The 72,089-nt window shown below is 33.1% G+C and overlaps 2 protein-coding genes across 3 annotated transcripts; both read right to left on the bottom strand.

The window, feature by feature from the left end:
• Positions 1-5,147: 5,147 nt before the first annotated feature.
• On the bottom strand, positions 5,148-41,426 carry LOC139492246 (uncharacterized). Of its 2 annotated transcripts, none has more exons than XM_071280441.1 (8): positions 41,320-41,426; positions 35,610-35,816; positions 24,355-24,465; positions 16,596-16,776; positions 10,797-10,978; positions 9,523-9,670; positions 8,348-8,471; positions 5,148-7,891 (listed from the first exon to the last, which is right to left on the bottom strand). In XM_071280441.1, exons 2-8 carry the CDS (start codon positions 35,700-35,702, stop codon positions 5,320-5,322), a joined length of 3,411 nt encoding a protein of 1,136 aa, XP_071136542.1. In that variant the 5' UTR covers positions 35,703-35,816; positions 41,320-41,426; the 3' UTR covers positions 5,148-5,319. The 2 variants fall into 2 exon arrangements, with proteins under 2 accessions (XP_071136542.1, XP_071136541.1); XM_071280440.1 differs by having other exon boundaries at positions 41,291-41,426.
• Positions 41,427-56,997: 15,571 nt separating this feature from the next.
• On the bottom strand, positions 56,998-59,583 carry LOC139492904 (uncharacterized). Its single transcript, XM_071281056.1, has one exon. The coding sequence runs from the start codon at positions 59,581-59,583 to the stop codon at positions 56,998-57,000; it is 2,586 nt and encodes an 861-aa protein (XP_071137157.1).
• Between the last annotated feature and the right edge of the window lie 12,506 nt (positions 59,584-72,089).

Here is a 72,089-nt window from a genome sequence, read left to right on the forward strand (position 1 = left end):
TTGTGATCTGTTCTACGACCGTGAGAACGGTTTTTACGAACAGTTTTAGAAACTATATCCAAAATGTTAACGGAATCAGTTCTAGATATATTACCAATTCCCATGATATTATCATTAAGACCGAGAGGGTAGACTGTCTGTAATTTTTTATTCCAAATTAATTCAATTATTTTCCGTGATCGTACAAACTTTGAATGAGATTCACCAGGCTGCTTATTTACTACTTTTAAAGGTTGAACTGCTAAATATTTAAAAGGATGGTTGTGCTTCTTAAGGTGTTGGTAAATGATACTTTTGAATTTATTGGGTCTTTTAAAACGATACAGATGTTCTTGAGTGCGTTTAGATAAATATCGTCCAGTTTCTCCTACGTACTGAATACCACATCCCGGTTTGTTTCATGTGAGTAAACAAATAATACTGTTTGTTTTTTCAAGTTATATCAGTTTCAAAATTCAAAGAAAATGTGCGACCATTAAACGTGGACCTTACCGTATTGTTGGTGGAAAGACGGGGATATGTAAGTCATTTTTGGCATGACACTTAGATTAATGAAATATAAAACTTATTCTTTCAAAATGCAACATGTTTTGTATGTATAACTGTTCGTGATATAATACTGAAACAAATGGTTATTCAATAAATACCTTGAATCAAATATGTTACAAATTTTGAGAGTGTCATATCTCATTTTGAAAGGCTTATCAAATGTACAATATTAAGAGGATTTCTACCAAAATTGTTTAAAATGTTCTATCAATGATCCATGACTTGATTTCCTATGATCTTACATGAGTTTGGTATAAATTCTTTAAAACTCTGGTGTGTATAAAAAAGAAGATATGGTATGATTGCCAATGAGACAACTCTCCACAAGAGACAAAAAACAAAGGCAAATCCAGGTATGCCTTATTGTGGGAAACATTTGGTTAATTATATGGGAATCACTGAAGCACCACTGGAGCGGCCCCCTTAGGCAAGTCAGTGGGCTCCCATTATGAAAGGTTCTGGATCAGCCACTGCAAAATGACACAGAAATTAACAACTATATAGGTCACTGTACGACCTTCAACAATGAGCAGAGCCCATACCGGATAGTTAGCTATAAAAGGCCCAGAAATGACAATGTAAAACAATATTCAAACGAGAAAACTAACGACCTTATTCATGTATAAGAAATGAACGAAAAACAAATATATAACACACAAAAATGACAACCACTGAATTCCAGGCTCCTGACTGGTATGTTTACGAGTCAACTAAAGATACAACATTCAGAAAACTTGCTCCGTTTTACCTTCAACACTTAATTTGTTCTAATAACCTTTGTCCCAATCAACCAAAGATATGGATATTATAAATGTTTAGTTCCAACACACAACAACACAACACTATTTAGAAAACTTGGTATGAAAAGATGTGGACATTATAAATGTTTACCTTCAACACACAACAAAAAACAAACCATTTCCAAAGTATGAATTCAGGTCGATCAAAGAGATGGAAGTTATAATTTAATACCTTCAACACTAGACAAATATAACACCATTTAGAAAACATGATACCTAACGAAGTAACAACTTGCATTCAAAGATCAGATTGATTGATTGTTGGTATTTTAACGCCACCTTTGGGCTATTTCGTTGCAGCAAGCTTTTCTCAAAGGAGAAACACGTCGTCGTTGTCCGTCTGGTGTAAACTATTTCAAACATCTTCTCCTCTGAAACTACTGAACCAATTTCAACTAAACTTAAGCTGAATGATTCTTAAAGTATCTAGAATAAAGTTTGTGTTTTATTTTCTGTTTCGTCAAAAAAACATGGCCGCCATGGCTAAAAATAGAACATAGGGGTAAAATGCAGTTTTTGGCTTATATCTCAAAAACCAAAGCAGTTAGAGCAAGTCTGACGAGGGGTTAAAGTGTTTATAAGGTTATGTTCTATCAGCCCTTAAATTTTTAGATGAACCTGATAACCCATTGGAAATTTTGCAGTTTTTGGTTATTATCTTGAATAGTATGAATGATAAAGATAAATTGTAATCAGTAAATATGTTCAACAAAGTAAGATCTACAAATAAGTTTTGTATGACCAAAATTGTCAATTGACCCCTTAAAGAGTTATTGCCCTTTAAGGACAATTTTACACAATTTGTTTATCATGTTTTCTAACTTTAAAAATTCTTCTCCTCTAAAACTACTGAACCAATTCCAACCAAACTTAAGCTGAATGATCCTTAGGGTGTCTAGAATAAATTTTGCGTTTTATTTTCTGTTTCGTCAAAAAATATGGCTGCCATGGCTGAAAATAGAACATAAGGATAAAATGCAGTTTTGGCTCATATTTCAAAAACCAAAGCATTTAGAGCAAATCTGACAAGGGGTCAAAGTGTTTATAAGGTAAAGTTCTATCAGCCCCGAAATTTTCAGATGAATCTGATAATCCATTGTTGGGTTGCTGCCATTAAATTGGGAATTTTAAGCAAATTTTGCAGTTTTTTGTTATTATCTTGAATAGTCTTAATGATAAAGATAAGCTGTAAACAACAAATATGTTCAGCAAAGTAAGATCTACAAACAAGTTTATATGACCAAAATTGTCAATTGACCCCTTAAAGAGTAATTGTCCTTTAAGGACAATTTTACACAATTTGTTTATGATGTATCACTATTCCTATGTCGAGCTTTCTGCGACAAAAGTCGCAGGCTCACCAAAACCCGAAAAATGCAGAAAACAGCCGAAGACCACTAACGGGTCTTTAACACAGCTAGAAAATCTTGCACTAGGAGGCGTGCGTCAGTTGTCCTCTAAACAAAAATAAGAACTAGTTCAGTCTTAAATGAGGTATTAATCATCTCATCAAATAGATGGATTGCTTTTTCTTCAATATTGACACAGATGGATGACTTCACACGAAAATCTATGCTAAATGGGACGATTCCAACTTTCCAATTATCAATTTCCCATTTCTCAGCCATAACATACCCTCTGCTCCTTCGTATGTTGTTTACATATCTCAGTTGATACGCTATGCTCGTGCATGTTCACACTATACAGACTTCATATACAGGAGTGTGCTCTTAATGCAGAAATTGCTCTAACAAAGTTATGAGGAGGACAGATTAAAATGACACTCTGTAAATTTTACGGACAGCATCACAAATTGGTTGATCCATATAATGTGTCCTTGTCCAAACTAACTAAGGACATTTTTACCACGTGTTTGATTGTGGTTTGTCATTACGTCGTCTGATCTTTTAATTACCGAACGTGAGTTATTCCCGATTGTGACTGTTTTGCGGAGTGTAAATTCGCATTGCACATGTCCCTGTACTTTTCTATATCCAAAATTATGTATTTAGTTTTGATGTTATATTTGTTATTCTCATCGGATTTTGTCAAATGTCTTATCGTTTGTAGTTGTAAATTTAATTTTTTTTCTGTTGTATTCGTGTGTTCTGGTAAAGATAATTAATCACCCAGTTCATTTATTAGATGTTATTTTGGGTTTACAGTTGGATTTAGAAGTATTGAATTATAAACCTGGTACATTTTGATAGCTATTATTCGGTGATTCTCTGTTCTATAGGTTCTTCCATTTATTTGTATTGTAGTCCTGTCATGTAATGTTGTCATTTTAATGATATATTTAACATTGCCATAAAGCGGGAGGTTTGGCTAGCCAACAAAACCAGGTTCAACCCACCATATTTTCCTTAAAATGTCCTGTACCAAGTCAGAAAAATGGCCATTGTTATATTATAGTTCGTGTCTGTGTGTATTACATTTTAGTGTTGTGTCCCTGTTGTGTCGTAATTCTCCTCTAATATTTGATGAGTTTTCCTCAGTTTTAGTTTGTAACTCGGATTTGGTTTTCATTCAATCGATTTCGGAATTTCGAAAAATTTGAAATTTGAAAAGTTTCGTAAAAAAAAATTAAACTCCTTAAAAAAAGTGTAATCCCCCAAACTTTTTGTTTTATATATCAAGGCTACAGGTTTACTTTATAACATAAAAAAATCACAGTGTTAAAAGATGAAATATATGGGTCAAGTGAAATACCTTTCTAATGAATCACAAAAACAGATTAGGTGTGTTTGAATAGCTATTTTTTTTACTAAAAGTACTTGAAGAGTCTTTTAAGTTGGAAGTTAAAAATGCGAATCTTGGGAAAAAAATCATATTTTGTGCGTGATAATAAGGGTTTATAGTCTTCAAACACTGAAAATTGAAGTCTGCCCTTCCACAAAATATTTTATTAGAATTTTTTTAAATGTTTATGAATTTTCGAAAACTCAATCTGACAACCGATCAGACAATAGTTTTAAGTTGACTCAATGCAGACAAGAAAATTAACTGGGGCTCATTAGTTAGTAGATACATTTGTCAATAAAAATACAACTGACATATAAGGATGGTAATGGTGCTATGTGGATAAATTTATCGGTTTTCAAGAGCTAAATTGGCAGCGCCTCATCCCTACAATGGTTTCCATTTCTACGATTGTAAAAATGAACTGGCGTAATTGGGAGATAATTTTGACGAAGTAGAATCCTGACTGATAAAAGTACCAGGATTATAATTTAATACGCCAGACATGAATTTCATGTACACAAGACTAGCTCAGATCAAAATAGTTATAAAGCCAAACAAGTTCAAATTTGAAGAGCATTAAGGACCCAAAATTTAGTGGCAGAAACCCAACAATAGATTACAAGATTCATCTGAAAATTTCAGGGCTAATAGAACTTCCCCTTACGAACACTTTAAGCGTGTGTCAGATTGCTCTAAATGCTTTGGTTTTTGAGATATAAGCCAAAAACTGTAATTTACTCCTATGTTCTATTTTAGCCATTGTGGCCATGTTTTTTGACAAAAAAAAAATAAAACACACTTTTTTCTAGATACCCTAAGGATCATCAAACTTAAGTTTGGTTTGAATTGGTACAGTAGTTTCATATGAGAAGATGTTTGTAATAGTTTACACCGGACGGACGACGAAGACAGACACCAAGTGATGGCAAAAGCTCACAGTTCATTTAGAACGGTGAGCTAAAAATTGAAAGATACTTAAAAACTGTAGACAGGGCAGAGTTCATTCTCAAGAGAGGTTAGAAGTGAGGGCATGTGTCTAAGATAAATATTTCCTTTTATTGTCTACATTTTTATTGGAGTAAACAAAAATAAATTAATCAATTAGGAAAGACAGTTTAACAAACATTATAAAATAAATAAATTCAACAACACTTTAAAAAAAACAACAGTAATCAAAACTAAAAGAGATCATGTTAACATAATGATCTCATGTCTATCATCTTGATCAGGACACTTGTACAATTTCACGACTACCATGAAGAGAATTCTGGCTGCTACTGCCACTGCTATCAGACCGATATGTGTCAGATGAAGTACAACATCCATCCTTGTTTCCTACATCGGATCTATTGTAAGATGAATAATGAACTGGAGATTTTTGTTCCTCAGTTTGTAACATGTCATCAAGACTACAAGCTTTTCTATTTGATTTATATACTTTTGTTTGCAACACTTCACTTCCCATTGCTGCAGAGATTTGTTTGTATATTTCTTTTTCACTAAAATGGCCTGAACAGAAGCCCTTATCTGACTGTTTTGAACGTTTATTATTTTTAAGTATATATGTGGTTGAGGTATCATCTTGTGATGTAGAGTTTAAGCTATCAGAGTCTTGACAATCATCTCCTAAATCAAATGTAGGGTATTTTGAAAATGCAATGCTATTAGGCCTTTCCATTGTATGTTTTATCCTTTTTTCATAGGATCTTTTAACAACATGGCTGGAACAGGTTGAAGAAGTACCTGGGGTACTACTCAAGTTAGAATCTGGCGGATAGACTAATATCATATCTGGCCTTTCTGCATGTATAACACAACTAGATGACATATTTTCAGTCCTTGATGAGCTGTACAAATTAGAAAAACATGGCACAATGTTAGAGGTGTCTAGTATTTTTGGTGAATTCTGATGTTTATCCATCAATGTTTCTGAAAAATTCAATCCTGCCATAGCTGATGATGGTGAAATGTTTTCTGATGTACATTTTTTTTTGTTAGGGATAATATAGTTTTCCAATAATCTTAGTCTGGAATCATTGTTTTGTTTACTTACATTTACACTCTGGTCTTTTTTCTGAATTTGATTGTAGCTTTCAACCTTTGAAAATGAACTTAAGTTGGTATTGTTTTCATTTTCTCTGGCTCTTTTCTCCTTACTGGGGGAAAGTCCACTGTTAGCAGATGACATTTTTGATAATGCCAAACTGAACAATGGTTTCTTAGGTCTATTGATTCCTGATTGCACTGTGGTTGTAACACATGGTTCTGAAGTAACAAAACCTGTAATGGGTGAAAACGTCTCATTGGAAAATACTGAACTAGTGGAGCATAATGTTGGTGATTCTTTGATATTTGTCTCCTTTGAATTAAATGACATGTTAACTGATGACAAATGTTCTTCATTCTGAGATGTGGATGAAGAAGTTATCATGTTTGGAGTGGAGAAGTCTTTAGATATAACAGATTTCAGATTGCAGTTCCTTTTATATAAAGCATAGTCTGTTATATTTTCCCTTGTTTTAACTACATCTGGCATACAAGGTGACAATGAAAGACTAAAACACTTAGATGATACTTTTGTTGTAAAGTTTGATTTACTTGTATTTCCTGGTATGATATATGAACTTTTAAGAGTTGGATTTTCAGAATTATCTTCTGATTTCTCCATTTCTTGAAAAAAATTTGTTGACGATGAAACTAAAACTGGTGGACTCCCTGAATATTGAGTCAATCCCTGGATAATTTGCTGACTATCTGAATGGTAGGGTAATTCCTGGGTTTGACTGGATGAAAGATAAGAAGATTGCTGTAGACACGGCTGATTAAATGGAGGATGGAGTACTTCCTGGTTATGTAACTGATCTATTGAATGTTGAGGTGATTCATAGGAAAACTGTTGACTAACTGATAGTGAAGATGGTTTGATAGTAAAAGATTCAATCACTGAATCTGAAAATGATGGTTGACTAACCATAGAAGAAGATTCAATCACTGAATTTGAAAATGATGGTTGACTAGGTGGATTTTGTGTCAATTCCAGGGCAATTGATCTCTTAATTGAAATTTGAGGTGATTCTGTGAAAACTGGACCCCTCTGTGAATGATGGGATAATTCTGCTCCCATCAGTCCATTAAGAGAATGAGGACTAGATCTCTCAGTAAGTGATACAGCAACATGTTGATGTGGTGATTCCAGTGAATGTGGTGTACATACTGAATGTTCAGATGATTCCAGTGTAATGTCTTTGTGTAAGATAGTATCCATTAATCTTTCTGTGCCTGATAAAACAGAAACTGGTGGTTTGGACATAGTGGATGATTTTGGAGAGCTTGAAAGTAATGTGACAGATTTTTTTTTAATTTCTGAATAATCGTTACCCAAAAAATTAGGCTTCTCTAATATACTATAAACTTCACTCTTTGATGAATGATCATGGAAGTTCATTTTCTCTTTATTCCCCTCTGTTTTTGATTTGGTAAAATCTTTTGCATTATCCCACATTACATTAATTGGTGTATAATCTGCCCAGGTGTCTCCATCTCGTAATAAGTTTTTGGATAAGCTATCATTTAACTGATTTGAAAATGAATCTTGCAAGGAGCCATATAAAAAAGGTTTTGATAACCTTGGAGAAGATGGGCTATTCTGTAAATCCATTGCAATTGAATTGGGTTTATTATCAAGTGACTGTCCATCATGTTGGTCAATACCATGCTTGACTTGCTTCTCAAATTCCAGTAATTGTCCAAGAAAGTTAAAATTGGGTGATATTGTTGGCCTTTTATCCTTCACATATCTGAAAATAAATCAGAAAATAAAACAATCATTTAATGCTTAATCAGAAGCTGCTTGATATGACCACTCCTTTCATATTTCTATACTTAACATCAGCAAAATAGTTCAGAAATAATTGATACAAGCTATATTTTAATTGTAGTTTTAACATGGGTAGGCATTATATTCGTGATTATTTTTGCCTAGTGAGGGAGCCAGCATGAATGTTGTCGTATCTAGGTCAAACATGTCAATTGCAGAGTTGTGGAAGACCTGGATGCTTCATACTTTGTTTAGATTATATTACGAAGTTTTCATGTCACATGACCATTGTCCTTAACCTCATTTTCATGGTTCAGAAAAAAAGTTTTTTTTGAAATGCACAGATTTATTCAGAAAATGACAAAAAAATGTAAGGAAAGTCATAATTAATATTTGCAACATGTATCATTATTCCTATGCAAAATAAAACAGTTACCTGTAAGCATCATCTGATGACATTTTCAAGTGTTTCATGATATATGCAATTGCTAACGTAGGTGATCTAGATATCCCTGCTAAACAGTGTATCAAAACACAACCATTGGACTCTCGTATCTTTTCTGAAATAACAAATACACAATTATGGCATTTTTTTTTATACTAACTTTATCAGCATTATTATTATCAATGCTCTTCAACTTTCTACTTTATAAGGCCCTTTTAACTTCTTTGATTAAAACATCACTTATGAGTCCTTTGCAGAAGAAACCCATGTCTGGCCTACAAAATTTTATTCCTGGTATCTATGATGAGTTTTTTTGGTTTGTCTTTATCCCTCACTTTGCATTTTCTGTCAAAAATAAATTGATGCCATGCAACAAGATTATGTGTGTTGCATGTGAACTATGTGGAAAAAAATATGTTTAGATGATCATTTCAGTTTGACCACGCATGGTTTAAATGAATAGGGAGAAAAAAATACCTAATGGCTGTCAAGTGCAGTAATTACTAAAAGGAGCCAGTTGACTATAGAGAATGTTTCCATAGGACACAGATGATGCCAAGGCTTGCATAAAAGGACATAAATCCTAAAATATCTATGTGCTCACCTGTTTATAGATCTTATTGCCAGCTAATTAATTCAAGACAATACAACATTTCTTCATACATAATTCAAAAGCAGTGTAAGAGAGGTTATTGTCAATATTTGAATTACCTCCCTTACAATGTTTTTAAGTAATTGTCCATTTACCAGGAAACCCTTGCTTTTCCCCCTTTTTTGCCCTTAATTCCTAAACAGTTTGAGCCATAACCCACTAAAGACAATTCCTACCATCCCTTTGTTGTATGGAAACTTGTTGTGTAATTTCAGATAGATCCATACATCATTCCACAAGTTACTGTCTGGAAACTAGAAAAATGCTTATTTGGGCCCCTTTTTGGCCTTAATTTCCTGAACTGTTGGAACCATAACCCCCAAAATCAATCCCAATCTTTTTTTTGTGGTCATAAACCTTGTGTTAAAATTTCATAGATTTATATTTACTTATACTAAAGTTATTGTACAGAAACCAAATGTCTTCAGTGGATGACAATGACGTGATACCAATATATGACAGCCAATTTTTTTGTGGTCGTATAAAAATTGTTTTACTTTTAAATTAATATTACCTATAAACTGGAATGCTTCATCAAAGAATGGCAACATTTTTGCACTGTAATTGTCATTTACTGGAATGCGAAAGAAGTGTCCTTCCTGAATAAAAGGTGGCTGCGGACATGTGGTACTCACATTTAAAATATATGATATGTCATTAACCTGAAACATAAATGGCTTTATTTTAAATTCATAACTTGTATCTAAAAAAATTTAAGTATTAAAGAGAACAAGTAACAATAGTTATGGTCCTAAACAAAGTCCTTTTTGGACCACAATAATTCCATTATTTATTTAGCAAAGAGATACACTATCTGAATGCAATTGTACCAAACAGGTCAAGTTGCATGTTTCCATTAATTATTGTAAAAAGATGATTAAGATGTAGACCTCATCTGACCTACTCCTTTCAGAGTCTTATAAATAGAATAAACAGCTACGCCTTGAGCGCATGATATGCCCATCACATTTTTGAAGAATAAAGTTCAATAACTTCTCAATGTCATATCAGAAATTTACAAAACTTCCAAATTTTCATGAAAACTGGAAAATCACTTTAATGAATAAAGAAAAACAATCCACTCTGAAACGTTATATCTGAAATCTAAAAAAACAAAAGGGAACTCATGTCAATAGATATAAATAATTCACGAAATTTTCTTGTGAATTGGTGAAAGTCTTTGTGAGTTATTGTTCCAAAACTAGAACATCTCTGTATTTTTAAAGAATAAAACCCAGAAATATAAAATCTGAAATTTATAAAACAAAAAAATGGAAAATGTGTCCCCAAGGACACAGATGATACCCCACTTGCATACAACATTATAAAGGGACATAACTCAAGAAGTATAAAAGTGACCTTCCCTAAATTTGTACTTGTTGTTTTGTGAAAATAAATATTGAGTAAGTGTTGGGGCCCTTTATAGCTTGCTGTTCAGTGTGAGCCTAGGCTCCATGTTGAAGGCCGTACCTCGACCTATAATGGTTTACTTATAAAAATTGTGACTTGGATGGAGAGTTGTCTCATTGGCACTCATACCGCATCTTCTTATATCTATTTACAATTAAACAATGTTAAGCAGTAATTTACCTGAATTGTGTCCTGAGATATGGCATCCCTATATGAGCCCAGATACAATGTTAACCACTAACTTACCTGAATTGTGTCCTGAGGTATGGCATCCCTATATGAGCCAAGATACAATGTCAACCAGTAACTTACCTGAATTGTGTCCTGAGATATGGCATCCCTATATGAGCCAAGATACAATGTTAACAAGTAACTTACCTGAATTGTGTCCTGAGATATGGCATCCCTATATGAGCCAAGATACAGAAATGGTAAGATGTGTGTTGGTCCTACACTGGACACTGGTAGGCATGGCTGAGACAAAAAAGTCAAAGCTTTACATCTCTCAGATTTACTTTCACATAATTTTGGTTGCATGGCACTAAATGTCAAGTATCCCCCTGAAAACATAAATTTGTGAATGTGTTACTTATTTTTAGCTCACCTGGCCAAAATGGAAGAAAAAGCATAGACTAGAACTTTAACAAGCAAATTTTGAGGTAGAAATGCAATTCTTAAACTTTAGTTAAACTTTTCATTCAAATAAAGACAAGAGTGCACACACTGAAATGTCTTGTCTTCTTTACTAATCATTGATATTATGTTGATAGTCCTAAATATAATACTTTTCTACAACTATCACATAACCTTTACATGATCCAATGAAGTCAAGGTCAGGTAAACCAAATGAGAAATACAAGTACACCTTTTAATAATTAAATACACTAAATATAGTTGACTTATTGCTAAAAATTTCTAAGAATCAGACTTAGGTAGCAATAAACAGTTAGTAAAACATATCAAAATTTGCTCTCATAAATTGTACCATCCCCTTTTCATTGCTTTCTTGTCATATAAAGCTTACTATTTGTGTCATATATGTGCATAAAGTCACTGCATATGTATGTAATCAGAATCTTCCACAGATTTTATATCCAGTATATAAAATGGTAAAATATAGTTTCTTTTGTGTGTATCAATGGCAAAAATCTGCATTCATTTGCTATAAATTATTGCAAAAAGGGGGGAAAAGATGTCACATATTTCCCCAAAATTTGGCTAAAAGTAGAATTTCAATCCCTTAAAGTAATACCTATTCTGAAGCTGTTTACATATATCTTTCAGTTAATCCAATGAAAATCATATGTCTTTTGTCTCATTTTTTTGTAAAATTGCATCAAAAACTTTGTGTAGAAAAAAAATTGTTTGTAAACATTACATTACTTTCTGGACTGATGGCTGGTCTAGCTATGAAAATATGGAGAGTCAAACAGAAAATAGCCAATAAAACATGAAACAAATAATCTTGATGATCTTATAAACCATCTTTGAAGGCTAAATTAGTACTCAGCTGTCTAAAAACGATTTTTTTTACACAATAACTTTCATATTTGAAAAATCCACTGGGGCCAAAATGCGAAATTAAACTCCTAACTGTGTATTGCTACCTTAACCAAGAAAAAACACCAAAATGAGGCCAAGGTCAGATGATACCAGCCAGAAAGATAAATACAGGTTATAATCCTTCCATACAACAAATATAGCTGACCTACTGCTTATAGTATAACAAAAACAGACCAAAACACAAAAACTTTAACTCTGAGCAATGAACCATGAAAATGAGGTCAAAATCAAATGAAACCTGAGAGACTGGCATGTGCATCATAGAACAATTTCATGCATCAAATATATTAGCCCTATTGCATACATTATTAGAAAAACAGACCACAACAAAATCTTAACTTTGACCACTGAACCATGAAAATGAGGTCAATATAAAAAAGAAGATGCGGTATAATTGCCAAAAGGTCAGATGACAGCTATCAGATGGACATGTACACCTTACAATCATTCCATATACCAAATATAGCAGACTTATTGCCTATATCGTATTGGATATATGGACATGACCATGAAAACTAAACCTAGTTCATGATCCGTGATGCATGAAATGAGGTTGAGGTCACATGAAAAATGTCTGACGGGTATGAGGACCTTGCAAGGTACCCACATACTAAATATAGTTTTCCTTTAACTGATAATAAAAAAGAAATTAACATTACAAATAAAATGCATTGCCGAGCATAGCCTGATACGACTGTAGAGATTATCCCTGAACAGTTGGTTCAAGTTTTGACACAATATTCAAGCTTGATACTGTAAGAAGAGCTAATTCACAAAGACATATTATATTGTGTGTATGTTAGATTACCTGTAAGAAGAGCTAATTCACAACGACATATTATATTGTGTGTATGTTAGATTACCTGTAAGAAGAGCTAATTCACAAAGACATATTATATTGTGTGTATGTTAGATTACCTGTAAGAAGAGCTAATTCACAAAGACATATTATATTGTGTGTATGTTAGATTACCTGTAAGAAGAGCTAATTCACTAAGACATATTATATTATATACTGCAGCTGTCCTATTTGAGCAGTCAAATTGCATTGACTGTATATTCATATGTGATATACAGTCACTGACCGTATATCATCTTGTTTATGACGTTGACAATGCGTTTCCGTAGAGTTTTATTTATGACGTCAATAAAACATACAGGTTCGCGGAAATTTTATGCGTCCCCTTCAAATTAAAAAATGATGGTTTTTACCCTAAATACTTCATTTAGAACACTTATAAGAGTTGCAGTATATAAAGAATAACCATACATTGTCTCGAAATATCAATTGGTTATTTGTACTCGGCTCGAAACAGGTAGAAATGCTCGGCACAGCCTCGCTTTCTACCTGTTTCTAAGCCTTGTACAAATAACATTGATATTTCGAGACAATGTATGGTTATTCTATATGTGTGTATGTTAGATTACCTGTAAGAAGAGCTAATTCACTAAGACATATTATATTGTGTGTATGTTAGATTACCTGTAAGAAGAGCTAATTCACAAAGACATATTATATTGTGTGTATGTTAGATTACCTGTAAGAAGAGCTAATTCACAAAGACATATTGTATTGTGTGTATGTTAGATTACCTGTAAGAAGAGCTAATTCACAAAGACATATTGTACTGTGTGTATGTTAGATTACCTGTAAGAAGAGCTAATTCACAAAGACATATTGTATTGTGTGTATGTTAGATTACCTGTAAGAAGAGCTAATTCACAAAGACATATTGTATTGTGTGTATGTTAGATTACCTGTAAGAAGAGCTAATTCACAAAGACATATTATATTGTGTGTATATTAGATTACCTGTAAGAAGAGCTAATTCACAAAGACATATTGTATTGTGTGTATGTTAGATTACCTGTAAGAAGAGCTAATTCACAAAGACATATTATATTGTGTGTATGTTAGATTACCTGTAAGAAGAGCTAATTCACAAAGACATATTGTATTGTGTGTATGTTAGATTACCTGTAAGAAGAGCTAATTCACAAAGACATATTGTTCTGTGTGTATGTTAGATTACCTGTAAGAAGAGCTAATTCACAAAGACATATTGTGTTGTGTGTATGTTAGATTACCTGTAAGAAGAGCTAATTCACAAAGACATATTATATTGTGTGTATGTTAGATTACCTGTAAGAAGAGCTAATTCACAAAGACATATTGTATTGTGTGTATGTTAGATTACCTGTAAGAAGAGCTAATTCACTAAGACATATTATATTGTGTGTATGTTAGATTACCTGTAAGAAGAGCTAATTCACAAAGACATATTATATTGTGTGTATGTTAGATTACCTGTAAGAAGAGCTAATTCACAAAGACATATTGTATTGTGTGTATGTTAGATTACCTGTAAGAAGAGCTAATTCACAAAGACATATTGTACTGTGTGTATGTTAGATTACCTGTAAGAAGAGCTAATTCACAAAGACATATTGTATTGTGTGTATGTTAGATTACCTGTAAGAAGAGCTAATTCACAAAGACATATTGTATTGTGTGTATGTTAGATTACCTGTAAGAAGAGCTAATTCACAAAGACATATTATATTGTGTGTATATTAGATTACCTGTAAGAAGAGCTAATTCACAAAGACATATTGTATTGTGTGTATGTTAGATTACCTGTAAGAAGAGCTAATTCACAAAGACATATTATATTGTGTGTATGTTAGATTACCTGTAAGAAGAGCTAATTCACAAAGACATATTGTATTGTGTGTATGTTAGATTACCTGTAAGAAGAGCTAATTCACAAAGACATATTGTTCTGTGTGTATGTTAGATTACCTGTAAGAAGAGCTAATTCACAAAGACATATTGTGTTGTGTGTATGTTAGATTACCTGTAAGAAGAGCTAATTCACAAAGACATATTATATTGTGTGTATGTTAGATTACCTGTAAGAAGAGCTAATTCACAAAGACATATTGTATTGTGTGTATGTTAGATTACCTGTAAGAAGAGCTAATTCACTAAGACATATTGTATTGTGTATATGTTAGATTACCTGTAAGAAGAGCTAATTCACAAAGACATATTGTATTGTGTGTATGTTAGATTACCTGTAAGAAGAGCTAATTCACAAAGACATATTATATTGTGTGTATGTTAAATTACCTGTAAGAAGAGCTAATTCACAAAGACATATTGTATTGTGTGTATGTTAGATTACCTGTAAGAAGAGCTAATTCACAAAGACATATTATATTGTGTGTATATTAGAATACCTGTAAGAAGAGCTAATTCACAAAGACATATTATATTGTGTGTATGTTAGAATACCTGTAAGAAGAGCTAATTCACAAAGACATATTATATTGTGTGTATGTTAGATTACCTGTAAGAAGAGCTAATTCACAAAGACATATTGTATTGTGTGTATGTTAGATTACCTGTTAGAAGAGCTAATTCACAAAGACATATTATATTGTGTGTATATTAGATTACCTGTAAGAAGAGCTAATTCACAAAGACATATTATATTGTGTGTATGTTAGATTACCTGTAAGAAGAGCTAATTCACAAAGACATATTATATTGTGTATGTTAGATTACCTGTAAGAAGAGCTAATTCACAAAGACATATTGTATTGTGTGTATGTTAGATTACCTGTAAGAAGAGCTAATTCACAAAGACATATTGTATTGTGTGTATGTTAGATTACCTGTAAGAAGAGCTAATTCACAAAGACATATTGTATTGTGTGTATGTTAGATTACCTGTAAGAAGAGCTAATTCACAAAGACATATTATATTGTGTGTATATTAGAATACCTGTAAGAAGAGCTAATTCACAAAGACATATTATATTGTGTGTATGTTAGATTACCTGTAAGAAGAGCTAATTCACAAAGACATATTATATTGTGTGTATGTTAGATTACCTGTAAGAAGAGCTAATTCACAAAGACATATTGTATTGTGTGTATGTTAGATTACCTGTTAGAAGAGCTAATTCACAAAGACATATTATATTGTGTGTATATTAGATTACCTGTAAGAAGAGCTAATTCACAAAGACATATTATATTGTGTATGTTAGATTACCTGTAAGAAGAGCTAATTCACAAAGACATATTGTATTGTGTGTATGTTAGATTACCTGTAAGAAGAGCTAATTCACAAAGACATATTGTATTGTGTGTATGTTAGATTACCTGTAAGAAGAGCTAATTCACAAAGACATATTGTATTGTGTGTATATTAGATTACCTGTAAGAAGAGCTAATTCACAAAGACATATTATATTGTGTGTATATTAGATTACCTGTAAGAAGAGCTAATTCACAAAGACATATTGTATTGTGTGTATATTAGATTTCCTGTAAGAAGAGCTAATTCACAAAGACATATTATATTGTGTGTATGTTAGATTACCTGTAAGAAGAGCTAATTCACAAAGACATATTATATTGTGTGTATGTTAAATTACCTGTAAGAAGAGCTAATTTACAAAGACATATTATATTGTGTGTATGTTAGATTACCTGTAAGAAGAGCTAATTCACAAAGACATATTGTATTGTGTGTATGTTAGATTACCTGTAAGAAGAGCTAATTCACAAAGACATATTGTATTGTGTATATGTTAGATTACCTGTAAGAAGAGCAACACTTTTAAACACTTTGTTCATCTTGAGTTTCCTGAGTAAAATGACTAGAAAATTGTCCTCAGTCAGATGAGTTACGTCTGATGTACATTGATCATACACAACTATATCACTGTAATCTTCTATCTCAATGTGACATAACTGGGCCATTAATTCCTTGATGCTTATCTAAAATAAAAAGAAAACAAAAAATTATTTTTATTCATCACTAACCTTTTTTAAACGTCATTACACTACATTTTACCCCTATGTTTTATTTTAAGCCATGTCGGCCATCTGGAAACAGATTTCAAAACTTTCAGTAAAGAAAAAGGTTGGATCCTTGTACAGGAAGTGGACAAGGCAAACACTCCCAAAACCTGTAGTCCTTTGCATTATCATAATATAAGTTTAAGTTGAAGACACTGACAAAATCGTATGTAGTCTTAAAGTAAACAACATTCCTTAGGATGGTTCAAGATAGAAGATGAACCTTTCAGTAATTTTCGGAAATAAAATTTACAAAGAAACACTAGAAGAATTACATTTAATTTACAGTCTTTTTAAAAAAAATATAGTTTCTTGTTATCAGAGCTTATAATGGAATTGCTAACTTATTTGTCAAGAAAATAAGAAGAAGATTGAAGGATACCAAAAAAGTGGGGAGACCAGAGACAACATTACTTGGACCTGAATTGATAGAAAAAAACAAGAAACATAACAAATAAACACAATGAATATCAAGCAATTACAAAAATACAGCATTTTTAACAATTTTAATTGTTTAACTCTGAAACAATCTTAGAATTCAAAATTAGAGCTAGCATCAGTTACATCCAATTCAAATTTGATAAAAAAAATTATAAAATTAAACGAAAACAAAAATTAAGTTTATATAACGAAATTTGTCAAACTCTTAAAAAAAATAGGTGCTCCGCAGGGCGCAGCTATATACCACCCCAGTGGTCGAATCCTGAACAGCTGGGGCAAATATGGTCACAATATTCAAGCTTGATACTGTCTGAATTTGGATTGTGATCAAATTATTTACATAATATGAGTTTTGTCACAAAATAATGTGGTCAAAGATCTTACAAATCTTTTGCACAATACTTTGCAATTGAATATTTCTTCTTGAAACTTTTCAAAATTTGAAAATTTTGAAAAAAAAGGAATCCCTTAAAAAAATGGTAAACAAAAAATCGCCCCCCCCTTTTTGAAACCCCCATTGGAGCAATAACCCTTAAACTCAATCCCATGCTTTCTTTTGTAGTATTGAACCTTGTAGTACAATTTCAGAGAGATCCATACACTTAAACACAAGTTATCATCATGATCGATTGTTTAGAAACTAGAAACATGCTTCTTTTTGGCCCTTTTTAGGCCCCTAAATCCTACATATTTCGGGCAATTAACCCAAAACTTAATCCCAGCCTCCCCTTTGTTATATGGTACGTTGTGGTACAATTTCAGAGAGATCCATACAGTTACACACAAGTTATTGTCTGGAAACTAGAAAAATGCTTGTTTTGGCCCCTTTTTGGCCCTTAATTCCTAAACTTTGGCCCCATATCCCTGAAAATGAATCCAAACCTTCTACTTGTGGTTTTAAACATTGCGATATAATTTGAAATTTCAGAGCAATTGAAATACTTGTACACAAATTATTATCCTGAAACTAGAAAAATGCTTGTTTTGGGCCCCTTTTGGGCCCCTAATTCCTAAACGGTTGGGACCATCATCCCCAAAATTAATCCCAACCTTCATTTTGTGGTATTGAACCTTCTGAAAAAATTTCATAAAGATCTATTCACTTAAACTAAAGTTATGCGGAAACCAATGTGTCTTCGGACGATGACGCAGACGACGATATCATACCATTATACGATCCCAAATTTTTTTTGGTTTTTTGGGGTCGTATAAAAATTAACAACATATCTAATATGAACAAGATGCTGTCAGAGTGACATCAAACAGGATTTTCCTGCATGGAAATGATATAAGCAAATCTGGACCCCAAATAGCTATCAATGCCATTCCCTTTTTTCTTTGGGGCAAACTAAGTTACAGAAAGGAAACTAAAAACTTTGCAATTTTTCAATTTATAAAGGGGGATCATTTGATAATTTGATAATGGTTAAAGTGACACCATCAAAATTCAATTTGATCTGTCTTTTGTTGTAATAAGCATTGTAAATATAGCTCAACATGCAGACTTCTTATACGTTCAGGTATTTCACATCCAATTTTTGGAAATATTCTTTATAAAGCACAAAAATGTCAGTATTCACCTCAGAAACTAACAAAACCTTTAAATAGACTTATCAAGAAGGGATATAGTTACGATACTGTTGTCAGGTCACTAAAGATTGCTTATTTTGGCGTTAATATTGATTCACTTATAGGGTCTTTGCATCGGAACTAAACACATTTATTAAAAAACCAGTTGTTGGCATGACACGGGTTATGTTCTTCTCATATATATGTTATGATGGTATGATACTAAACCCCTAACGGGAAGGATTGTGCCTGATATTCATATGATGAAATTGAAGTCTGGAGCTGGCATGTCAGTTAACTGCTAGTAGTCTGTTGTTATTTATGTATCAGGGATCTCCATGGCCTGTTTAACGATGGCGCCCCGCCATCGTTCAAATGTCTTGCGCCATCGTCAAATGACCTGCGCCATCGTTAAATTGTCTTCCGACATTGTTCAAAACTGTTATCATTTTAATAGCCCGACGCCTTTTTTTTCAGCAATTATAATCAAATGCATGTAATTGCATAACCCTCAGGCTTTTTTATATTATAATCCAATACAGTTCTTACACCTGAGGGATATCCGGATTAAGATCGCTAATCACTTGTACCTGAGCTTGTACAGGTAGATCAACAAACCAGACAGGAGAATACAATCTGAAGATAAACGATTCATTTGTCGAATTGTTCAACTAAGTTTCTGCAAATTCTGTGATAATTTAGATTGAATAAATAAATTAATAATCCCAGTTACAAAGAAAACAGTTAAAAAGTCGAACACATGCTTTTATTTATGACTTACGCAATCGACACCCCCCTTTTTTGAGAAGTACAAAATAAGACGTAAAACAGTTGTTATTTCATCGCAAATAACTCGAGTACTGCTGTATTGGAACGACAATATAGAATAAATTTAAAATTTAAAAAATAACCAGATGCTCCGCAGGGCGTAGCTTTATACGACCGCAGAGGTTGAACCCTGAACGGTTGGGGCAAGTATGGACACAACATTCAAGCTGGATTCAGCTCTAAATTTGGATTGTGATTAAATAGTTGACACAGCATAGGTTTCTGACACAGAATGAATGTGTTCTAATGAACTTAAAATTTTTGTTTTCTCTTAGAGCAATTCACTATGCTGTTGAATATTAATCCTCTCAAAACAAGAATGTGTCCTCAGTACACGAATGCCCCACTCGCACTATCATTTTCCATGTTCAGTGGACCGTGAAATTGGGGTAAAAACTCTAATTTGGCATTAAAATTAAAAAGATCATATCATAGGGGACATGTGTACTAAGTTTGAAGTCGATTGGACTTAAACTTCATCAAAAACTACCTTGACCAAAAACTTTAACCTGAAGCGGGACAGACAGACGGACGGACGAACGAACGAACGGACAGATGGACGGACGGACGGACGCACAGACCAGAAAACATAATGCCCCTCTACTATCGTAGGTGGGGCATAAAAATGTTTGAAGAAATTTTCTTTTTTATTTATGAAATTTCAAATGAGAAAAATTGAACCCAATTTTTTTAATCACATCCCCCTTTCCCTTATTCCAAAACTAATCTCAATTAAAATTTCTAATGGAGTTTGCAACAATAACTACTCTTTTAAATACATCATAAAATATTAAGATGTAAAAAAAACTGCTTGTTATCACTGAATGTTATTTATTATAATTTATCAGTTGGTAGTAAAAAGTGAATATACATTGTATATTGTATATAACAAAGATTTAAGTTGATTCTGGACAAAGAAAGATAACTCCAATTAAAAAAAAATCTTGCTATTGCACAATATTTTGCAATTAGATATTTCTTGCTTACTATTCTGGACAAAGAAAGATAACTCTAATTAAAAAAAAATTTGCTATTTCACAATATTGTGCAATTAGATATTTCTTGCCATTGCGCAATACTGTGCAATTGAAAAGACTTGCTATTGCACAATACTTAATATAATAATTTTAGATCCTGATTTGGACCAACTTGAAAACTGGGCCCATAATAAAAAATCTAAGTACATTTTTGGATTCAGCATATCAAAGAACCCCAAGATTTCAATTTTTGTTGAAATCAGACTAAGTTTAATTTTGGACCCTTTGGACTTTAGTGTAGGTAGACCAATTTGAAAACAGGACCAAAAATGAAGAATCTACATACACAGTTAGATTTGGTATATCAAAGAACCCCATTTATTCAATTTTTGATGAAATCAAACAAAATTTAATTTTGGACCCCGATTTGGACCAACTTGAAAACTGGGCCAATAATCAAGAATCTAAGTACATTTTTAGATTCAGCATATCAAAGAACCTAACTGATTCATTTTTTGTCAAAATCAAACTAAGTTTAATTTTGGACCCTTTGGACCTTAATGTAGACCAATTTGAAAACGGGACCAAAAGTTAAGAATCTACATACACAGTCATGACAGTTAGAATCGGCATATCAAAGAACCCCAATTATTCAATTTTGATGAAATCAAACAAAGTTTAATTTTGGACCCTTTGGGCCCCTTATTCTGTTGGGACCAAAACTCCCAAAATCAATACCAACCTTCCTTTTATGGTCATAAACCTTGTGTTTAAATTTCATAGATTTCTATTTACTTATACTAACGTTATGGTGCGAAAACCAAGAAAAATGCTTATTTGGGTCCCTTTTTGGCCCCTAATTCCTAAACTGTTGGGACCTAAACTCCCAAAATCAATACCAACCTTCCTTTTGTAGTCATTAACATTGTGTTTAAATTTCATTGATTTCTATTTACTTAAACTAAAGTTATTGTGCGAAAACCAAGAATAATGCTTATTTGGGCCCTTTTTTGGCCCCTAATTCCTAAACTGTTGAAACCTAAACTCCCAAAATCAATCCCAACTGTTCTTTTGTGGTCATAAACCTTGTGTCAAAATTTCATAGATTTCTATTAACTTAAACTAAAGTTATAGTGCGAAAACCAAGAAAATGCTTATTTGGGCCCTTTTTGGCCCCTAATTCCTAAAATGTTGGGACCAAAACTCCCAAAATCAATACCAACCTTCCTTTTGTGGTCATAAACCTTGTGTTAAAATTTCATAGATTTCCATTCACTTTTACTAAAGTTAGAGTGCGAAAACCAAGAATAATGCTTATTTGGGCCCTTTTTTGGCCCCTAATTCCTAAACTGTTGAAACCTAAACTCCCAAAATCAATCCCAACCGTTCTTTTGTGGTCATAAACCTTGTGTCAAAATTTCATAGATTTCTATTAACTTAAACTAAAGTTATAGTGCGAAAACCAAGAAAATGCTTATTTGGGCCCTTTTTGGCCCCTAATTCCTAAAATGTTGGGACCAAAACTCCCAAAATCAATACCAACCTTCCTTTTGTGGTCATAAACCTTGTGTTAAAATTTCATAGATTTCCATTCACTTTTACTAAAGTTAGAGTGCGAAAACTAAAAGTATTCAGACGCCGGACGACGACGCAGACGACGACGACGACGACGACGACGACGACGACGCCAACGTGATAGCAATATACGACGAAAAATTTTTCAAATTTTGCGGTCGTATAAAAACTTTTATTTCCTGTAAAGAAATGTCGTATTGTAATTCCGAATTCATTTCGTAGTTTACAATCAAATTGATACATCCGCATTTCCGGTTTCTATTCAGACTCGAAAGATGCATGTTGCATAGCATCAATAGACAACTTTCGAGTTCGATGCATTTCCGTCAAAAACTCTGGTTTTAGTGAACGTCATTTGTGCGTTTAGGGGCGTCGTCACTTCCGTTCCCACGTTGAGCGAGTGGTTGGAAAACTATAATTCTATATTGTACGAATTATTCTGCAAATTGAATTCTCAAAATTGACAATCAGCATTGCTGTCATTAGGGAATTGTCATTAAGTACCTACAGAACAACCATTATTTCTTGTTTATCCTGCACAATGACGATCACTAAGACGCTTGATGAACGTAAATAGTGCAGGGATACAGGCGACCCCCTCTATCTGGTAAATGATGTCATAAAGGCGCGTATAATTGACGAGTTTTTTCCGGTGACGGATGAACTCGAAAGTGGTCTATTTGCTAGATAACATGGATAAAATCATTAAAAACCTTTTCATTTGTCAACATTTGCTTTACAAATCTCTTTAACATTTTACATAACCCGTACGAATCGTTTTGTTGTTGCTGCAAATCAGCCATACCGGTAATGCGGTAATGGGTTCATCACTTCTAAATAAAGTGTCCGTGAAAAATAAACTCTACATGATTTTTAACCCTCATAACAATTACCAAAATAGCAGGAAAACTACATGTGGACCTTCATGACAGCTTTTGGTCATTCTCGACTAAAGTGGGGAGCATGAAGGCTTGGCCTTTGAAGTTATACTTCTATTTACAATGAAAATTCAAATAAATATAATTTAAATAAGCAATGAGTTAGTATGTTCACCAATCCTTATGCAGAGGGATGGTATACTTTCGATCACGCTTCACTGTACAGCGTACGCACGGAATGTAATGGTGAAATTTCCTCCATGGTTCAATTTTCATCCATGGAGATCCCTGTGTATTATTGTCATTTTGTTTATTTTCTTTGGTTACATCTTCTGACATCAGACTCCGACTACTCTTGAATTGAATTTTAAATGTGCGTATTGTTATGCATTTACTTTTTTACATTGGCTAGAGGTATAGGGGGAGGGTTGAGATCTCATAAACATGTTTAACCCCGCCGCATTTTTGCGCCTGTCCCAAGTCAGGAGCCTCTGGCATTTTGTTAGTCTTGTATTTTTTTAATTTTAGTTTCTTGTGTACAATTCGGAAATTAGTATGGCATTCATTATCACTGAACTAGTATATATTTGTTTAGGGGCCAGCTGAAGGACGCCTCCGGGTGCGGGAATGTCTCGCTACATTGAAGACCTGTTAGTGACCTTCTGCTGTTGTTTTTTCTTTTTTCTATGGTCGGGTTGTTGTCTCTTTGACACATTCCCCATTTCCATTCTCAATTTTATTGTGTATAAATATAACATTTGGTTGAAACAAACAAAAGTTAGAGGAAATAAATTTTGGTACGTACGTAGATGGACAATGGTAAAACTTAATGCCCTCTCTGCTAAGGTGGGGCATAAAAACAAAAAGTTATGACACATTTTTTTAAACCCTTTTAGTAATTACCCCCAAACTCAATCCCAGCTTTTACTTTGTGGTATGGTACAATGTACCTTGCAGTACAATTTCAGACAGATCCATACACTTAAACACAAATTGGACTAACTTTGAATTGTTTACTGTTTGTACTAAACTTGTTTTGCTGTAACCTATGGTCCGAGTACACAGTTATTTCGTAGTGCATTTCTTTTAGTCAATAACTGAAAATTAAAAAAATCCCACATGCGCTTTCTTAATAATATTTTTAGTGTGTTGTACTACGTTTGGGAGAAATCATGTCAAAATCATAGAAAACTTCATCAGCTCTAACTCAAAATAAAAGGTGTACTAACCTTGTCTTGTTGTAACCTATGCTTTGTTAATTTGGAGCAGCAGACATTGACTGATTGTTGGATTCTTGATGTATTGTATTCCAGAAATGATCTGCTATCAATCAATAAAACCTAAAATGAAAGCTGAAGATGATTGCGTTGTAATCTTTTTATTGCTTATACATACCAGCTATCAACCACATAACATTAGTGGTTTATCTTACATCAGTCATCTAATTATACCAGCTATCAACCACATAACATTGGTGGTTTATCTTACTTCAGTCATCTAATCATACCAGCTATCAACCACATAACATTGGTGGTTTATCTTACTTCAGTCATCTAATCATACCAGCTATCAACCACATAACATTGGTGGTTTATCTTACATCAGTCATCTAATCATACCAGCTATCAACCACATAACATTAGTGGTTTATCTTACATCAGTCATCTAATCATACCAGCTATCAACCACATAACATTAGTGGTTTATCTTACATCAGTCATCTAATCATACCAGCTATCAACCACATAACATTGGTGGTTTATCTTACATCAGTCATCTAATCATACCAGCTATCAACCACATAACATTGGTGGTTTATCTTACATCAGTCATCTAATCATACCAGCTATCAACCACATAACATAAGTGGTTTATCTTACATCAGTCATCTAATCATACCAGCTATCAACCACATAACATTAGTGGTTTATCTTACTTCAGTCATCTAATCATACCAGCTATCAACCACATAACATTAGTGGTTTATCTTACATCAGTCATCTAATCATACCAGCTATCAACCACATAACATTGGTGGTTTATCTCACATCAGTCATCTAATCATACCAGCTATCAACCACATAACATTGGTGGTTTATCTCACATCAGTCATCTAATCATACCAGCTATCAACCACATAACATTAGTGGTTTATCTTACATCAGTCATCTAATCATACCAGCTATCAACCACATAACATTGGTGGTTTATCTTACATCAGTCATCTAATCATACCAGCTATCAACCACATAACATTAGTGGTTTATCTTACATCAGTCATCTAATCATACCAGCTATCAACCACATAACATTAGTGGTTTATCTTACATCAGTCATCTAATCATACCAGCTATCAACCACATAACATTGGTGGTTTATCTTACATCAGTCATCTAATCATACCAGCTATCAACCACATAACATTGGTGGTTTATCTTACATCAGTCATCTAATCATACCAGCTATCAACCACATAACATTGGTGGTTTATCTTACTTCAGTCATCTAATCATACCAGCTATCAACCACATAACATTAGTGGTTTATCTTACATCAGTCATCTAATCATACCAGCTATCAACCACATAACATTGGTGGTTTATCTTACATCAGTCATCTAATCATACCAGCTATCAACAACATAACATTAGTGGTTTATCTTACATCAGTCATCTAATCATACCAGCTATCAACCACATAACATTGGTGGTTTATCTTACATCAGTCATCTAATCATACCAGCTATCAACCACATAACATTAGTGGTTTATCTTACATCAGTCATCTAATCATACCAGCTATCAACCACATAACATTGGTGGTTTATCTTACATCAGTGATCTAATCATACCAGCTATCAACCACATAACATTGGTGGTTTATCTTACATCAGTGATCTAATCATACAAGCTATCAACCACATAACATTAGTGGTTTATCTTACATCAGTCATCTAATCATACCAGCTATCAACCACATAACATTGGTGGTTTATCTTACTTCAGTCATCTAATCATACCAGCTATCAACAACATAACATTGGTGGTTTATCTTACTTCAGTCATCTAATCATACCAGCTATCAACCACATAACATTGGTGGTTTATCTTACTTCAGTCATCTAATCATACCAGCTATCAACCACATAACATTGGTGGTTTATCTTACATCAGTCATCTAATCATACCAGCTATCAACCACATAACATTAGTGGTTTATCTTACATCAGTCATCTAATCATACCAGCTATCAACCACATAACATTGGTGGTTTATCTTACATCAGTCATCTAATCATACCAGCTATCAACCACATAACATTGGTGGTTTATCTTACATCAGTCATCTAATCATACCAGCTATCAACCACATAACATTAGTGGTTTATCTTACATCAGTCATCTAATCATACCAGCTATCAACCACATAACATTAGTGGTTTATCTTACATCAGTCATCTAATCATACCAGCTATCAACCACATAACATTAGTGGTTTATCTTACTTCAGTCATCTAATCATACCAGCTATCAACCACATAACATTAGTGGTTTATCTTACATCAGTCATCTAATCATACCAGCTATCAACCACATAACATTGGTGGTTTATCTTACATCAGTCATCTAATCATACCAGCTATCAACCACATAACATTGGTGGTTTATCTTACATCAGTCATCTAATCATACCAGCTATCAACCACATAACATTGGTGGTTTATCTCACATCAGTCATCTAATCATACCAGCTATCAACCACATAACATTGGTGGTTTATCTCACATCAGTCATCTAATCATACCAGCTATCAACCACATAACATTAGTGGTTTATCTCACATCAGTCATCTAATCATACCAGCTATCAACCACATAACATTAGTGGTTTATCTCACATCAGTCATCTAATCATACCAGCTATCAACCACATAACATTAGTGGTTTATCTTACATCAGTCATCTAATCATACCAGCTATCAACCACATAACATTAGTGGTTTATCTTACATCAGTCATCTAATCATACCAGCTATCAACCACATAACATTGGTGGTTTATCTTACATCAGTCATCTAATCATACCAGCTATCAACCACATAACATTGGTGGTTTATCTTACATCAGTCATCTAATCATACCAGCTATCAACCACATAACATTGGTGGTTTATCTTACATCAGTGATCTAATCATACCAGCTATCAACCACATAACATTGGTGGTTTATCTTACTTCAGTCATCTAATCATACCAGCTATCAACCACATAACATTAGTGGTTTATCTTACATCAGTCATCTAATCATACCAGCTATCAACCACATAACATTGGTGGTTTATCTTACATCAGTCATCTAATCATACCAGCTATCAACCACATAACATTAGTGGTTTATCTTACATCAGTCATCTAATCATACCAGCTATCAACCACATAACATTGGTGGTTTATCTTACATCAGTGATCTAATCATACCAGCTATCAACCACATAACATTAGTGGTTTATCTTACATCAGTCATCTAATCATACCAGCTATCAACCACATAACATTAGTGGTTTATCTTACATCAGTCATCTAATCATACCAGCTATCAACCACATAACATTAGTGGTTTATCTTACATCAGTCTTCTAATCATACCAGCTATCAACCACATAACATTGGTGGTTTATCTTACATCAGTCATCTAATCATACCAGCTATCAACCACATAACATTAGTGGTTTATCTTACATCAGTCTTCTAATCATACCAGCTATCAACCACATAACATTGGTGGTTTATCTTACATCAGTCATCTAATCATACCAGCTATCAACCACATAACATTGGTGGTTTATCTTACATCAGTCATCTAATCATACCAGCTATCAACCACATAACATTAGTGGTTTATCTTACATCAGTCATCTAATCATACCAGCTATCAACCACATAACATTAGTGGTTTATCTTACATCAGTCATCTAATCATACCAGCTATCAACCACATAACATTGGTGGTTTATCTCACATCAGTCATCTAATCATACCAGCTATCAACCACATAACATTGGTGGTTTATCTTACATCAGTCATCTAATCATACCAGCTATCAACCACATAACATTAGTGGTTTATCTTACATCAGTCATCTAATCATACCAGCTATCAACCACATAACATTGGTGGTTTATCTTACATCAGTCATCTAATCATACCAGCTATCAACCACATAACATTGGTGGTTTATCTTACATCAGTGATCTAATCATACCAGCTATCAACCACATAACATTGGTGGTTTATCTTACTTCAGTCATCTAATCATACCAGCTATCAACCACATAACATTGGTGGTTTATCTTACATCAGTCATCTAATCATACCAGCTATCAACCACATAACATTAGTGGTTTATCTTACATCAGTCATCTAATCATACCAGCTATCAACTACATAACATTGGTGGTTTATCTTACATCAGTCATCTAATCATACCAGCTATCAACCACATAACATTAGTGGTTTATCTTACATCAGTCATCTAATCATACCAGCTATCAACCACATAACATTAGTGGTTTATCTTACATCAGTCATCTAATCATACAAGCTATCAACCACATAACATTAGTGGTTTATCTTACATAAGTGATCTAATCACAAACTAAGCAAAAGTTTAAAAATCAAAATAGACCATGACTGAGGACCAAGTATTCTCTATTAAAATGAGATGTGCTAATGTTACGTAATACCAATATACGACTGCAAAAATTTTCCAGTCGTATAAAAAAGACATTGCACAGTGATGTACCTGTGTAATACCTTGTTGGAAGGTCGTAAATTAATCTGTAGCTGTGATTGATAAATTTGTAATCTTACCTGTACATTTTATAGATTAATGAACGATAGCATCATGTAACATATTTCACCGTTTTAATGAATGAAATTACGGATAAAAAATATTTCAGTTTTTACTTATTAGCTAAAATATGAACATTGAAATTGTTTATTTCAGCTTAGTTAGATATTTCATCATGCTAGATATAAGTCATGTACAAAACAATTGTTATTCACTGAAAACTTTGGAAATTAATCAGTTTTAAACTATAAACTAATTTTTCTTCCGATTTCATATTCCCCGTAAGAGCCTCTGCGTTTATTTTCTCAAGTCAATCACTGGAATTTGACCTAGATCAGCGGAACCATTTTATGAAAGAATTTACGGCTGAATAAACAGAAAAGGATAATTATTTTTTGTGAATGCATAAAAAATTTCTAAAAAAGAATCATTTTAAATACACATCCAAATTGTTCAATCCTACTAACTGAATCATTTTTCAAAATCGGGGAAATAAATAAGTTGTAAAAAAAATTAATTCCCACATCTCCATACCCGTAAGAGCCTTATCATTTTAGTTTTTCATCAATCAATACACTTATTTGACCCTGGCAATCGGACCCATTGATATAACTAGTGTTTACCGTTAAGTATTTTACCGCCAATATTAGCTCGTGCTGTCGGCAGGATTTTGTAAATTGTTGTCAGCTAGAAAACATCTTTTATGAAATGAATGAGGTCAAGTTCATTTTATGAATTAATAATTATTACTGATTAATTTAATTTAATTATATAATTACGAATTTGTTTGCATCGTGTCAAAAAATTTACGTTTCCGACAATCAAACATTAGATTGTAATGCATGATTAAATTTTGATTTGCACCTGATAAGCCGTAATTCACGGACTTGTTATAGAATACTTATAATATGAAATGTTATTTAATGACAAGAAATAATATTGATTGTATGTTGTCATGTTTATATATGAGTTGTATAAAATTAATAAAATAATTTAAAACTGACAAACGTTATTTAAAATAAAATATTTATCAAATAAACGGCGTTTGTGGAGATTCACAAAATATATTTGTATTTTGAATATGCTTTTTGCATTCATATATTTTGTCAAAAACTTATTGGTGAAAGAGTTTATATGACAATAAATATTTGAATCGAATCAATTGGGTGTGTTCATTAGTCATCCATTTAAAAAAGAATTTATTAGCTATAAAAAATATATTACATCACACTTTTAGCCAAAATTTGTATATTTTATAAAATTAGCCATACATGAGAGAAGTTAACAAGAAGAGAGGTGGAGTAGAGCTAAATTGGTTTTTATTGATTGATGTACAACATTCAGACTCTTTTTGAAAATTTTGTGTAGCCCTTAAAAGGACTGTTTTGTATAGCAATAAAACGTCTTCTTTATTTCAACTTTAAACTTGCAATCTTAACTTGGTATTCTGGTGTCTGGAGTTTTCTGTTGAAATACTGTAGGGACTTGCCACTCGATCTTTCTGGAAAAATTTTCCTGGGTAAATCTCCTGTAGCTCTTCCACCTGTTACAACTGCTACTGGTAATACCTTATAGATGTGATCAATGAAGTTGTTGCAGATTGGAATTGTTAGATCTTCTCTCCAGAAAGAATTAATGCCGTTGATGAGGTCTTCTTTTGTTTTCGGTTCTTTCTTGGTTAATCTGGATTTCAACATGGACCAAACCATTTCAATGGGGTTGAAATCTGGACTTTCCGCAGGCCAAACATTCCACCAGTTGATATTCTGTTCAGTCATGAATGCTTTAGTTGCATTTGCTGTGTGTTTCGGGTCGTTGTCTTGCTGAAGACGATGACTAGAAGGATATACACGGTTTATGAAAGGTATCAGACCCGATGTCAGTATGGGGTTGATGTAAAACGCTGCAGTCATGATATTTTCGAAGATTAATATTCGTGTTGTACCTTTTCGACTAATACCCGCCCACACATGAACCTTCAGTGGATGTTTAGGTTTTGGTAAAACCGGTGCTACAGAGTCTTTCTCTCGGTAGATAACTATCTTGTTGTTATGCAACTGCACGGAGCACTCGTCTGTAAAAATGACATTGTTAAAATGATCGTCGTTTGAAATGACCTCTCTGGCAAATTGGACCCGTTTCTCCTTGTTAACGTCTCTAACCATTTGACCGTATCTGGGTTTAGAAGCTGTGAATCCGGCTGCATCAATGACTTTTCTCACAGTTGACTTACTGGTGTGAGTGCCTTTGTCTGCTAAGATATGTTTAATATCGGTAGCTGTTCTTGTTGGATTCTCAGTCAGTGCTGTCTTCACAAAGTTGATGTCTTGATCTGTTATGTACTGAAATTTCGGTAGATTTTGGTCTTTATGATTGAAGTTTTCATACCCAATCTTTCCGTATTGGTATCGTTTGATGACATTCTTCACCGTACCCCAGGTTACATCTATACCTATTTCAGCTAACCTCCTAACAATGGCATGAACGGGCCAACTCTGTCTGTAAAGGGCAATAATTTCCAAGTTGTCTCGGTGTGAAAGTTTAAACTTAGGCATGGTTGTTTATTATCGCAATATTGAACTTTACTGATGCAAATATTTTTAGGAGCTTTTTATAAAGTCATTCTAAAATGACATGTTAATTGTAAGGGGTACATGTATGTACTGTAGAAGGGTTAATATCGTGGTCCCACATTTGTATTTTTGAATACACATGTCGACATCACAACTGACAATTGCCTTTGGGAGTTTACCTGACACATATAAAATATGTATAATAAAGAAAATAATAATCTTATTGATTTGAATTTACCTTTCATTTATCTATTTTAATTGACTTTAAAAAAAATATTTGGCGTTCATTTATAATTTCATAGTATAACTTTATTATTTTTATTTTCCATTAAATAAACAAATTTATTTTATTGAAATTTACATGCAGAAAAATAACCACACAATATTGTAATTACTATTTTCTTAATTTACTTTTTGTTGAATAAATTAGATAATTACGTATTTTTCTTAAAAAGACAAAAAATTTAAATAGTAAAAAATATTAAATTTTGAATGAAATATAATTTATGTGGTAATTAATTCAATCAAATTATGTATAACCAATTAAGGAAGAAGCCAGGTTTAATCAAAATCAATGTTTAATCCGTTAATACCATTGTTTGCCCTATTATTTTTTTTTTATTCCGAATATCAACTGGTTTAAGCGTAATCACACAAGCTGGGTACATTGTTAAAAATAAATTCAATTGAAAAGCTGTTTTGATCAATCTTATCTTCAAAGAATGTTGTTTTAACACATGAGTTGATATCATAAATTATCATTTAAGTATAAATATGACCGCTCAAACAGTCAGCAGTATTAGTTTAACAATGTCATCCAGAGCCGCTACACGAGAGTATTCTCACTATTAGTAAAATATGATGATGGTATTCGTTATACCTGTCCAAGAATTAAGATTATGACCGAAGGTCGTGTAAGAGTAGGCAGTAGATACCCAGTGATGTACGGGAACAGTACCAGTTCCCCTGAATCTGCAGAAGTTATAGATACTGGTGACTATCTCCAGATGAAAACCAGAGAGACAGAAAACTCAGAAGTAACTTCTCCAACTTCTTCATCGCCGCAATCACCAGTAGCATCACCAGTAGCGTCACCATACGTTATACGCAAAAGAAAAAAAATGCCTAAAACCACTACATCAAAGAAACCCAGACAAGAGGCCGTTTTACTCAGTATGGAAGAAGGCATTCACGATCCATATGCCTATCGTTCACCCTCCATCTCTCCACAACTGCCGTTGCACCTAGAAGCGCCGTCACCAACTTCACCAATTGTACCAACACCTACTCCAACTTCACCAATTGTACCAACACCTACTCCAACAGAAGCAGAACCAACTGCATTTACTATACAGAAAACTCTGGCCGCTATTTATAAACAGTTGGAAATATACAACGCAAGGCAGACAGAGATGGAACGTATTATTCTTTCGCAAAATCAGAAAATCGACTACCTGGTGGCCATGCAAAGACAGCAATCATTCCGTTTGACTGCACCTCCTACTCCAACTACGCCAAGAACTCCAACTTTCCACCAACGCCAGCTCCCAGACTTTGATACTCCTACTAGAGATGAAAGGCCAGATACACCAGTTACTCCTTCTATTCCACCAGTCATGCCTTTATTTCTTGCTACAACTCCAACAGCACCCACAACAGTAAGATCCGTACCCATGCACCTATTCGCGGACATTCCAGAGGGAGTTCGTCTGTCAGAAAATGACCTAAACCAAGCAGCAAGCAGCTCGACCACACCTGGAGCTTTTGCCGTTTCGTTATTAAAGTATTTGTTTCAAGAACTCTTTACTGCAGACAACCTTAGGGTGTATTTTTCCTATAGAGGCGGTGGAAAGTTGAACAAAAGACCACTAGACGACACCAGAAAACAATATCTACGACGATATGTAACTGCATTCTATCCAAGTGTGACTTTAGATTCAGCATACACCGCTATGGTGATTGAGAAAATCAACCAGTTTCTACGTCGTCCCATCCAACAGAAGAAGTAAATGACATTTGTGTATTGATGACAATTGATGATTTTTTATTGTGTTATCTTAATATTTTAATATTGTTGATTAAATATTTTAATTTTTGAGATAAAATAAATTATGATACAACCATACATCGTATTAATCTAGTTGATAAAATATAGACTTTGTTAAATGATAGATGATTGTTTGACGTCCAGTGGCAAGTTTTGTATATTCAGGACAAGTTTTAATCTCTTTAATGTTGGTGTTGACAATTACGGTTTTTCCGTTGGTTTTGATTACGAATTTTGGTGCCCGAAAAAATCATATTCTCATCCATACTCTTACCATTCTACATTTTGAATCAATTGAAACGAAAACCAAAATAAAATTATTCACACAACCTTGTAATTCCGAGAAGAAGAAAAAAAATACAAAAAAGACCAATTAAATTCTGCTTTTTAATCTACAAAGAAAACGATACAAAACATGTACAACTTATCAATATAACTATTATTTTGATCAGAAGCATAATTCCAAAACATTACCGGTACACATTGTATGAAAATAAATTGACCTATTTATTATAGGATTACAATACTACGATGTTTCTGTTCTACATCCGGTCATAAAATTAATTGTGTGGGAATCGACAACTTGAGTCAATTGAACACCTTGGTTTTAATATAATATAAGCATGGTATGCAATCGTAAAATTCAAGGACCAGCAAAAGATTTATAGACAACGAAAGTAATGTTTTTAAATCGTCTTTTTAATTGACATAAATATGTCGAATTCTTAATATATTTATTGCCGTAATTTTCCCACGGTTATAGTTAATAGAGTGTGGCTTATTCATGAATAATAGACTTCATGGACATAATTTATTGTGTTCTTTCCAAAATATTAATAGGCAAAACAAAATCGACTTTATTATTGGTATAAAACGTAAAAAGACATTAAGTACATTTAGTTCATGAAGTTAAAAAGTACAAATTATATATAAAAAAAATCAAGATGGAAAACAATTAAAAGTGTTACCAACAGAAAAAAAGAAAAACAAATTATCTCACACGACAAAACTATAATATATTGTAATAAAGTTACATTGTACAATACATCTATATCATTTTCCGTCAATTACATCAGAATTAACATAATCATCATGTTTAAAAACCATTACCTGGTTTACACAGGTAGATAAAAAGCGTTCAACCGTAACAGATCGATTAACACGTGCTGGTCTTTAGTGTCGGTTAAGGATGAAAGGGGTCATGTAGGTAGCTGTACCTGACAAATAATTGATTTATGACTGTCGGACATATGTCCGAAATGTCCGAGATGAGATGACGGACATGTAAGAAGTCCGACTATCGTCGTAGTAAGTCTCTAAATGTACTGTACTTTATTTATCCAAGGTACAAAGGCAATAGAAAAATGAAGGCTTCAGAGTAAATGCAATGCAATTTCTGTTATAATTTATATTTCCAAGAGGCATAAATCATTAAAATTACTGATCAACACTTATTTTCCAAAGTGTCAAAGACATAAATGCTGATATTGACCTTTGCATATAATCAATATTTCGAAGTGGCATAACTATTTCATAAGTAATTGATCACCAATGATCTTTTTAATCTTCCAAGACATTGCTGATATAAATCTATGATGTAAGTTTCATAGAAATCAAAAAAAATGTACATGTAAGATTGCTAACAAGACCAGATGGACAGACAGAGTATTTTTATATCCTCCCTGAACCTGTTGCCTGGTGGACATAAAAAGTTACCTTACATGTAATAATGTGCTAAAAGAGTAAGACAAAATTAAAAGCAAGAACAAGAATGCATGTAGTAAAAAGATCACTTCACAGTTTTTACAGAGAACTTATAGAAGATGAATATTCTAGATCAGTCATCTACTAACATATAATTTTCAATCCTTCAGGCATTGATATATTTTATCTGCTACAACCCATTGATAAATTCAATATTCCAAAAGAACCAACAAGGTGAATGCAATATATAACACCTACTTATTGAGTGGAGATGCATGTATAACAATGATTATATCAAATAATACAAATGTACCTTTTCAAGTCCCTTTTTCAGTAGTTCTGCCAAATGAATACTCTCTATGTACATCCATTCTCCTTCAATGTACTTGTCAGTAAGACAAGCCATGTTTGAACTCAAGTTCAGTTATGTCATAATAATCCTTCAGACCACCATATCCCCATGTCTATAAACTTCTTCTCGTTCATGCTCATTTCTACCAGTTTAATTTCCCTTTTTAGTCTAAAAAAGAAATTACAAACAATTTGGTTATGTTTACAGAAGTTCAAAGTGCATGAATGCTTAAATGAGAAATGCTTAATCCAATTGACTTTTAGATTAAATTAAATATATGGCAATATACATGAAAAACATAAAATCTCTGTTTTACTAGATATTCTAAGCAAAAACCACACAACAGAAAAAGACATCTCAAACATACTCCAGAAGGCCAGAACATCTTTTCACCAACTAAATAAAATATGGCATACAGGCAACATAAGTGAAAATAGATGGGTAATGTATCCATAGGGACACAGATAATGCCTCTGCTAGCATGTATAAAGTTATAAAGAGAACTGTTAAAGTGAAGCTACCAAAATTTGAACTTAAACTGAGTTTAGTGGTTATAAGCATCATATATATATGTACATTTCATCAAGTTTAGTTGAGACAAACTTAAGTTAAGAGAACAGAAACGAGAAAAAAATCAGCAATTTTTCCATTTGTAAAGGGGCATAACCCTAGAATGGTAATACAATTTTTGATTGTAGTTGATTCAAATATAATCATGGACAAAGGAAACTAACTCCATTCTAAAAAAAAAAATTTACTTTATAATCTTTATTGATATTTTTGAAATTTTTCAGCAATTCTTCCATTTGTAAAGGGCATAACTCTAGAACAGTAAAAGTGACAGCCCCAAAATTCAAACCTAACACTTTCACTAATGAATTTATTTTTTTCGCAGGATTCCCTAACCGAAATTTATTTGCACGAGCCGTTTGTCTGACCGGGATTAATTTGACATGTGCTTCAGCAAAAACGACCTCGTAGTTTTGGTCATTGAAAACTCAGGAACCATATCAAGTTGTGCGGTCAAATTTTGATAAAATGTAGATAAATATCATAGGTTTAGCGTCCGTAACCTCTTCATAGAGTGAGAAGCAGTTTACCTTAAAAACGTGTGTCGAAAATGTAGATTGATTGAGATGGAAGATAATTTTTATCATTGCCTACCGTATATCACTTCCATTCGGCAACATTTCTTAAGCACACATGTGTTTCCAAATTCTATTTCTATGAGCTACTGAATTATTTTCTTTCAACACCCGTTTCTGTTTTCGTTTTCTTGGTAAAAATACTTGTAAATCGAGACTGGGGTTCACGTAGATTTTGGCCGCCTTTTGTTTACGGTTTCGAAAGAAGAAAGATAACTCGGGCTCAATAACGGACAATAACTCTTCCAGACGAGTTGTATAATACCCCCAGCGTTGATGTGCGATTACTGAACTAATTAAAAATAATTTTTAACTGCAATAATAATTGATGGAACTTCTTTACTTTATGACTTAACCCTAGTAATGCCTTAATTCTTCCTCATGTGAATGAGATAAAGCTTTCCAATACATAAAAGTAAATGAATCCAAAAAGTTAATTTTTTTTTAAGTTCTAAATCCTTGAAATTTCCAATAAATTTGATTTGGGTCATGGGGGTTGTATAATATAAAAAAAATATTTAAGCATAAATAAATGTACTACAAATAAGCAAATATTCAGCTGTATCTCAAGATAAAGAGCCTAGTGAATTTTTTTTTTTTTCAAATTGTTGAAATTAAAATCTGAACTATGTAGTCAAAATTTAGGATGTATAAAATAACATGAAATTGACAAATACTGATGTTTGTTAAAGCAGCACAAATAAATACCAAAAGCTGACAATTAATATTTTATAAATTTATTTTCATCATATTTAAACTTATTATAATCACATGCAGTAGAGGTAAAGAAGATAATATATGCAGACAACTACTGGGTACTGTTTTATTTAAACTCATGATATGTACAGACAGATTCAAGTCGTTGAAAACTAGTCCCAAAAAAAGATTAAAATACATTGTCATGATTGTACATGTTTTACTGCAAAATGCAGTTTTAAAATTCATTGATGGAAAGCTACATCAGGGAGCTGATATAGTTTGTAATAACATTTGGAAGCTATTTGTTTTAGTTTATAATGCTGGGTACTCGTTGAATAGGAGGATTCATATCATAAATTTTGATTTTGAAATTGAGTAAGGACAATGGAAACTATTTTTTTTATTTTCTGTTTATATTGTTGGGTTATTTAATGGAATGGTTTGTCAAAAAGTGAATAAAAATTACTTGAGTGAGGTTATTATACTATAACCATTGTTAACAGTCTATTAATTAATCTATTACATCCATCAGCAAGTGTTACTTACATATAAGCCTATATATTAATGTGGTATGAAGATACCTGCTTATGTGTACTAGTCCCATAAACAGTGTACATTTAAGAAGCTGAATTACAAGGTAACAGCTACAAGACCCTAATGTGGTCCCATTATCCCATTTCCAATTTGATCAGTTTTTTCTCTTACTCCTTTCTACTACATGTATATGACTTGGCATCTGAGAGAAGAAGCAATTTATATACCATTGGAAGTCCCTTTTTGAACACAAAAAAGATGTTTCCTAGTGTTAAAAATAGTTGCTTATATTGGCATTACAAATTGTAATAAACTTTAGGCACAGCCGAATTGGTCATTCATCTTTTGTGTTTGTGTGCAACATGAGGGGGGAGTTCTTCCTCATAATTTTCCAAAACAAAAAATTGAACCCCTATTAATTGTTTTCAGCAAAAAATTTTTCTTTTTTTTCCCTTTCCAATTCTGAAAAAAAAAATTCCCCTTCCCTTCTAAAACAAATATATTTTTTTTACTTCCCTTCTTTGACAATGTGGGTTTTTTTTTTTAAATGAGAAAGAAAACAATTTGTTACATAAAAATAATCATCTTGGCATCTTTCAGGTTTTTTTTTACTCTCTGTCAACATTGTTTTTCAAAACAACTTTTAAAATTTTTGTATGCTGAACAAGACTTTTAAAAACCTCTGTCACAAGACATGGAAAATAATTTACACTCGATTAAAATACGAACAAGATTGCAGAATATTGTCTCATCTTTCGAAACCACTTTTATGTAAAATAAAAAGTCAATATCTGGTATTATTTTTAATGAAAGTGGATTTTTGTTTTGTCGACCTACATACTGCAGTACAGCCTTTCAATGAAAAGAAATCAAATCCGTAGCACTACAGACTCCTGAGAATGTCTAAAACGATGATAAAAGACTCTGACTCAATCGGTCATGAAAGGTTGACTCTCAAACGGCAACGAGAAATAATAATTTACAGTCGTGCACCTGATGGCGACAATCAAAGTCTCGGTTTCAGATTATTTTACAAATATTCTTCTCACAACTCCAAAATATACATACAATCACTACTTTTGTACAAGTTAAACGACTTTCATGACCGCAGGTTAAGTTTTCTAAATGTTTCAACTCGAAATGAAACTCCTGACCACGATTGTTTATTATTCCGCCATTTTGTTTTTCACGAGGTTTTTTTTTTCTCAACAATCTTTGAAAAAAACATATTTTAACAGTGTTTTTACGCCCGATACTATAATATCTAATGCATTTGGTGTTTATCATAACATCCATGGAGCAACGGGGCCAAGAAACATGTTTAAAGGTAGTTTTTACTGTTTGCACTGTGACCGTCTAAAAATAGAAATCTATGTATCCTTAAGGATACATTTGGCATCTACACCGGTGTGCCAAAAGGATACGTTCAGGCATGCGCGCGGGTGTGCCAAAAGGATACATTCGGCATGAAAGGGTTAATCAGTATATTGTAGTAATAAGCATTGTGTATAAAATTCATAACATTTGGTTGAGGCAAACTAAAGTAAGAGAACGGAAGCAACTTTGGGACTTACAGACATACAGACGAACAAAGGTAAAACTTAAGTTAGAGAACGGAAACAAAAAAAATAGCCAATTTTACTATTTGTAAAGCGGCATAACTCTAAAACGGTAAAAGTGACTCTACCAAAATTCAAACCTGATAATTTATGTATTTAGTGGTAATAAGCATTGTGTATAAGTTGTACAATATTTAGTTGAGGCAAACTAAAGTTAGAGAACGGAAACCAACTTTGGGACGTATGGATGTACAGACAGACAAGAGTAAAACTTAATGCCCCTTCTGCTACAGTGGGGGCATAAAAACAAAAAAAAAGATCTACAACATTAATGTGCTTTCTACCTTATTGTATGGTGCAGAATGCTGGAGAAGAACACAGAAAGACAGCCAAAGACTCTCTGGATTCCACACCAAATGTATATAAGAAAAATATGTATAAAGATAAATTGGCTAGCAAAGTTATCCAATAAAGAGCTGTACAAAAGAGCAGGACAAAAAGATCTAATGACCACCATAAAACAACGAAGATTCAGATGTAGGACACACCTTAAGAAAAAGACCAGGATAACATCACCAAAAAGCTCTAAATTGGACACCATCTGAAGGTAAAAGAAATAAAGGAAGACCAAAAGAAACATGGAGAAGAACAATTGGGGTGAAATTATAAAAGCATGGGAAAGACCTAGGGTGAAATGGAGAAGATTGCAAAAAACAGACAACAGTGGAGTGATGTTGGCCTGGTATCAGCCTTATACATAATTTCATGTTTGCATCACAGCTGAAGATTGACCAATCAGATAATTAGATTGTGTTTATCTATTTGAATATTGGAGTTGAAGCGGTTACAAATCCTCGATTTTACCATATATAGGTACACAAACTTAAAACTCAATTTATTTTTTGTTGAATCATTGAAATTAAATTTGAGATCGTTTTTTCAAATCTCCTTATCATATTAGACATGTGTTATAAAAATCTTTGTGATATCTTTTATCGTTTGCTTTTAAATTGGAATTAAAAATTGTATTTTCCCATAGAGTTTGAGGTAAAATCCCGAGAATTTCACCTCCTAGAAATTTAAAGTGCCAGGATGTTCGAAAATATGTATATGCCAGCTGGCATGAACAGGACTAGTATTTTTTTTACTTGATATTCCAAATTTACATTAGTACACATTTGTTATATAAATGGTTTAAGGCTTAATTTGGAAGCCCCATATTTTGGGGTGGTTTTTTTTCAATATTACAAAATTCATGGACATGTTTTGAAAATATAATAACAAAAAGATATATCCTAGTCTTGTGAGTTTAAGTGCTATTAAGAGTTCACTATTCTCATTGAAAAACCATGCATAGTACAGATAATCATACATACATATATGAAAACATATGATGTGTCCATATACATGTAGTTCTTTGAAAATGTGTGCCCTTTTAAAATGGTTTCTCATCCAATGAAGAAATATGTTATCACTTAAAAAGTACCCCTGATAAAAGGGACAGTCATTGTATTGAGGGTTATCTCTCATTTGAGAGGTAACCTGATAGTTTTTAACTAGTTTGAGTTGTGTGTGAACTCCGCATATGACAGTTTGGGGAGATGAAAAATAGTTGGTCTATGTTCAGTCTTTAACTTTACGCTTTATCACAATTTATTTTACTTTTTATTTGTGTCATGTTTAGTCAATTTACAACATTTCATACCTATGTAATCGTCCCAAATATTATTATACCTGACAATAAATGTTTATCACTGATGTTTTGATCAAAGGTATATGCTGGTTATTCGTCATATCAGGATGAGGTCATTCGCGACCAATCAGCTGAGCATTTTGAAAGTGCTAAAATACTGTTTCCAATCCGGGAAAAGTTAATAATCAATATCTATTCTTTTAATAAATATTGTTAAACTGTTGATTTTCATGGAGAGGTGGAGGATTTGGAATGTCTTTTTCTTCAATATTTAAAAGTTGCAGCTGTTTTTGTTTTTTGTTTTTTATTTCTGTTTCAGTTAAATTATTTTCTTCTTGCATGCTAAACAAGTGTGGACACAGATCAGTGTGGACAGTAGTATGAATGTTTGACAGTGTTTAATTTTGACAAAGAGTTCCATATATATTAAACTGTGTTGCACATTGACAGCTTTACTGAGCCAAACACTTAACGTTAGCAGTATTGTGTATTTGATACTTTGTTTTAATGTTATTTAAAGACTGTCATGGAGACACTAATTAATTGCATCATTGATTACCAAATGATTATGATAAAATATGTTCTACACCTTTGATTTTGCATGCATTTGTAGCTAGGAGAGGAACTCAAACTTCATTTCTTCACGATTGTATATGTTCTATTTATATGGTTATGTTTATGTTTCATCCCCAGTACCATCAGTAACTTGAATATTTCGTTTAAATGTCAAAATTGTTTCTCGTCATGCTTAGAAGATATTCAATTGTCCTAATATGTTCTATTTGTCTAAAAAGTTACAGAATTTAAAATGAAAAAGGTGTTGCAAAAATATTCTTGTTCCAATATTTTTGTGTTATATGAATACAAATATTAGTAAAGTACAGTATTAAGCTAGTTTTGTTGTGGTATGAAACTGCTGTTATTAACATTTACTGTTAATTCACACAATTTGACAAATTGTTCATGCTAAATTGAATATACTGAATATTCTTAGTATCATGTTTTTACGCAACCGGTTTGAGAATTGTTGGACTGAATATATTTAACAAACAAACTGGTACTACAGAAGATCCCACCGGTCAGTTTATTTGTTAATGACAGGTACTAGCTATAGAAGCAGCTAAGGTAGCCAATGAGAAGCCGGGTATGTGAATTTGAACGTTACAGAACATTTTGTTTTATTTCCGGATCGATTGCAGAAGTATGTTTCAAGTTTCAAACAGGAGGGTTTTTGTATGGTAACATCCAAATGTTATGGGGTTATGTATGTCTTTCTGATATGTTTTGGAATTGATGGTATACCTTAAATAGGTTCTGTAAAATTCTCTTAAAATTTTTTTGACTTTCGACTTTTGAATAAGAGTATAGCATAATTATTGTATTGGCTATTGTCTCTAGTCGATATCATATGTTACCTATCAATTTCTGTTGAGTTATTTGTTAATTGTCGCTGAATTACTACCTAGCATATCAACAGATAGAGGATATGTTTTACACGCCATTGGTGTGGCTCATTGTTCCTTGTTGACCACATTCCGTTCTTTATATTCATGTTCTTTGGTCTTTGATGGATAGTTTTCTCGTTGCGAAGCATACAAAATCTGATTGAATTGTGGACACGTTTTCTCCTCACTCTGCAGGGATTTTTCCTGGTATGACTAATAAGTTCTTTTAAACAACTACAACTTAAATGTAAAACACATTTCTTTTTGATCAGGTTCTAGTAACAGCACATGTACCACCGGGTGTTAATCCTACCCCTAATAGAGTCCCCTGGATGTAACCACATTCTATAAGCAAATGTTCTAATGTCTCTTCTTTACAGTCACAGGCTACACAATGATCTTCAGTTCCTTCTTTGTATATCTTATATCTTAAAGGTTGTAGCATATAAGTTCCAGTTAATAGTTTGATCTTGGTAGGTACTCTCTTGTTGTCTCTTTGAGATTGGTGCTTGATTCGCAATATTGGATGTATTTTTCCTGGCATGAATATATCACTGTTAAGGTATCGAAGGCCGGTATAGAGCTTAGCTAGAGATGTTATTCGCTTAATCCAGTAGGCACTGATACCTTTTTATGCCCCACCTACGATAGTAGAGGGGCATTATGTTTTCTGGTCTGAGCACCGTTCGTCTGTGCGTCCGTCTGTGCGTCTGTCTGTGCGTCCGTCCGTTCAGGTTAAAGTTTTTGGTCAAGGTAGTTTTTGATGAAGCTGAAGTCCAATCAACTTGAAACTTAGTAGACTTGTTGCTTATGATATGATCTTTCTAATTTTAAAGCCAAATTAGACTTTTGACCCCAATTTCACGGTCCACTGAACATAGAAAATGAAAGTGGGAGTTTCAGGTTAAAGTTTTTGGTCAAGGTAGTTTTTGGTGAAGCTGAAGTCCAATCAACTTGAAACTTAGTACACTTGTTGCTTATGATATAATCTTTTTAATTTTGAAGCCAAATTAGACTTTTGACCCCAATTTCACGGTCCACTAAACATAGAAAATGAAAGTGGGAGTTTCAGGTTTAAGTTTTTGGTCAAGGTTGTTTTTGAAAAAATTGAAGTCCAATCAACTTGAAACTTAGTAGGCCTACATATGTTCCCTATAGTATAATCTTTCTAATTTTAATACCAAATTAGATTATTACCCAATTTGATCACGGTTCATGGAACATGGAAAAGGATAGTGCGAGTGGGGCATCCGTGTACTTTGGACACATTCTTGTTTAGCTTTATTTAACAGTTCATCCTTTTTTATCTGAATATCTAGCCACTCACTTGCATTTCCTAGATCGTATGTTAACATGCTTGTTTTTACTTTAATAAACCAACTGTTACTATTCATTGACTTGATGCACAATTGCCTCCTTGCTAGTTGTTTTTGGGTTGGGTACATACATTTATGAAGAGGGTCATAACCTTTAAGTGTATTTGTGCTTCTACTGGTAGTATCGCACAGCGGCATGCACGATAGATCTACCCTTAAGTGCCTCTTCTTGCACTGATAGCCAATCAAAAAGCTCCATTCTTTATCAAGTTGAAACGACAAAGAATACAAAATTAATAAAATATAAACTTTTACATTTTCTAACATTACTCGTAAAATAAAACATTTCTATAACAGTTTCCACAAAAATTAAGGTAAAATACATTATTCTTTTAATCAACCAATGAAATCGCTAGCCTTTCATCTGAGGTAATCTGGTAATGGCGACACATGAGCACTGTCTGTAACAGAAACGAAGATCGACAAGTTTAAGCAAAATGCATAACCTTCAGTGGGGAAAAGTAAATTCTAGAACTCAATTCGAATTTGAAAAAGAGTGTATATAAGTAAGTTTGGCTGTCATTGTCCAAAACTGACAGAAAGTATGTCTAAAGTTTCAGATGAAAAAGTACGGGAACTTTCTCAAAAATTAACAAGTTTCAAAAATCTGAATATCACAATATTCCTCATTTTCTTCCCATTTGTTGGTAAAAGTTTATAAACAAACACAATTATTAAAGCATTTGCAATAACTAGATAAACATAAAAATATGGAGAGTAATTTTAACAAAATCTTGATGTTTACAATTTATGCAAAAATGAAAACATTCCTGACTTGGAATAATTTATGAAAATATCTCTTCTATAAACAACAAACAAACAGTAAAGCCCTATTATCATAGGAACTTAGCACTCATATAGAATAAATAACATTATCAACAATTTTAAACATATATCGTATCTATAACAAGGAAAAACTTTTTTACAGCAGAATAAAAATATAAAATCAAAGTACTGAAGTACTGAACATCAGATGACCGCAGGTTCTTGTGGATGGTCAAAAGCAGTGCAGCAGTGGCAGATCCAGAAATTTTCATAAGAGGGAGCCCGCTCCAGTCACGCATCAGTGATTCCCTATATAAGCTACCAAACACCCCCTGGCCCCCCAAAATCAGCCACTGAAAAGCACATGTCACAGAAACAGATCACATCTCTATACCTGAAACTGAGGTTAATTTACAGAGATATTTTTTTGATACAAGTTCGTGCTTGGATGATAAATAAATGACAGGAAATTCTACCTCACCATAATAACTATCATATTGTAGTGATACAAATCGGTATACCATGGGCTGTTATACTAATATAATAATAGTCCAAGAGAATACACTGGTTTGTTGTTATACATTATATTAATATTACGGTTGCATGTATCATCTATTTATATAATATGAGGCAGGCCGGTGAATGGAGACGAAGTCTGTATGAATTATTTTATTTTGTAACTTACATACCGGGGTAATTTAAAAAAAAAAAAGAAAAAGAAATAACTTAACCCTTTCACCGATAGCTGCCCAGACAGAAGCTACTCTGTGACGATGGCTTCCCTGGCTAATATTACTCAAGTGTGAGATCTTCATAATAAATATCAATAAAAACTTGTTTGTAGTTATTTGTGTATTTATTTCATTCACTAACACCATGTTCACAGTTTTGTTCATGTTTTGATAATTTATTCTTCATAAAATATTCAAATTTTTCAAATTTTCGGCATTATCTAGGTGAAATTCTCAAAATTCTGCTCTAAGACCCCAAATCGTAATTTTTTAACCCAAAACGGCAAAATTTTGAAATTTTTTATGAGGCTGTACAAATTCCTCGCACTGAACGATGTCCATTCCAAGTGTTTTGTACAAAAAACGACATTTTATGTCAAAAAAGTATACTAGTTTGGCTTCAATTCTTCCATATTCTTTCAAAAAAAATGTTCCCTCATTTCAAATTCTCGTAAATTCTGTAAATTTCGTCTGATTTTGACACGGTTTTCAACAAACGGAAGCGCCATGTTTACACTTTCATCCGGGTATTCATCAAAGAAAGATAAGTCATGTTTGCACTGTTTTGAGCGGGAAATATAAAAGAGGTATTCCGATCCCGGTAAAACGGGACTCATCGTCAGCTGTCTGAAGCGTGAATCCTGGTAAACCGGGACTCATCGGCGAAAGGGTTAACGTTTCTGATTTTGGTTCTGTTGTTAGAGATTTTACTTGGCACGTTTTTTAAGTTATGACGTCATGTTCAATGTAAACAAAGAAACACAATGCATCAGGTAACGTTAATTCAGTATAATCAAAGACAAAGAATTATTAAAAATGAAATATTGGTATTGTGTTCCTTGAGTTCCTATATTATACTAGACTACTAAAAGTCTCACAACAACGAGACCAGAAGAAGGAAGTAGATTTCTGCGTTCTGAACAAATGCAGGAATAAAAAAAAGCAACAAAAAAAATGTATGCATGATGGAAATTTAGGCCATAGCAAGACATTGGAGTGACCTCAAGGTCATCCTCTGTAAAAATATATGCCCTGGGGGTTACTTGTCACAGTATTAAGGGGAGATAATCAATCCAAATGACTTCATAGGGGGTGAACAATAAAGATTTGTTTTCTACTGACAGGTTTGAGGTAACGGTAGGTTATACTTTGTGTATGTTGTATTAAGGGGAGATAATCAATCCAATTGACTTCATGGGGGGTGAACAAAAAGATTTGTTTTATACTGTAATGTTTGAGGCAATGGTAGGTTATACTTTGTGTATAATTTATAAAGGGGAGATAATCAATCCAAATGACTTCATAGGGGTTGAACAATAAAGGTTTGTTTTATACTGTCAGGTTTGAGGTAATGGTAAGTTATACTTTGTGTATATTGTATAAAGGGGAGATAATCAATCCAAATGACTTCATAGGGGTTGAACAATAAAGGTTTGTTTTATACTGTCAGGTTTGAGGTAATGGTAAGTTATACTTTGTGTATATTGTATAAAGGGGAGATAATCAATCCAAATGACTTCATAGGGGGTGAACAATAAAGATTATATTCTGTCTACTGTCAGGTTTGAGGTAACAGTAGGTTATATATACTTTGTGTATAATGTATTAAGGGGAGATAACAAATCCAAATGACTTCATAAGAGGTGAACAGTAAAGATTTGTTTTATACTGTCAGGTTTGAGATAACAGTAGGTTATACTTTGTATATAATGTATTAAGGGGAGGTAATCAATAAAAAATGACTTCTTAGGTGGTGAACAATAAAGATTTGTTTTATACTGTCAGGTTTGAGGTAACGGTAGGTTATATATACTTTGTGTATAATGTATTAAGGGGAGATAATCAATCCAAATGACTTCATAGATCATGGAGAACAATAAAGATAAATTTGTTTTATACTGTCAGGTTTGAGGTAATGGTAGGTCATACTTTGTGTATAATGTATTAAGGGGAGATAATCAATCCAAATGACTTCATAGGTGGTGAACAAAAAGATTGTTTTATACTGTCAGGTTGGAGGTAACAGAGGGTTATACTTTGTGTATAATGTATTAAGGGGAGATAATCAATCCGAATGACTTCATACAGGGTGAACAATAAAGATTTGTTTTATACGGTTAGGTTTGATCATGAGGTAACAGTAGGTTATATATACTTTGTGTATAATGTATTAAGGGGAAATAATCAATTCAAATAACTTCATAGGGGGTGAACAATAAAGATTTGTTTGATAATGTCAGGTTTGAGGTAATGGTAGGTTTTACTTTGTGTATATTGTATAAATGGGTGATAATAAATCCAAATGACTTCATAGGAGGTGAACGAAAAATTGTTTTATGCTGTCTGGTTTGATGTAACAGAAGGTTATACTTTGTGGATAATGTATAAACTGGAGATAATCAATCCAAATGACTTCATAGGGAGTAAACAATAAAGATTTGTTTTATACTGTTAGGTTTGAGGTAACAGTATGCTGTACTTTGTTTATAATGTATTAAGGGGAGATGATCAATCCAAATGACTTCATAGGGGGTGAACAATAAAGATTTGTTTTATACTTTAAGGTTTGAGGTAATGGTAGGTTATACTTTGTGTATAATGTATTAAGGGGAGACAATAAAAGATTGTTTATACTGTCAGGTTTGAGGTAAACGTAGGTTATACTTTGTGTATAATGTATGAAGGGGAGATAATCAATCCAAATGACTTCATAGGGGGTGAACAATAAAGATTTGTTTTATACTGTCAGGTTGGAGGTAACGATAGGTTATATATACTTTGTGTGTAATGTATTAAGGGAAAATAATCAATCCAAATGACTTAATTAGGTGTGAACAATAAAGATTTGTTTGTATACTGTCAGGTTTGAGGTAATGGTAGGTTATATATACTTTGTGTATAATGTATTAAGGGGAGATAATCAATCCAAATGACTTCATAGGGGGTAAACAAAAAAATAGTTTTATGCTGTCAGGTTTGAGGTAACAGAAGGTTATACTTTGTGTATAATGAATAAAGGGTAGATATTAATCAATCCAAATGACTTCATCGGGGGTGAACAATAAAGATTTGTTTTATACTGTCAGGTTTGAAGTAATGGTAGGTTATACTTTGTGTATAATGTATTATGGGGAGATAATACATCCAAATGACTTTATAGGAGGTGAACAATAAAGATTTGTTTTATACTGTCAGGTTTGAGGTAACAGTATGTTATACTTTGTGTATAATGTATTAAGGGGAGGTAATCAATCCAAATAACTTCATAGGTGGTGAACAAAAAAGATTGTTTATACTGTCAGGTTTGAGGTTACAGTAGGTTATACTTTGTATATAATGTATGAAAGGGAGATAATCAATTGAAATGACTTTATAGATGGTGAACATTAAGATTTGTTTTATACTGTCAGGTTTGAGGTAACGGTAGGTGATATATACTTTGTGTATATTGTATTAAGGGGAGATAATCAATCCAGATGACTTCATAGGGGGTGAACAATAAAGATTTGTTTGTATACTGTCAGGTTTGAACTAATGGTAGGTTATACTTTGTGTATATTGTATAAAGGGTAGATAATCAATCCCAGTGACTTCATAGGGGGTGAACAATAAAAATTTGTTTGTATACTGTCAGGTTTGAGGTAATGGTAGGTTATACTTTGTGTATATTGTATAATGGGGAGATAATCAATCCAAATGACTTCATAGGGGGTGAACAATAAAGATTTGTTTTATACTGTCAGGTTTGAGTTAACGGTAGGTTATACATACTTAAACTTTGTGTATAATGTATTAAGGGGAGATAATAAATCCAAATGACTTCATAGGAGGTGAACAATAAAGTTTTTTTTATACTGTTACATGTAGGTTTGAGGTAACAATAGGTTATATATCCTTTGTGTATAATGTACTAAGGGGAGATAATCAATCCAAATGACTTCATAGGTGGTTAACAATAAAGATTTTTTTGATACTGTCAGGGTTGAGGTAATGGTAGGTTATACTTTGTATATATTGTATAAAGGGGAGATAATCAATCCAAATGATTTCATAGGTGGTGAACAAAAAGTTTGTTTATACTGTCAGGTTTGAGGTTACAGTAGGTTATACTTTGTATATAATGTATGAAGGGGAGATAATCAATTGAAATGACTTTATAGATGGTTAACAATAAAGATTTGTTTTATACTGTCAGGTTTGAGGTAACGGTAGGTTATATATACTTTGTGTATATTGTATTAAGGGGAGATAATCAATCCAATAGACTTCATAGGGGGTGAACAATAAAGATTTGTTTGTATACTGTCAGGTTTGAGCTAATGGTAGGTTATACTTTGTGTATATTGTATAAAGGGTAGATAATCAATCCAAATGACTTCATAGGGGGTGAACAATAAGGATTTGTTTGTATACTGTCAGGTTTGAGGTAATGGTAGGTTATACTTTGTGTATATTGTATAAAGGGGGGATAATCAATCCAAATGACTTCATAGGGGGTGAACAATAAAGATTTGTTTTATACTGTCAGGTTTGAGTTAACTGTAGGTTATACCTACTTTGTGTATAATGTATTAAGGGGAGATAATAAATCCAAATGACTTCATAGGAGGTGAACAATAAAGATTTGTTTTATACTGTTAGGTTTGAGGTAACAGTAGGTTATATATACTTTGTGTATAATCATGGAAGTATTATATTGACAGGAACTCCAACAAACCGACTTCAAACGTTTATAGTGCGATGCCGCAAAATCGTTAAGTATCTGTTAATTAATTTGACCTCCTTCAATTAGTTGTATCGATGCATGGGTTCAACGACGTTTTCGGGATACTCGTAATTACAGAATTTACCGAAGTAACCGGATGTATATATAAATGTCAAGGATAAGACATTTAACGACCATGCCAATATTTGACAGTTGACAATTTATAGTTTTTAGGTTTTCTATGTTAATAAACTATCAACATTCACAAATATTTCACTAATCAATATGGACATGCACGATTTTGATGATGAAGAATTTGAAAAAAATTATCGGAGAAGAAATTGAACAGTTTTATTGCTTTTGTAAATCTGAAACATGTTCAATAGAAAAGATGATTCCGTGTGAAGGACCCGACTGCAAAACAAAATTTTTCCACCACAGTTCCGCCATATCAGTTTACTGAAAGAAAAAAAAGTAATGCTATTCTTCATTTGATTCAGTTGTAGTAAAAAAATAACCATCCCCCTTTTGCGCTACCAATGTGAAACAAAATCATTACTGACAACTAACTGATTAATTTCAAACAGATGCCATATGATCCCCCCCCCCCCCCCCCCCCCCCCCCCCCCCTCCCCCAAAAAAAAAAGCATAATCGTTTCCATGGACATCATTTTCAATCGCAAATATCTATTTTTATTCTTTATATTCGCTTATTTGTTTCTCTGTTATTTGTTTTGTGCATAATCAGGCCAATAGAATTTTTTTCATATATGAAATGAATTTGCTAAAATATGTTTAAGGCTGTAAGGTGACCTAAAGTTGAAAACTTCTGTTTCATTTGATCTCTGGTGGAGAGTAGTCTTATTGGCAATCATATCTTCTTATTTTTATATTGAATTATAATGAATATCTTGTGTAAGGAAACAAATAGTTGTAATCTGCATGTATAATTGAGGTTTACTGCTAACAAATCACTTGTTGAATTGTTTACTGAAAGTCCGGTGTCAAATGTTTCATTCATTTCAACAAAAAGAAAATTTTATAAATTTCCCAAAGCAAATCCATCAGACGCCAGAGCAATCTCGGACCAGGTTGAATTTAAAAAAAAAAAGAAGGTGTACATATAATCTGTGTTTTAACTTGATACATACTAGAGATAATCACGGGCGTATAATTATCCACCTCTTAGTGCTTAAACAATTTCTATAAATATGTTAAGTTACATTTTACGATCGAGAAACTATTAATATTTGTGTTACACTCGATTAAAATTTACAATCTTTAACTTAAAATTTGAGTTATCAGGCGCCATCAGGCACACTACACGGACATCAAATTATTTTCTGCCAACACTCTACTTCAGAGTCATGTAATCTGCATAATCCGATATTTCCCGATTTCCTAGTTCTAGTGATAAAAACATATTAGACAAAACTAAAAATAATCTTATCTTCTTTCCAAATACAGTTATTTTTCTTTTGTCATTCTGTTAAATATGGACCGATTTTTAAGATTGTTTCAGCTGTAGTCTTTAATTATTGTATAGAAACAGGTGTCGTTATTCATGTAGCGATTCGCAATTAGCCACGGGAGTTTCCGTGTTTATTTACATTGGTAGGTAGATTAGACCCTCGATAACAGATCACGTGATAAGATCAGTTTCTGTAAACTACACACGCGAGGGCGGCATCGCAGATACCCCACAAAGGAGTTATCACATACTTGACATACTGAGTCGGAACCTTTTATTTTCCTAAAGAAATCAGTGGGGTGCGAATGTGCTAATTTTTCGTTGGAGTTCCTGTCAATATAATACTTCCATGGTATAATGTATTAAGGGGAGATAATCAATCCAAATGACTTCATAGGTGGTTAATAAAGATTTGTTTGATACTGTCAGGTTTGAGGTAATGGTAGGTTATACTTTGTATATATTGTATAAAGGGGAGATAATCAATCCAAATGATTTCATAGGGAGTGAACAATAAAGATTTGTTTTATACTGTCAGGTTGGAGGTAACAGTAGGTTATACTTTGTGTATAATGTATTAAGGGGAGGTAATCAATCAAAATGACTTCTTAGGTGGTGAACAATAAAGATTTGTTTTATACTGTCAGGTTTGAGGTAATGGTAGGTTATACTTTGTGTATAATGTATTAAGGGGAGGTAATCAATCAAAATGACTTCTGAGGTGGTGAACAATAAACATTTGTTTTATACTGTCAGGTTTGAGGTAATGGTAGGTTATACTTTGTATATAATGTATTAAGGGGAGATAATCAATCCAAATGACTTCATAGATGGTGAACAAAAAGATTGTTTATACTGTCAGGTTTGAGGTAATGGAAGGTTATACTTTGTATATTGTATAAAGGGGAGATAATCAATCCAAATGACTTAATAGGGGGTGAACAATAAAGATTTGTTTTATACTGTCAGGTTTGAAGTAATGGTAGGTTATATTTTGTGTATAATGTATTATGGGGAGATAATAAATCCAAATGACTTCATAGGAGGTGAACAATAAAGATTTGTTTTATACTGTCAGGTTTGAGGTAACAGTATGTTATACTTTGTGTATAATGTATTAAGGGGAGGTAATCAATCCAAATAACTTCATGGTGGTGAACAAAAAGATTGTTTATACTGTCAGGTTTGAGGTTACAGTAGGTTATACTTTGTATATAATGTATGAAGGGGAGATAATCAATTAAAATGACTTTATAGATGGTGAACAATAAAGATTTGTTTTATACTGTCAGGTTTGAGGTAACGGTAGGTTATATATACTTTGTGTATATTGTATTAAGGGGAGATAATCAATCCAAATGACTTCATAGGGGTTGAACAATAAAGATTTGTTTGTATACTGTCAGGTTTGAGGTAATGGTAGGTTCTACTTTGTGTATATTGTATAAAGGGTAGATAATCAATCCAAATGACTTCATAGGGGGTGAACAATAAAGATTTGTTTGTATACTGTCAGGTTTGAGGTAATGGTAGGTTATACTTTGTGTATATTGTATAAAGGGGGGATGATCAATCCAAATTACTTCATAGGGAGTGAACAATAAAGATTTGTTTTATACTGTCAGGTTTGAGGTAACTGTAGGTTATACATACTTTGTGTATAATGTATTAAAGGGAGATAATAAATCCAAATGACTTCATAGGAGGTGAACAATAAAGATTTGTTTTATACTGTTAGGTTTGAGGTAACAGTAGGTTATATATACTTTGTGTATAATGTATTAAGGGGAGATAATCAATCCAAATGACTTCATAGGTGGTTAATAAAGATTTGTTTGATACTGTCAGGTTTGAGGTAATGGTAGGTTATACTTTGTATATATTGTATAAAGTGGAGATAATCAATCCAAATGATTTCATAGGGAGTGAACAATAAAGATTTGTTTTATACTGTCAGGTTGGAGGTAACAGTAGGTTATACTTTGTGTATAATGTATTAAGGGGAGGTAATCAATCAAAATGACTTCTTAGGTGGTGAACAATAAAGATTTGTTTTATACTGTCAGGTTTGAGGTAATGGTAGGTTATACTTTGTATATAATGTATTAAGGGGAGATAATCAATCCAAATGACTTCATAGGTGGTGAACAAAAAGATTATTTATACTGTCAGGTTTGAGGTAATGGTGGGGAGTTAATCAATCAAAATGACTTCTTAGGTGGTGAACAATAAACATTTGTTTTATACTGTCAGGTTTGAGGTAATGGTAGGTTAGACTTTGTGTTTAATGTATTAAGGGGAGATAATCAATCCAAATGACTTTATAGATGTTGAACAATAAAGATTTGTTTGTATACTGTCAGGTTTGAGGTAATGGTAGCTTCTACTTTGTGTATATTGTATAAAGGGGAGATTATGAATCCAAATGACTTCATAGGGGGTGAACAATAAAGATTTGTTTGTATACTGTCAGGTTTGAGGTAATGGTAGGTTCTACTTTGTGTATATTGTATAAAGGGGAGATAATCAATCCAAATGACTTCATAGGGGGTGAACAATAAAGATTTGTTTGTATACTGTCAGGTTTGAAGTAATGGTAGGTTAAACTTTGTGTATATTGTATTAAGGGGAAGTAATCAATCAAAATGACTTATTAGATGGTGAACAATAAAGATTTGTTTTATACTGTCAGGTTTGAGGTTATGGTAGGTTATATATACTTTGTAAATACTGTATTAAGGGGAGACAATCAATCCAAATTACTTCATAGGATGTGAACAATAAAGATTTGTTTTATATTGTCAGGTTTGAGGTAACAGTAGGTTATACTTTGTGTGTAATGTATTTAGGGGAGATAATAAATCCAAATGACTTCATAGGGGGTAAACAATAAAGATTTGTTTGTATACTGTCAGGTTTGAGGTAACGGTAGGTTATATATACTTTGTGTATAATGTATTAAGAGGAGATAATCAATCCAAATCACTTCATAGGAGGTGAACGATAAAGATTTGTTTTATACTGTCAGGTTTGAGGTAACAGTAGGTTATACTTTGTGTATAATGTATTTAGGGGAGGTAATCAATCAAAATGACTTCTTAGGTGGTGAAAAATAAAACTTTGTTTGTATACTGTCAGGTGTTGATTGGCTATTTATGGCTTCAATATAATTCTATTGTCTATTCTAATGTCTTTACTAAACTATAAACTAAACCCACCAAGTAACATGTACCTGAAAATAATATAAACAAAATAATAGAAAACACAGTAGTTAACAATCTAATCCTTTTCTCTTTTCACTAGAAATGTTAATGTCCAAATAAAAATGAAAATGAAGGCAATTAAAATGTCATAGTATCAAGTATTTATCTGATCTTTCTTCTCCTTTTTTTTTTTTATTGTCAGTTGCACTAATTACAAAAGGCTTGAATTCAAAAGTCCTTTTTCAAAACAACGTAAAATGTCTTGTCCAGAAGCACCATGCTTTGTAAGAATATTGGCGATTTGTTCATTTGTCTGAATCCATTTTACTTCTTTAAGCTCTCCACCTTGAAGTAATTGCTTTATTGCATTGATCTCCACCCTCAATCTCTTTTCTCCAACAGGTTTATCAGAGTATATTGCATGATAAAGGTCTTTGTTGTCAACGAAACAATCTACTGGAGTATGCATCAAATCGTTCTCATTATGCATTAATTCCTTAAACAGGGCTGCTAAAGATATAACACAGTCCACACCATCAGCTAAGGCCAAGGCTTCACTTGCTAAAGTACTACGTACAACTCTTCTTAATTTCTTAGACTGCCAAGTGATTGGGTTCACTTTACCATCATCGCCCATCAAAAACACAACATAACCACCCTGACTTCCACCATCTGGAAGATTTCCAAATGATGCATCACTGAACAAAATAAATTTCACATCATGTCCAAGATTCTGGAATTGCAGTGAAACGGGATCGTTTTGCACCTTCCTAATTATTTTATTGACTTTCTTTAGATCTTCAATAGTGCTAGACTTAATTTTTGATGAAATAGCAGCAACATCAAACGCAATGTCTGGACGTGTTTGTCTTGCTAACCATAATAATTGTCCTATTTTTGACCTCAATAGTGTCTGTTCTGATGATGAAAGAGGAGATGTTTTAACTCTGTCTTTATCTATTAAAACAGTCTTTAACATTCTGACATAGTCTTGCTGGCTGAGAACAATAGTTTCATTTTCTTGGCTGAGGTCAAGACCTAAATATTTGAAAGACTCACAGGATTCTTTCCCTACCTTGAACATATCCCTAATTCTGGACACAACACTTTTCTCAAAGGTACTGGATCCTGCCCAAAGAAAGTCATCTACATGAACTGCTAGGACACCAGTCAAACCTTTTTCATTATACCAATAAAAAACTGCTGAATCAATTTTGGACACTGTTCCTCCACAATCTAGCAATGTTGCTTTAACTTTTTCATACCACTTTAAGGATGCATCAACAAGACCATATACACATTTGTTAAGGCGCCAGACTTTACCAGTTGCTTTAACTTCTTTAGGAGGTCTCAAGTAGACTTCTCTTTGCATTTTCTCTCCTTGAAGAAAAGCAGTTTTAATGTCCACAGAATTAATTGACCATCTTTTACTAGCAATAATTGATAAAATTAGTCGTAGAGACTGCTTTTCACATGTTGGTGAATTCTTTGGTATCTCATCTAGACTGTCTTCTTCAAAACCTTTTGCTACCAATCTAGCTTTTCTATGAAATTCGTTCTCTAATTCTTTCATAGTGTAAACCCATCTTGTTGAAATATAGTTTTGACCATTGTCTTCAACTTCTTCAAAAACATTGTGCTTTCTCCAGTTATCCAGTTCTGCCTCTCTAGCCTCAGTAAAATCAATATCACTTAAAAGTACATCTTCATTCAAGTCATCTGACTGGTTAACAACTTTCAAATCATTGACTGTTCTTAGATCAATTGATATCTGATCACCTCTCATATTTTCTGGCTGATTGTATTCTATATTATACCAGCTCTTTTTAACAGTTGTAGCCTTTCCTGCCCTGCCTAAAATTATTGCTTCTCTTGTGTCATTTTCACCAGGGATTTTAAAATTCACTATCTGATCCTTCTTTAATTTCATACAATCATTTTCCTGGGACTCAGGATTATGTTCCATACTTTCCTCATGTATATCATTATCTGCCTGATTTTCCAAATTAAAACTGTCTCTCCCTTAAGACTCAGGACCATCTTCACCATTCAAACTACCAATCAAGCTACCAGCATGACTATCATCTTGATCAGCATTTTCGTCTGCAGATTCTTCAACATTTTCTTGATTTTCATCATTCTCAGTATCATTTTGATGAGGCTCTTCATCGTCACTCTCATAGTATACTAAGTCATGATCTGGTTCAGTGTTGTTATATGTTGCAGCTTGAGGCTTACGCACAGGAGTTGACTTTGCTGTATGCTTATGAATAATCTTTTGTTTTCTTTCAACATCAATGTCTCTTTTTATTCTACTTTCATGTACACGCACATATGTACCTCCATATCTTACAAAAACAACTACGTTATCTTGACCAATTACCCAGCCTGGTCCTTTCCACTGATTGTCTCGTAGGAAGAAAACTTTGTCACCATTTTTGAATTTTTCTCCTGAAGGCCGGATTTGCTTACGTAGTGCCCTTCTTACTTTCTCAGAGGATTCTGCGGCAATAAATGCTTTTCTAGCTTCATGTAAGCCAACTAAATGCTTTCCCATAACATTACTAATTGTTGTACCTTCTAATGCAGGAGGCTTGTTAACTATAGACGATGGCATGTTTGGGTTCCTTCCAAAAACTAATTGATATGGACTGTAGCCATAGACATTCAACAAACTGTTCTTAGCATGAACTGCCCAACTGACGGAAGTCTCCCATGAAAGGTTAGAGCTTTCTCTCATTTTATTGATTGTTTCTGTAAGCGTTGCGTTGTGTCTTTCCACTACACCATTGGACCAAGGACTATATCCTGCTGTTGTTTTAACTGACATGTTCAAGTTTTCTGCCATGTATCTAAATATCTGTGAATTAAATTCACCTCCATTATCTGTGTAAACACCAACTTCAGGTGCACCATAAACGCCAACCCATATCTGCATGAACTTATCTACAATGACTTTAGAGTCCTTTCTTCTGATGATTGCAGCTGCACTCAATCTGCTAAATAAGTCAATAACATGTAGATAATAAAAGTTATGGTCAATTTCATGAAGGTCCATTGCCACAATTTGATTGAAATCATTTGCATGTGAAAAGGCAACCACTGGTTTAGCTTTTGGATGCTTGAACTTATGGCAAATTAAACACTTTGTGCAGATATCTTTAAGAATGGTCTTTGTTTCAGAATCAACAGAACCAGTACTTTGCAACAGGGATAAAAGTTTATCTGATGATGCATGTCCAAACTGCTTATGCAACTTTAAAAGAATCTCCTTTTTCTTCTTAAAAGATAATTTTGTGTCAATGATCAAAACCTCCTCACTCTCATTCTTATTTCTGTTTGTGAATTGCTTGTCTTTAATGTTGATACAGTAATGACCACTTGAAGTTAGGTTTACATCCACTAATTGTCCAAACATGGTAACCTTGTCATTTCTGAGATCTAGGATAGTGCTTGCTCTTTTCAGAGAGGTTTTACTTAACAATAACGGTATTTCACAATCCACCACTTCTGTTTCAATTGAGCACTTAACTGATCCAATAAGTGCTGGAATTTTCACTTTCTGATATGAATATACTGTTTGTCCATCACCAAATTTGAATGGTACATGACTTTCATTACAAGTAAGTTGATCAAGTCCTGGATCAAGTGATTCTACAAATTCGTATAACCATTTAGAACCACACACTGTCTTGGAACATGCAGTATCAATAACTGCAGCATTGAAGGCTTCTGCAACAAACACTGTTAGAGGCTTAAATTCTTGTGCGGAGGTAAATAATGTTATATTTACAATTTTATTTAACTCATCACTCTCATGTTCTGTTAAATTCACATCTAGCTGCTTGTGAGGACAATCCTTGACCCAATGAAATTTGGAATCACATATTTTACATCTTGAGACATTTCCATTAAAGACTGGATTCATTTTAGTCTTAAGTCTACTAGAGTTGGTTGATCTATCAGCTCGATTACGAGGAAAATTTCTTCTTGAACTTCGACCTCTCTGATAATACCCATCACTGACAAAAGCTGATTCTTCTTTAACAGTTACAACAGAGTCTTGTTCTCCAGGAAAATTTTGAGATTTTGATGCAAATATCCTATTCAAAGCAGATTTCATTGTGTCGAATTTAAGGTCAGAACATGCAGTTAATGCCAGCTGACGATTACTTTGACTTAACCCAGCATTGTCAAGAAGTTTAAAAGCTAGAATTGCATCTGGGAGTACCATTTCATATTTCTTACATTTATTGTATCTCTGCTCAAACTCAATGATATAATCAGACATGCTTACATCATCTATTCTGTGGAACTTATCAAATACAGTATATGCAGCATAAGCCTGATCTATTTTATCCTTCTCAAAAAGCTTGTCCAACTCAGTTATCAGCTTATCTACTCCTTCATCAACATTTAAATCAGTGGGATCTACTTCTAGGGCTACTTCCCTTGGTTTTCCTTGTAGCGACAAAGCTAAAGCCAAACCTCTCTTCTTCTTGTCAAGATCTGTCACGAGTTGCCACATTTTAACTTCATTTTTCCATTGTTGATAACTTTTATCTTTGGTCAAACCTGGTGGGTTCTTGTAACTAGGTGCTGTTGCCATCTTTATAAGCTCTGCTACCACTGTTGATTGGCTATTTATGGCTTCAATATAATTCTATTGTCTATTCTAATGTCTTTACTAAACTATAAACTAAACCCACCAAGTAACATGTACCTGAAAATAATATAAACAAAATAATAGAAAACACAGTAGTTAACATCAGGTTTGAGGAAATGGTAGGTTATATATAATTTGTGTATAATGTATTAAGGGGAGATAATCAATCCAAAATTACTTCATAGGGGTTGAACAATAAAGATTTGTTTGTATACTGTCAGGTTTGAGGTAATGTTAGGTTTTACTTTGTGTATATTGTATAAAGGGGAGATAGTCAATCAAAATGACTTCATAGGGGGTGAACAGTCAAGATTTGTTTTATACTGTCAGGTTTGAGGTAACGGTAGGTCATATATACTTTGTGTATAATGTATTCAGGGGAGATAATGAATCCTAATGACTTCATAGGAGGTGAACGATAAAGATTTGTTTTATACTGTCAGGTTTGAGGTAACAGTAGGTTATACCATGTGTGAAATGTATTAAGGGAAGATAATCAATCCAGATGACATCATAGGGGGTAAACAATAAAGATTTGTTTGTATACTGTCAGGTTTGAGGTAATGGTATGTTCTACTTTGTGTATATTGTATAAAGGGGAGATAATCAATCCAAATGACTTCATAGGGGGTGAACAATAAAGATTTGTTTGTATACTCTCAGGTTTGAGGTAATGGTATGTTCTACTTTGTGTATATTGTATAAAGGGGAGATAATCAATGCAAATGACTTCATAGGGGGTGAACAATAAAGATTTGTTTGTATACTGTCAGGTTTGAAGTAATGGTAGGTTATACTTTGTGTATAATGTATTAAGGGGAGATAATGAATCCAAATGACTTCATAGGAGGTGAACAATAAAGATTTGTTTTATACTGTCAGGTTTGAGGTAATGGTAGGTTATACTTTGTGTATATTGTATTAAGGGGAGATAATCAATCCAAATGACTTCATAGGGGGTGAACAATAAAAATTTGTTTGTATACTGTCAGGTTTGAGGTAATGGTAGGTTATACTTTGTGTATATTGTATAAAGGGGAGATAATCAATCTAAATGACTTCATAGGGGGTAAACAATAAAGATTTGTTTGTATACTGTCAGGTTTGAGGTAACGGTAGGTTATATATACTTTGTGTATAATGTATAAAGAGGAGATAATCAATCCAAATCACTTCATAGGAGGTGAACGATAAAGATTTGTTTTATACTGTCAGGTTTGAGGTAACAGTAGGTTATACTTTGTGTATAATGTATTTAGGGGAGGTAATCAATCAAAATGACTCTCAGGTGGTGAAAAATAAAACTTTGTTTGTATACTGTCAGGTTTGAGGAAATGGTAGGTTATATATAATTTGTGTATAATGTATTAAGTGGAGATAATCAATCCAAAATTACTTCATAGGGGTTGAACAATAAAGATTTGTTTGTATACTGTCAGGTTTGAGGTAATGTTAGGTTATACTTTGTGTATATTGTATAAAGGGAGATAGTGAATCAAAATGATTTCATAGGGGGTGAACAGTCAAGATTTGTTTTATACTGTCAGGTTTGAGGTAACGGTAGGTTATATATACTTTGTGTATAATGTATTAAGGGGAGATAATGAATCCAAATGACTTCATAGGAGGTGAACGATAAAGATTTGTTTTATTACTGTCAGGTTTGAGGTAACAGTAGGTTATACCATGTGTGAAATGTATTAAGGGGAGATAATCAATCCAGATGACTTCATAGGGGGTAAACAATAAAGATTTGTTTGTATACTGTCAGGTTTGACGTGATGGTAGGTTATACTTTGTGTATAATTGTATAAATGGGAGATAATCAATCCAAATGACTTCATAGGGGGTGAACAATAAAGATTTGTTTATATACTGTCAGGTTTGAGGTAATGGTAGGTTCTACTTTGTGTATATTGTATAAGGGGGAGATAATCAATGCAAATGACTTCATAGGGGGTGAACAATAAAGATTTGTTTGTATATTGTCAGGTTTGAAGTAATGGTAGGTTATACTTTGTGTATAATGTATTAAGGGGAGATAATGAATCCAAATGACTTCATAGGAGGTGAACAATAAAGATTTGTTTTATACTGTCAGGTTTGAGGTAACAGTAGGTTATACCATGTGTATAATGTATTAAGGGGAGATAGTCAATCCAGATGACTTCATAGGGGGTAAACAATAAAGATTTGTTGGTATACTGTCAGGTTTGAGGTAATGGTAGGTTATACTTTGTGTATATTGTATTAAGGGGAGATAATCAATCCAAATGACTTCATAGGGGGTGAACAATAAAATTTTGTTTGTATACTGTCAGGTTTGAGGTAATGGTAGGTTATACTTTGTGTATATTGTATAAAGGGGAGATAATCAATCAAAATGACTTCATCGGGGGTGAACAATCAAGATTTGTTTTATATTGTCAGGTTTGAGGTAACGGTAGGTTATATATACTTTGTGTATAATGTATTAAGAGGAGATAATCAATCCAAATCACTTCATAGGAGGTGAACGATAAAGATTTGTTTTATACTGTCAGGTTTGAGGTAACAGTAGGTACTACTTTGTGTATAATGTATTTAGGGGAGGTAATCAATCAAAATGACTTCTTAGGTGGTGAAAAATAAAACTTTGTTTGTATACTGTCAGGTTTGAGGAAATGGTAGGTTATATATAATTTGTGTATAATGTATTAAGGGGAGATAATCAATCCAAAATTACTTCATAGGGGTTGAACAATAAAGATTTGTTTGTATACTGTCAGGTTTGAGGTAATGTTAGGTTATACTTTGTGTATATTGTATAAAGGGAGATAGTGAATCAAAATGACTTCATAGGGGGTGAACAGTCAAGATTTGTTTTATACTGTCAGGTTTGAGGTAACGGTAGGTTATATATACTTTGTGTATAATGTATTAAGGGGAGATAATGAATCCAAATGACTTCATAGGAGGTGAACGATAAAGATTTGTTTTATTACTGTCAGGTTTGAGGTAACAGTAGGTTATACCATGTGTGAAATGTATCAAGGGGAGATAATCAATCCAGATGACTTCATAGGGGGTAAACAATAAAGATTTGTTTGTATACTGTCAGGTTTGACGTGATGGTAGGTTATACTTTGTGTATAATTGTATAAAGGGAGATAATCAATCCAAATGACTTCATAGGGGGTGAACAATAAAGATTTGTTTATATACTGTCAGGTTTGAGGTAATGGTAGGTTCTACTTTGTGTATATTGTATAAGGGGGAGATAATCAATGCAAATGACTTCATAGGGGGTGCACAATAAAGATTTGTTTGTATACTGTCAGGTTTGAGGTAATGGTAGGTTCTACTTTGTGTATATTGTTTAAAGGGGAGATAATCAATGCAAATGACTTCATAGGGGGTGAACAATAAAGATTTGTTTGTATACTGTCAGGTTTGAAGTAATGGTAGGTTATACTTTGTCTATAATGTATTAAGGGGAGATAATGAATCCAAATGACTTCATAGGAGGTGAACAATAAAGATTTGTTTTATACTGTCAGGTTTGAGGTAACAGTAGGTTATACCATGTGTATAATGTATTAAGGGGAGATAATCAATCCAGATGACTTCATAGGGGGTAAACAATAAAGATTTGTTGGTATACTGTCAGGTTTGAGGTAATGGTAGGTTATACTTTGTGTATATTGTATTAAGGGAAGATAATTAATTCAAATGACTTCATAGGAGGTGAACAATAAAAATTTGTTTGTATACTGTCAGGTTTGAGGTAATGGTAGGTTATACTTTGTGTATATTGTATAAAGGGGAGATAATCAATCCAAATGACTTCATCGGGGGTGAACTATCAAGATTTGTTTTATACTGTCAGGTTTGAGGTAACGGTAGGTTATATATACTTTGTGTATAATGTATTAAGAGGAGATAATCAATCCAAATCACTTCATAGGAGGTGAACGATAAAGATTTGTTTTTTACTGTCAGGTTTGAGGTAACAGTAGGTTATACTTTGTGTATAATGTATTAAGGGGAGATAATCAATCCAGATGACTTCATAGAGGGTAAACAATAAAGATTTTTTTGTATACTGTCAGGTTTGAGGTAATGGTAGGTTTTACTTTGTGTATATTGTATAAAGTGGAGATAATCAATGCAAATGACTTCATAGGGGGTGAACAATAGATTTGTTTGTATACTGTCAGGTTTGAAGTAATGGTAGGTTATACTTTGTGTATAATGTATTAAGGGGAGATAATGAATCCAAATGACTTCATAGGGGTTGAACAATAAAGATTTGTTTTATACTGTCAGGTTTGAGGTAACAGTAGGTTATACCATGTGTGAAATGTATTAAGGGGAGATAATCAATCCAGATGACTTCATAGGGGGTAAACAATAAAGATTAGTTTGTATACTGTCAGGTTTGACGTTATGGTAGGTTATTCTTTGTGTATAATTGTATAAAGGGGAGATAATCAATACAAATGACTTCATAGGGGGTGAACAATAAAGATTTGCTTGTATACTGTCAGGTTTGAGGTAATGGTAGATTATACTTTGTATATAATGTATGAAAGGGAGATAATCAATTGAAATGACTTTATAGATGAACAATAAAGATTTGTTGTATACTGTCAGGTTTGAGGTAACGGTAGGTTATATATACTTTGTGGATAGTGTATTAAGGGGAGATAATCAATCCAAATGCCTTCATAGGGGGTGAACAATAAAGATTTGTTTGTATACTGTCAGGTTTGAGGTAATGGTAGGTTATAGTTTGTGTATATTGTATAAAGGGGAGATAATCAATCAAAATGACTTCAGTGTTCTAGGATTTTTTTGGAACCTTGACTTACCACGGGTAAGATCAATAAAAAAAATACTTACCCACATCTAAAAGTTAAATCCGCCAACCAATGCGGACGGCGCAAAAAAAACGATTTCTTACTAAATTTGACAAATATTTTATAGTTATTACTATGTCATTTATTAAGAGCTATAATAAATGCAACTGTAAGTTTATTTTCCTCCGATGACAAGAAAAAAAAATCGTTTATGTCCCAATTTAAGCACCAGTTATCAATCCGGATTTTCCGATTTTACAGACACCGTGACCGACTTTTAGAATGATAGGAGAAGAATGTGGTCTCTTTTGCGCTTGATTACACCTAGTAAACGAGTGCTTGAATAAAAGCGCCGATAGACATCGACAAAATCTTCGATCTTTTATCAAAGTTTTTTCTCGTGATTTAATAAAAATAAAAAGCAGATATGGGAAAATTGAAGAGGACCGGGAAATTTCAAGAGTTTTTCGGCTTCCCCGAACTTGAAAATTGACTTACCACCGGGTGACAAAGGCTAAAAAATGACTTACCCGTTGTCCTAATCCACTTACCCCGGGTAACAGGTAATGGGAATCCTAGAACACTGGACTTCATAGGGGGTGAACAATAAAGATTTGTTTGTATACTGTCAGGTTTGAGGTAATGGTAGATTATAGTTTGTATATTGTATAAAGGGGAGATAATCAATCCAAATGACTTCATAGGGGGTGAACAATAAAGATTTGTTTGTATACTGTCAGGTTTGAAGTAATGGACGGTTATACTTTGTGTATAATGTATTAAGGGGAGATAATGAATCCAAATGACTTCATAGGAGGTGAACAATAAAGATTTGTTTTATACTGTCAGGTTTGAGGTAACAGTAGGTTATACCATGTGTATAATGTATTAAGGGGAGATAATCAATCCAGATGACTTCATAGGGGGTAAACAATAAAGATTTGTTTGTATACTGTCAGGTTTGAGGTAATGGTAGGTTATACTTTGTGTATATTGTATAAAGGGGAGATAATCAATCCAAATGACTTCATAGGGGGTGAACGATAAAGATTTGTTTTATACTGTCAGGTTTGAGGTAACAGTAGGTTATACTTTGTGTATAATGTATTTAGGGGAGGTAATCAACCAAAATGACTTCTTAGGTGGTGAAAAATAAAACTTTGTATACTGTCAGGTTTGAGGAAATGGTAGGTTATATATAATTTGTGTATAATGTATTAAGGGGAGATAATCAATCCAAAATTACTTCATAGGGGTTGAACAATAAAGATTTGTTTGTATACTGTCAGGTTTGAGGTAATGGTAGGTTATACTTTGTGTATATTGTATAAAAGGGAGATAGTCAATCAAAATGACTTCATAGGGGGTGAACAGTCAAGATTTGTTTTATACTGTCAGGTTTGAGGTAACGGTAGGTTATATATACTTTGTGTTTAATGTATTAAGGGGAGATAATGAATCCAAATGACTTCATAGGAGGTGAACAATAAAGATTTGTTTTATACTGTCAGGTTTGAGGTAACAGTAGGTTATACCATGTGTGAAATGTATTAAGGGGAGATAATCAATCCAGATGACTTCATAGGGGGTAAACAACAAAGAGTTGTTTGTATACTGTCAGGTTTGACGTAATGGTAGGTTATAGTTTGTGTATAATTGTATAAAGGGGAGATAATCAATCCAAATGACTTCATAGGGGGTGAACAATAAAGATTTGCTTGTATACTGTCAGGTTTGAGGTAATGGTAGGTTATACTTTGTGTATAATGTATGAAAGGGAGATAATCAATTGAAACGACTTTATAGATGGTGAACAATAAAGATTTGTTGTATACTGTCAGGTTTGAGGTAAGGGTAGGTTATATATACTTTGTGGATAGTGTATTAAGGGGAGATAATCAATCCAAATGACCTCATAGGAGGTGAACAACAAAGATTTGTTTGTATACTGTCAGGTTTGACGTAATGGTAGGTTATAGTTTGTGTATAATTGTATAAAGGGGAGATAATCAATCCAAATGACTTCATAGGGGGTGAACAATAAAGATTTGTTTGTATACTGTCAGGTTTGAGGTAATGGTAGGTTCTACTTTGTGTATATTGTATAAAGGAGAGATAATCAATGCAAATGACTTCATAGGGGGTGAACAATAAAGATTTGTTTGTATACCGTCAGGTTTGAGGTAATGGTAGGTTATACTTTGTGTATAATGTATTAAGGGGAGATAATGAATCCAAATGACTTCATAGGAGATGAACAATAAAGATTTGTTTTATACTGTCAGGTTTGAGGTAACAGTAGGTTATACCATGTGTATAATGTATTAAGGGGAGATAATCAATCCAGATGACTCTACAGGGGGTAAACAATAAAGATTTGTTTGTATACTGTCAGGTTTGAGGTAATGGTAGGTTATACTTTGTGTATATTGTATAAAGGGGAGATAATCAATCCAAATGACTTCATAGGGGTGAACAATAAAAATTTGTTTGTATACTGTCAGGTTTGAGGTAATGGTAAGTTATACTTTGTGTATATTGTATAAAGGGGAGATAATCAATCCAAATGACTTCATAGGGGGTGAACAATCAAGATTTGTTTTATACTGTCAGGTTTGAGGTAACGGTAGGTTATATATACTTTGTGTATAATGTATTAAGAGGAAATAATCAATCCAAATCACTTCATAGGAGGTGAACGATAAAGATTTGTTTTATACTGTCAGGTTTGAGGTAACAGTAGGTTATACTTTGTGAATAATGTATTTAGGGGAGGTAATCAACCAAAATGACTTCTTAGGTGGTGAAAAATAAAACTTTGTTGGTATACTGTCAGGTTTTGAATAAATGGTAGGTTATATACAATTTGTGTATAATGTATTAAGGGGAGATAATCAATCCAAAATTACTTCATAGGGGTTGAACAATAAAGATTTGTTTGTATACTGTCAGGTTTGAGGTAATGGTAGGTTATACTTTGTGTATATTGTATAAAGGGGAGATAGTCAATCAAAATGACTTCATAGGGGGTGAACAGTCAAGATTTGTTTTATACTGTCAGGTTTGAGGTAACGGTAGGTTATATATGCTTTGTGTATAATGTATTAAGGGGAGATAATGAATCGAAATGACTTCATAGGAGGTGAACAATAAAGATTTGTTTTATACTGTCAGGTTTGAGGTAACAGTAGGTTATACCATGTGTGAAATGTATTAAGGGGAGATAATCAATCCAGATGACTTCATAGGGGGTAAACAACAAAGATTTGTTTGTATACTGTCAGGTTTGAGGTAATGGTAGGTTATACTTTGTGTATAATTGTATAAAGGGGAGATAATCAATACAAATGACTTCATAGGGGGTGAACAATAAAGATTTGTTTGTATACTGTCAGGTTTGAAGTAATGGTAGGTTATACTTTGTGTATAATGTATTAAGGGGAGATAATGAATCCAAATGACTTCATAGGAGATGAACAATAAAGATTTGTTTTATACTGTCAGGTTTGAGGTAACAGTAGGTTATACCATGTGTATAATGTATTAAGGGGAGATAATCAATCCAGATGACTTCACAGGGGGTAAACAATAAAGATTTGTTTGTATACTGTCAGGTTTGAGGTAATGGTAGGTTATACTTTGTGTATATTGTATAAAGGGGAGATAATCAATCCAAATGACTTCATAGGGGGTGAACAATAAAAATTTGTTTGTATACTGTCAGGTTTGAGGTAATGGTAAGTTATACTTTGTGTATATTGTATAAAGGGGAGATAATCAATCCAAATGACTTCATAGGGGGTGAACAATCAAGATTTGTTTTATACTGTCAGGTTTGAGGTAACGGTAGGTTATATATACTTTGTGTATAATGTATTAAGAGGAAATAATCAATCCAAATCACTTCATAGGAGGTGAACAATAAAGATTTGTTTTATACTGTCAGGTTTGAGGTAACAGTAGGTTATACTTTGTGTATAATGTATTTAGGGGAGGTAATCAACCAAAATGACTTCTTAGGTGGTGAAAAATAAAACTTTGTTTGTATACTGTCAGGTTTTGAATAAACGGTAGGTTATATACAATTTGTGTATAATGTATTAAGGGGAGATAATTAATCCAAAATTACTTCATAGGGGTTGAACAATAAAGATTTGTTTGTATACTGTCAGGTTTGAGGTAATGGTAGGTTATACTTTGTGTATAATGTATGAAAGGGAGATAATCAATTGAAATGACTTTATAGATGGTGAACAATAAAGATTTGTTGTATACTGTCAGGTTTGAGGTAACGGTACGTTATATATACTTTGTGGATAGTGTATTAAGGGGAGATAATCAATCCAAATGACTTCATAGGAGGTGAACAATAAAGATTTGTTTTATACTGTCAGGTTTGAGGTAACAGTAGGTTATACCATGTGTGAAATGTATTAAGGGGAGATAATCAATCCAGATGACTTCATAGGGGGTAAACAATAAAGATTTGTTTGTATACTGTCGGGTTTGAGGTAATGGTAGGTTATACTTTGTGTATATTGTATTAAGGGGAGATAATCAATACAAATGACTTCATAGGGGGTGAACAATAAAGATTTGTTTGTATACTGTCAGGTTTGAGGTAATGGTAGGTTATACTTTGTGTATAATGTATGAAAGGGAGATAATCAATTGAAATGACTTTATAGATGGTGAACAATAAAGATTTGTTGTATACTGTCAGGTTTGAGGTAACGGTAGGTTATATATACTTTGTGGATAGTGTATTAAGGGGAGATAATCAATCCAAATGCCTTCATAGGGGGTGAACAATAAAGATTTGTTTGTATACTGTCAGGTTTGAGGTAATGGTAGGTTATACTTTGTGTATATTGTATAAAGGGGAGATAATCAGTCCAAAAGACTTCATAGGGGGTGAACAATAAAGATTTGTTTGTATACTGTCAGGTTTGAGGTAATGGTAGGTTATACTTTGTATATAATGTATGAAAGGGAGATAATCAATTGAAATGACTTTATAGATGGTGAACAATAAAGATTTGTTGTATACTGTCAGGTTTGAGGTAACGGTAGGTTATATATACTTTGTGGATAGTGTATTAAGGGGAGATAATCAATCCAAATGCCTTCATAGGGGGTGAACAATAAAGATTTGTTTGTATACTGTCAGGTTTGAGGTAATGGTAGGTTATACTTTGTGTATATTGTATAAAGGGGAGATAATCAGTCCAAATGACTTCATAGGGGGTGAACAATCAAGATTTGTTTTATACTGTCAGGTTTGAGGTAACGGTAGGTTATATATACTTTGTGTATAATGTATTAAGAGGAGATAATCAATCCAAATCACTTCATAGGAGGTGAACGATAAAGATTTGTTTTATACTGTCAGGTTTGAGGTAACAGTAGGTTATACTTTGTGTATAATGTATTTAGGGGAGATAATCAATCAAAATGACTTCTTAGGTGGTGAAACATAAAACTTTGTTTGTATACTGTCAGGTTTGAGGAAATGGTAGGTTATATATAATTTGTGTATAATGTATTAAGGGGAGATAATCAATCCAAAATTACTTCATAGGGGTTGAACAATAAAGATTTGTTTGTATACTGTCAGGTTTGAGGTAATGGTAGGTTATACTTTGAGTATATTGTATAAAGGGGAGATAGTCAATCAAAATGACTTCATAGGGGATTAACAGTCAAGATTTGTTTTATACTGTCAGGTTTGAGGTAACGGTAGGTTATATATACTTTTGTTTAATTATAGCCAATTGTGTAAAGATGTAAATATCACTGAAAATACACCTATGTCGTGTAATTGCAGTAATTCAGAATACACCTATGGACCAATTTCCCATGTTATAACAGGAGACCTTAACATCGTTCGCGACCGAGAGTTAAAATCATTCCTTAGTAAAGGACCTAAATATCGTCCCCCGTCAACTGTTAACTGGAATGAGTGTCGTAATATCATCAACGACTCACTCCGCGCCTACTGTTTGAAATGGGTAAAACGGGAAAAAGCTGACAAAAAATCTTTGGACTCTTTTTTTAATTCAGTAATGAAGATAGTTGATATTCGAATACAACATTTTAAAGAACATTTTACCCTCAACAAAAACTATAAAAAACCCTATTTCGCGTATCAAAAATAAACTAACAGAACTAGCCAAGGAATTTGTTTTTGTCCCGGTTGATAAAGCTGCTAATAATATCATTATTGTTTGACGTAAATTTTATATAGAGGTTCTGCAAAAGGAAATCACGAATTCACCAACATTCCAACTGACTTCATTTTCAGAAAACGACATCTGTAACAAACATAAACTTTTAGCTACTTCTTTACAAGCAGAACCAAACACAATGAAAGTCCCAACTATGTACTGGCTTCCGAAGCTGCACAAAAAACCTTACAAATATAGATTTATTTCATCTTCCAGCCATTGTTCAACTACTAAATTGTCTGTTTTACTTACTAGTACACTTGGTACAATAAAAAACCTGATAATAAATTGTTCAAATAAGGCCTTTGAAAATAGTGGAATTAATTACTTTTGGAGTGTCAAAAACTCGTTGGAAGTACTTGATAAATTGCATGCATATATTGGTGATTTTGAATCTGTTCAAAGTTTTGATTTTTCTACCCTATATACCACTTTGCCTCATATTCTTATTAAGAAAAAATTCACATCCCTAATTAACTGGGCATTTAAAAAGTCGGAATGCGAGTACATATGTTCAAACTCTTTTAGATCATTTTTTAGTAGCAATAAACAAAAGAACTATGTCAATTGGACATGCTTTGATACTATTTATGCACTTGAATTTTTACTTGATAACATTTTTGTTCGCTTTGGAGATTCCGTATATCGTCAAGTTATTGGAATTCCAATGGGGACTAACTGTGCACCACTTATTGCGGACCTGTTTTTGTATTGTTATGAGTTACAATTTATGACTAAAATTAGCAAAGACCCATCAAAACAACATTTGATACAAAAATTTAACAATACTTTTAGATATTTGGATGATATATTGGCTCTAAATAATGACGACTTCAGTATGTATACTAAAGAAATTTATCCTGTAGAACTTACTTTAAATAAAGCTAATGATAACAATGACCACTGCCCTTTCCTCGATCTTGATATCTATATCATAAACGGGAAGCTTAATACAAAAATTTATGATAAAAGAGATGATTTTTCATTTCCTATTGTTAATTATCCATTTTTAGATGGTGACGTTCCCTTGTCACCATCTTATGGTGTTTATATATCTCAACTTGTACGATTCGCTCGTGTATGTAACAATGTATTAGATTTTAGCGAGAGAAATTTATGTATTACTGAAAAATTATTACACCAGGGTTTTCGATATCACAAACTGGTCAAAACATTTACTAAATTTTATCACCGGTATAAGGAAATAATTCGTAAATATAACTCAACATGCAGACATCTTATACGTTCAGGTATTTCACATCCAAAATTTTATGGAAATATTCTTTATAAAGCACAAAAATGTCTGTATTCTCCTCAGAAACTAACAAAACCTTTAAATAGACTTATTAAAAGGGGATATAGTTACGATACTGTTGTCAGG

The sequence above is a fragment of the Mytilus edulis genome, chromosome 10, assembly GCF_963676685.1.
Source record: "Mytilus edulis chromosome 10, xbMytEdul2.2, whole genome shotgun sequence".
In the NCBI taxonomy this organism is placed as follows: domain Eukaryota; kingdom Metazoa; phylum Mollusca; class Bivalvia; order Mytilida; family Mytilidae; genus Mytilus; species Mytilus edulis.

What these genes read in the sequence shown, in the direction of transcription:
- LOC139492246 (XM_071280441.1), bottom strand. Translation starts at nt 35,702, where the DNA reads ATGGCTTGTCTTACTGACAAGTACATTGAAGGAGAATGGATGTACATA. An exon ending in ATAGGTTACAACAAGACAAG is followed by an intron (nt 16,777 to 24,354) that starts GTTAGTACACCT and finishes TTTTTATTTTAG; the next exon opens with ATAAGCATCAAGGAATTAAT. An exon ending in TGAAGCATTCCAGTTTATAG is followed by an intron (nt 8,472 to 9,522) that starts GTAATATTAATT and finishes TTGTTATTTCAG; the next exon opens with AAAAGATACGAGAGTCCAAT.
- LOC139492904 (XM_071281056.1), bottom strand. Translation starts at nt 59,583, where the DNA reads ATGGCAACAGCACCTAGTTACAAGAACCCACCAGGTTTGACCAAAGAT.